General features: G+C 38.0%; 4 protein-coding genes and 1 pseudogene across 4 annotated transcripts; 2 read left to right on the top strand and 3 right to left on the bottom strand.

Moving 5' to 3' along the window:
• The first annotated feature begins 17,661 nt into the window (after window positions 1-17,661).
• Window positions 17,662-20,139, top strand: LOC143562056 (G-type lectin S-receptor-like serine/threonine-protein kinase LECRK3; annotated as a pseudogene).
• A 1,065-nt stretch (window positions 20,140-21,204) lies between these two features.
• LOC143562050 (chlorophyll a-b binding protein 16, chloroplastic-like) lies at window positions 21,205-22,120 on the bottom strand. The gene has a single exon (XM_077049971.1). The coding sequence runs from the start codon at window positions 22,091-22,093 to the stop codon at window positions 21,293-21,295; it is 801 nt and encodes a 266-aa protein (XP_076906086.1). The 5' UTR covers window positions 22,094-22,120; the 3' UTR covers window positions 21,205-21,292.
• A 1,148-nt stretch (window positions 22,121-23,268) lies between these two features.
• Window positions 23,269-24,184, top strand: LOC143562049 (chlorophyll a-b binding protein 3C, chloroplastic-like). The gene has a single exon (XM_077049970.1). It carries the CDS (start codon window positions 23,325-23,327, stop codon window positions 24,123-24,125), a length of 801 nt encoding a protein of 266 aa, XP_076906085.1. The 5' UTR covers window positions 23,269-23,324; the 3' UTR covers window positions 24,126-24,184.
• Window positions 24,185-24,704: 520 nt separating this feature from the next.
• Window positions 24,705-26,790, bottom strand: LOC143562055 (structure-specific endonuclease subunit slx1-like; the record flags this gene model as incomplete). Its single annotated transcript, XM_077049975.1, has 3 exons — window positions 24,705-25,027; window positions 25,431-25,537; window positions 26,510-26,790. Coding segments are annotated over 3 exons (564 nt in total), but the record flags the coding sequence as incomplete, so codon positions are not given.
• A 34,804-nt stretch (window positions 26,791-61,594) lies between these two features.
• Window positions 61,595-63,429, bottom strand: LOC143562045 (WRKY transcription factor 71-like). The gene is made up of 3 exons (XM_077049968.1): window positions 62,787-63,429; window positions 62,553-62,696; window positions 61,595-62,132 (listed from the first exon to the last, which is right to left on the bottom strand). The coding sequence occupies exons 1-3, from the start codon at window positions 63,239-63,241 to the stop codon at window positions 61,727-61,729; spliced, it is 1,005 nt and encodes a 334-aa protein (XP_076906083.1). The 5' UTR covers window positions 63,242-63,429; the 3' UTR covers window positions 61,595-61,726.
• Between the last annotated feature and the right edge of the window lie 8,660 nt (window positions 63,430-72,089).

Below are 72,089 nucleotides of genomic sequence, written 5' to 3'. Positions count from 1 at the left end.
TCAGTATCAGGCTATTATAGGTTATTTAATGTACTTAACTGCTTCTAGGCCTGATATAATGTTTGCTGTTTGTCTTTGTGCACGCTTTCAGGCAAACCCAAAAGAATCTCATTTGAAGGGTGCGAAGAGGATACTGCGGTATCTCAAGGGCAAGCCGAAGCTGGGGTTGTGGTACCCGAGAGGAGGAGACTTGGAGCTAGTCGCTTACACAGATTCTGATTATGGAGGGTGCAATCAGAGTCGGAAGTCAACAACTGGAGGATGTCAGTTTCTTGGTGGCAGATTGGTGCCGTGGCAATGCAAGAAGCAGACTTCAGTCGCAATTTCAACCTGTGAAGCAGAATACATGGCAGCATCCAACTGCTGCTCCCAGGTTCTTTGGATTCAACAACAGTTGCGCGACTATGGTCTGAATTTCTTACTTACACCTATTTGCATTGATAACACAGCTGCTATCTTAGTAACTAACAATCCCGTGAAGCACAGTAAAACTAAACATATTGACATACGTCATCATTTTATACGGGATTGTGCTGAGAAGAAACTGATTGTGCTCGAAAAGGTGGATACGCTTGATAATTTCTCTGATTTATATACTAAAGCGTTTGACAAAACAAGATTTCAAAACCTTATTGAGCTTAATGGGATGATCAATCCCGAGTAACCATGCTTTTTATGTTTGTTTAAAAAAAAAAAAAAAAAAAAAAAAAAAAAAAAAACGTCACTATCGCTTAGAATTATGTCGGTTGTCTCAGTTTGAAGGACATGTCTTAGGATATGTTTGGTCCTCATATCTACTTGTAGAATATGATGATAGCCATTAACCAGATGACTGAAAGTGACCGGGGCGGTTTATGATAAGTTTTCATTCTTTCGCTTAAAATTAGTCGATCATACTTAGTTAGAAGGACACATACTAGTATGTGGTCAGTCCAGCTGATCCATTGGATCTTCGGGATAGCCGTTTACCTGAAGACTTTGTTTTGGTCGGGGCGATTAATGTTAAAATTTTTTAATGGGAAATGAAATTATTTTTAAAGTCTACTACTTCGTAAGAAGTTCGTTTGCTATGTTTAACCGAAAATTGATCCAACCTTGGAAAATGATTGATATACTGATTCTGTGTGCTTAACTAGTGAAGTTATTAGGCTTAAAAGGCTTTAGGAGAGTCATTGTATGTCATGGTAGCTTTTTATGGTGCGTAAAAGTAGATGTGATACAAACTAAATCTACTCGATTTTACGTGAAAACTCCTTAAGAGTTTTGCATGTCTTCATATATATCTTTCCGAATGATAGGCAGAAAAGCGATTACCCAGTCATACACGAGCCCGTAAGTGTTCTGATTCCCGTAAAGATAGTGTGTGAAGAAACTGCAGTGATCCAGATTCGGGACTTGCAGTTGTTTACTACTCTGAAGTCTATGTAAATGTTTATCATAAAAAAAAAAAAAAAAAAAATTAGGAGTTATTGAAACATTCTATAGCTGAAAATGTCAAGACTTCTCAATCATGGAGTAAGAAAAAGAACGGGAAGCAGATGAAGAGTACTTACAAACTTAATCAGACACTATGGGTCGAGGTCAATTCGGGGTGACTTGGGGAAAGCCAAATACGCTTTGAGAATAGATAGGAGGCATCATAATCTCTGAGTTGTTGCCCACTTAAATTTTGTGGCATAATTGAACCTAACTCGTATCATAGAAACGATGAAAACCATCATAAGTTATTTACCTGCTTACAACCTGTTTCTTTATGTCATAATACAGCTAAACACGGATCTATGTGAAAGTCACGTAATTAGTATGATTCCTGTTCGGATCTTTTCTAAAACGTAGTAGTCCCTATCGAGACTGAAATTTGATCCCTTGTACTTTAATTTTTAATTTTTAAAAGTTTTTTGTACTTAGGTAGTTTTATGATTTTGTATCTGGTTACTTGGACTTGATCGTGTCATTTAATTCTTAAAGGGAAGTTTTAAAACTTAAATGCAAAATGTTTGAATTATAAGGTTTGATTTTGTAAATATATGCGAAGTTGTTAAACAGGCGAACTTGTGAATAACTTCGCCTAGGCGAAGTTAACCGTAACTTGCCTGTATAACAGCGCCCCTATATAAGGATTTTCAAAGGTCATTCGTTCATTATTCTCAAATATCAGCGAACTTATACTCTCCGATTTAACAGCGAACTTATCGAGGTTATCTGTCGATACATCTGTTCATCAATTTCTTTGATTTCAAACCGATTTAAAGGTTTGTTGGGTCATCATATCGTATAATCCATGTTCATTGATGTTAATCTGAGGTCGTTTCGACCTGTTTCGTGACCTCGGTCGATCGACCTTTATTACCGGATTTTCAAACTTGTTTTTTACGTGTTCATACCCAACCTAGTCGTCTAGTTATCCTTAAAATCTTGTGTTTAAGAGTCCTAAATCTTCACATTAACCAGAAACATCAAGTTTTCGGAAGTTTGAAACGACCTTACTGTCGCTGATTCAGATTCAGGCGAACTTAAGGTTTGGGCGAAGTTATCCGTATCTTCGCCTGAGGCTTAACTTCGCCTGAGGCGATGTTGTGGGGAGGCGAAGTTTACATTAACTTCGCCTGGACCTTTTAACTTATTAGTTATCAGACGAACTTAAAGATGAAGCGAAGTTGTTCCCAACTTCGCCTATACAGATTTTATCACAACTTCGCTCATGGTAACAAGCGAACTTGTGTTATGCCTTAACGTTTATCTAACTTGGTTCGTTTGTTGCAGATATGGCTACTGTTGCCGGTGCTGGAGGTGCTGGAGGAGATGACGGAGACAATCAGAGGCAATTCTTCTCGGGTCACAACATGTATATCACCTTAGACCCGGAAGCGAGCGGTGTTGAGGATTACCGCGAGATAATCACATTCCTCCTTCGCTCGAGGATATTCCACGCAATCACTACGACTCTGCCGATTTCCTTACCCAATATTGAGGATTTTTGGCAGACAGTGGAATACGATTGCCGCGTTGAGCCCCCGGTTATGCGAGCAACCGTCAACAATCAAGAAGTTCAGTTCTCGTCTGAACAAATTCGGGTGGCTTTACGTTTTGGGGAGGAGACTAGGGATGACCCTACAGAGTTTGTTGCTCCGTTCCGCGATGGAGCATTTCTACGAATGGGCTATTCTGGTCCATTGGGCGATACACAACGGAGGAAGGGTTTCCTACTTGATCAGTGGCGCTTCCTCATGCACGTAATGATTGTCTGCATGTCTGGGAGGAAGGCGGGGACTGATGGTATGGGTGCGACCATGCAGTCAGCAATGACTGCTCTGACTTATAACAAACGTTATAGCTTTAGTCAGATGGTCTTTTACGAGATCGATAGACAGAGAAGAGCGATGGCCCGTTAGAGGTTCATCATGTATCCAAGATTCATTCAGATGATCTTGAATCATGTTGCTCCCACGTTGCCTCAACGACGTCCAATACGATACGTGGAGAGTGTGAGCAAACGTATCTTCGCTCAATGCCGAACATCCAGTGCGAGGAGCAAGCCTGAACTGCGTCCAAGGCATACTCCACTCTTTGGGTACTTAATAAACCCGGGGTATGTGCCAGCTCGTGGGGATGAGTTCAGAGACCCGGCACCACAACAGGCAGGAGCATCTCAAGCTATACCTGCTGCTCCTGTTGTGTCACCGGAGGAGGAAGTGGACCTTGATGCAGAATTCGGAGGTCAAGGATTCTTCGATATGGATCGGGTGGATCCAGAGGAGAACGTTCAGATCCCAGTTGAACGTGTCTCGACTGTGCGTATTACTAGAGCAGCTACGACGGTGGCTGACTCAGATCTTGATGATGTTATGGATGAGGCGAGAAGGATGTTGGTGACTCAAGAGAGGACGTTTGGGAAGAGAAAGAGGACAGATGATGATAGTGAGTCAGAAGAAGAAGAGGATATTCACAAGTTGATTAGACGTTCAAGACGGGAAAGGACAGGTGCAGGTATGGGAGCTGGAGAGACTTCAAGAGTTGTACGTTTCGCTCCGCCCACACTGTCAGGTATGTCGATTGTTCCTACATCACTACAGGTCACAAGTTTAAGCGCCGCGGATGTTCCCGTGGTGGCTACATCATCTTCTTTCGGCATTCCATCTACTACTTTCCAGAGGACGACTCCGGAGATTGTGTCTTTACCACCTCCAACGCTTACTCCTTCAGAGGTGGTTGCACAATTTGTTGAGTCGACAGTCGTTGCAACTGCAGGGTTGTCGGTCATGATACCACCTGCGGTTACGTCCACAACTACTTCAGATGTCCCGGTTACATGTGAAATCCCACCTCAGTATTCTCAAGACATATCTCACATGAGGTTCTATTTCGATGCAACCCTATCAGACTCGGAGAGAATAGCTGCACTTGAGCGGGTCGTGGCAGAACAATCAAGGGTGAATCTTGTCCAGACCCAGGCTATTCAACGCCTAGTAGCAGAAAATCAACTACAGTCGTCCCTCCTGGTTGAACATGGGAGAATTATAGATGCTATGAAGGAGTTCTTGGCATCTCAGGGGGAGACAAGCTGTAAAGGCGACGAGTTAAGGACAAAGAAGAGAAATGATAGAGACGATGATCCCAATGCATCGAAAGGTGCAGGTGGTGAGTTGCCAAGAACTACTCAAGCTCTTGGGACTTCCACAGCTCAGGGGGAGTCTGCAGGTGCGGCTGGCAGTTCTGGTGGTGATGAGGTGGTGATGGTTGATGATGAAGAAATGGGAGATGATGTGATTGATGCTTTGAAAGAATTAGATGATGATATGTTTAGTGATGATGTGTTGTTTGATGATGATGTGCTGCCAATTGAGGAGATTGAGAAGATTGGCGCTCAGATTGTGATTGAAGAAGATGTTGAAGAAGGTGAAATAGTAGAAGAGAATGTGGAGCATGACATTCCAGATGTTGAGAAAGCCGATATGGGTAATGAGATAGCAAATGATGAGACTGAATGGGAGGAGCAGCCTAGGTGGAAGGAAGGCTATGCTCATTGGTTTATCAAAACGAAGAAGCCAGTGGTACCAACCATGTTCAAGAAGAGTTATAATATTAAAGGGTACGCTGAGTCAAAGAAAGGAATTATCTGTTGGCTATATGATGAACAGCTAAAAGTGTTCGTGGTGAAAAGATATGATGGGATACAATACTTTAAGAGGACGTTGAGATCTCTCAATACCTTACCTGAATGTGAGGTGAAGGATTTGGCTATATTGGGTTTGATTAATAGAAGCGATGACAACATGGCCAGAGTTATTGGGAAGATAGTATGGAAAGAACGTATTAAAGAGAAAAGGTTTGAGTTATTGAAGCCACAGAAGGGAAAGCTAGTGGAAGATAAAGAAAGGGGAATGAGAGCAGATGGCAAACCTTGGATGGTGATGAAGTACAAACCGATTCGGTGTCTTAAAGATGTGCCGATGAAGACAATGCCCAAGGATGTGTTGAAGAACCTTAAATGGTGGTATGTTGATTGCCAGACTGCTGAAGCCGTGATGGAAGACGAAGACGAACAAGAAGTGCTAAGAGTGTATGATCCGATGCATCTTGTTAATTTATCGAAAGCTGATCTGCAGGTGTTAAATGAAAAGAATATATTTTATATTCCTGCTTGGAAAGACGAAGCGAGGAAATATCAGCGAGTAGTCACGGTATGTGTGAGAGAAGGAGTACATGCATGAAGACAAAGAGATTGAAGGTTACAAGACACGTGCTTGAAGATCAAGACATGAAGCTACTGCCAAGGGGGAGTCTGTTGGTGCATAATGTCAGTAGTTCATAGTCTAGTGTCTGTAATCGAGTCTGTAATGTTAATTATGTTTTATATATGTTTTAAGCGAAGTTGTTAACAAGTTCGCCTAGGCGAACTTGTTAGTCAAGCGAAGTTATGGACAACTTCGCCTGAACATGCCAGGCGAAGTTGTCGTGTATAAATAGTCCTAGGTTACGGCTGTTGTTGAGAATCAGTTGTTCGTGTTAGTTTGTTCGACTTGTTACGAGAGCTGTAACGTGTGTCTGTAATAGTGATATCGTATCACGTGTTTGAGTTATTATATAACGTGTGTTCGTTTCGTGTGTTCGTGTGATTCGTGTTCTATACTCGTAACGATCTACGCAGGGATTCCGCACCTGAGTTGATCGAGATATCTCGTGCGATCCGTCCAGGGAACCTACAATATGGCTTTGTATAATCCTTTTTCACATCACTACAATACTTAGTATGCCTGACACGTGGGCGACTAGTCCCTTCCCTACCATGAACTTGACTATTATCACTAAATTAGCTGGCCTCGTTTCGACGATATGTCTGATCTTGTTAATTTCTAGAAGCATGACTCTGATCGTACTCAATTCTGGGAAAAGATCCTCACGTAACCAGACAACCTCTATCACGACTTCTTACCTCCACTTCCTCATTAGAATAAGCTTCAGTCCTGACACTCTCCCGCGTCTTACTTAGACGAACTGTTTAATGAGGAGTTGGAGACCTTGACGGAGAATCTTCATAAGTTAAGGTTCTGGCACGGATTCTCTCCTTAGGCAGCAGCGCTCATACTCAGCTATAACCTTCTCTTGTTGCAACTGCATCCATTATTCAAGAGACTGAATCACCTCAGATCTGAGATTCTGGCGATGAGACCTCGCCGGAGGAGAATTCCCAGATCCATTTTCCAGATCTGGCACCTGACAATTCCAATGAGTCTCCGCCTTCACACGTCCCAAATCTCTAGAGGTCGGGCCCATAGGTGCCGTAATTCCAGCAGAAAGTCTGGTTATCGCCTGAGTTTCCATCGGACCTTGAAGAGATTAACTCATGCCACCCAAACAATCGAAAACTATGAAGTTCTAGCAAAAACACGGATGGCGCCAATAAAGAAGCACAGATCTAAACCTCGATAGGCTAGACCGATGATTCCACAGGGTACAGATCAAATAACGAATAGCACGTTGGTATGAGTAAAAGCTCCACAAGTCTGGTGACGAAAACCTGCAAACCAGAACACCCTGAGCTCGTTACGGGAAGGACAAGAGTGGGGGTATTCCCGTAACCACCCTCTGACGTGAGAATAAGTACAGTTTTAGAGAGAGAAAGTACTTTAAGTGATTGATGTAATATGTGAAGTACGAATGAATACCTCATGATGATGGAAATGGTATTTATAGCCGGTGGTTAAGGGGAATATTATTGGTACAACTGTCCTTTTCTAGAAGATGCTCTTTGTAACAACCTGGACACGTGTCCGCATACAATAGGACGAGACAGCTGGCCATGTGCATGGTTATAACAACCTCGCCAGCTGTCTTCCCCTTATTGGTTGTCACCTCACGTGTTTCCCAAGAAAGAATCTCCACATAAATCTTCTATAAGGAAGTTAGTCACAACTGATTTGCTGACATCACTCTTCAGTCATCTCGCCCGTGAGGGTAACGTCTTTCCGATGACTTCTGAGGGAGTCCTACGTAACCCGCAGATAGTATATGGAGTTGTTCTTTAGTCTTCTTCAGACTTAAGTTATGCGGGTGATGGGAATGTTCCGCGGGTGAATTCCGAGGAAGTCTCGAATGAACCGCGGATGATCCGTTATGGGTATTTGGATCTTTTCACTACCCTTCCTCTATAATATCTATCGCTAGTACCACTACCGCTCTATGGCTGTTGTTACCACCGCCGCTGCTGATTATATTTTATATATCGAAATTAAGAAAAGGATATTAGTAGTATAAAAACAAGAGAAAACAGGAACGGAATCTTTTTGTATTGGGGTTTCATACTTGAATTATGATCTTTAACAACTACTATTTCCCTTTAATGTTCTAACTCATCTCCTAGTCGATACTAATGCTTATGAACCATTGATCACTCCTCTAGCTACCATAACCATAGCATGTTTGGTGCCATTGATTCATATACAGGCCGGTACCACCATACCTTTACCGCAAAGATGCACTTACACTAATGCATCACTCTTTCGACCCGGTTAATTTTTTTTTTACTTAAAAAAATGATCCGAAATTATTCATTTATAGTTGATGTTAGTAGATCTTGGTAAATTCCTAAAGTAGTGTGTTTTGTTGATCTTGGTAGATTTCTAGAGTATTGATTGTTTTTTTATGTTTTCTAGTCTTAGTCAACACAAATATATGTAAAACATTATTTTAATTATTGTGATAGATTGTTTTCATAGTTATAGGAAGTGTCAGTTATGACTTTGTGTATATGTACTCAATATTGTGAATAAAAAAGGTCATGGAATTATTTACTCCTTCATGGTATCATTAGCCTACACTTTCAACATCTATCCTTCCCTAATCGACTTCGGTCTACTTTGAGTTCCTTGCTGACTTTGGTTTACACTTTCATCCTTTTTACATTCCTATCATCTTCTCCTTGCAAATGGCAACACAGTACACTCGTAAACCCGGTTCGGCTCAAACCCATCCAATTGATTTTGTTGGTCTTGACTCAACGGATCTAAGTAATGTCTTTGCTATTATGCACACCATTACCATGGATGACCCTTGGCACATGGACACGGGTGCTACTTCTCATATTACATGTGACCAAGGTAAACTATCTTCCCATTTGCTATCAAGTTCAATAAGTTCCATTTCGTTGGAAATGGTCAACGTATTCCAATTCTCGGATCGGGCAATACCACTTTACCCACTTCACCAAACCACTTCACCTTAAAATGCTCTTTATACACCTCAAATCATTAAAATCTAATATTTTTTTTGTCAATTCAACATTGACAATTGGACATATATTGAATTTGACCCTTTTGGATTTTCTGTGAAAGATTTTGCGGATGGGAAGATCCTATTGAGACATGACAGTGATAGCCACCTCTACCCAGTCACCAACACTACCGCTTCTGCATTTCATCTCTCCCGTGACCAAGATTTTTGGCATCATCGTCTTGGACATCCAGGACTTTCAGTTTTTAATTCGCTTATTTCTAATAATCATATTTCTTGTAATAAACGTGGTCATGAACTTATTTGTTATTCTTGTCAACTTTCTAAGAGTAAACGTTTTCCATTTTCCTTATCTATGTCACAAACTTTATTACCGTTTGATATTATAAATATTGACTTGTGGACCTCACCAGTACCAAGCAAATACGGGTACGAATATTATATGGTTTTAGTCGATGATAAAATACATTACACATGGATATATCTCCTACGTTTTAAATCCAAGACCTTTGATAAATTCACCAAATTTCATAAATTTATTCTTTCACAATTTCAAGTCCATATTAGCTCGTTTCAATGTGATTTAGGGGGGGGGGGGGGGTAAGTTTGATAACCACAACTTTAAACAATTTTCCGCCTCTAATGGGTTACAATTCCGTTTTTCTTGTCCTTCAACTTCCCAGCAAAATGGGAAATCTGAACGCATGATTCGGCGTTTAAACGAGATAATGTTAACTCTTATTTCTCATGCTTCATTACCCTCAAAATGTTTGGGTCGAAGCGCTTCATGTTGCCTCCTACCTTCACAACCTCTTACCCACCAAACTTTTAAACTACCACACTCCTATGGCGGCTCTATATCAACGCTATCCTACTTACGATCACTTGCGTGTTTTTAGATGTGCGTGTTACACATCGGCCAACCGTCAACATAAACTTAGCCCCCGTTCCACCCTTTGTGTCTTTCTTGGTTACCCGATAAATTTTCGTGGATATCAATGCCTTGAATTATCCACCGGGAAAATCATTTATTCTCGTCACGTAATATTCGATGAGACAAAATTCCCCTTCCAATCACACTCCATACCCACCCAAACCAACTACTCCTTCCTTGATTTTGACCAATCTCCATTGCTTTTTCAACAAGCCCATTCTCACATTCCACCACTCATTCCACCCACTACACAACCCAATCCCCATTCATCTTCCACTACCGACCCACACTCTTCTCCTCAATCACATATTCACATCCAACCCAATACACACAACCCACATCATAAAACACATCTCCCAACACCCAACACACTCCACCTCCTGTATCACCCACATATCATTTTCTAGCCAACTCCCAGTCACCTCCACCAACCCTACCACGGCCCACGGCTCCCTCTTCATCCACCCACTCCACCACTCACCACCCATCCTATTACCACACGCTTTTGGGCGGGTATCACCAAACCAAAAATCTTTCTTAACCTTCACACCACTACCGTTTCCCCATTACCTACTTCCCATCTTACCGCACTCTCTGGTCCAAATTGGAATGCGGCCATGCATGATGAGTATGGTGCCTTATTGCACAACAACACTTGGGATCTAGTCCCCCGGCCACCTGATGCAAATATCATTCGGTGTATGTGATTGTTTCGCCACAAGTTTAATGTCGCGGGTTAAATGCAAAGGTACAAAGCCCGGCTTGTAGAAAACCTTAACGTGTTGTTATAGATTGTGATGAAACCTTTAGTCCGGTGGTGAAGCCAACAACTATTCGCACGGTTTTGAGTTTAGCAACATCACGTTCTTGGCCGATCTATCAATTGGATGTCAAGAATGCATTTTTACACTGTGAACTTAAAGAAACGGTTTATATGTCCGGGACATGTTTGCAAATTGCAAAAAAGCATTGTACGGTTTAAAGCAAGCCCCTCGGGCATGGTTTTAGTGGTTTTCCACATACCTACATACTTGCGGGTAGAGGTGCACAAATCGGTTTTTTTGAAAAAACCGGTTCGGTTATTAACCGGACCGGTTTTTTTTATCCAGAAAAAAACCGGTTCGGTTAATAACCGGACCGGTTATTAACCGGTTTTTGTCAATGAAAACTCAAACCGGCCAAACCGGTTTGGACCGGTTTAGAAACCGGTTATTAAACCGGTTTTTTTACAACCGGTTTTTAATAACCGGTCTAACCGGTTAACCGGTTTTTTTTTTTTTTTTTTTTTTTTTTTTTTTTTTTTTTTGCTTTAGGGTTTAGGGTTTAGGGTTTCGTTGTTAGCATTCTTTGCTTGGAAGATTAAAAACACATAACTTTCATTTATAGCTTTTACATTAAAAATACAAACATTAAATCGTTATCGCATATTCGTAACTCAAAAATACAAACATTAAAGAATGCTTAGACACGATTACATTAACAAGTTGATGTTTGTTACTCATTTTCTTCGCTACCCGATCCCGAGCTATTCCTTAGGTAATCGTCGTACGCGGCTTCTTCATCGGTCATTGGTTGAGTGTGTCCTTGATTGACCTCGTCTTCATACAAGGCCGCCTCATACTCCATTTCCCCCTCGAGTGAGCGTTGATGTTGTGCCCTATCTAAAGAGTCCAAGTAATCCTTGTAGCAAATCGACATCTCTACAGCTGGTGGAGTGAGTCGAGTCCTCCTAATCGATATAACCCTGCCAGAAACAGAAAAAGCAGACTCCGAAGCTACCGTGGAAGCTTGGACCGTTAGTAAATCTTTGGCCATGGCGGCGAGGATCGGAAACTCATCCTCCTTACCTCTCCACCAAGCCAGCATATCAAGACTTCTAAATTCATCCGGAGTCATGTGTTTCACAAAGTTGGTACCACCATACCTTCCAAGTTCACTGCTTGGGGTGTTTACCCTTTGACGTTTACCGGCGTCTTCCCAAATCATGTAGTACATCCCCATTTCAAGGTCGGTTTGGGATTGGGATTGGGCAACAGCTCTTAACGAGTCATGAATTTGGGAAGACGACCCGTGTTTTGTAAGGTAAACATCATACATGTTTGCCAAGGTGGTGTTGAAAGCATTCTTTAAAGTTTGGTTATAATGGGGGTTTTGATCGTCGTTTAACTCTAGCTCATCACAAATTTTTTCTATTAAAGCTTCAACACCACCAACATTGATGCAAGGGTTTAACGCAGCCGCACAGGTCAAAACAGCGGGTAGTTGTTGAAAATATTTTCTAAATTTTTCTTTCATTTTTGCACCCATATCAAAATAAGGTGCACCCCTACAATGAATTTCAGTCAACTTTGTGCACATGACAGCAATTTTTGGTAAAGCAATGGGGCTTGTTGGATAGTAAACCCCGGATAAACTAGTTGTGCAAGATTTAAAAATTTGAAGAACCTCCGTAACGATCTCAATCAATAACCAGTTTCTAGGATCGTACGGTGCACATTTACCCCTATTTGACAAAATTTGATGAAACGCAATTAACGATTGTTTTTGTTGGATGGCTTTCTCAAACATTTCACAAGTCGAGTTCCATCTTGTTGGACAATCCCAATTAGGCCCCAACCATTGACAGTTAGCTTCTTCACAAAATTTTTTGTATCTTGAAAATGTTGAATTGTTGCTAAAAACATCTCGTAACATTCTTTTAAAATTGTTTCTTTGCGTTTCGATCACGTTTAACCCATCTTGCACGGCCAAGTTGATAATATGTGCAATGCATCGGCTATGAAAAAACGCTCCATCACAGATAGGTTTATACTTTAATTTTAAATGGCCAACCGCGGCCGTATTGTTGGACGCGTTATCAAACGATATTGAAAAGATTTTATCTTCAATCTTGTATTGTCGAATGACTTTATCCAAGAGTTTAAAAATATTTCTACCCGTGTGCGGGTAATCAAACAATTGAAACGCAACGGTTCGTTTCATCATTTGCCACGACCGGGGGTCAACCCAATGAGCCGTCACACAAATGTATGAGTCGGGCGAACCATTAGGTACCGACCACACATCCGTTGTTAAGTTCACACCAGTTTGTAAGTTTGAAAAGTATGAAATTAGTTCGGATTTAGCGTTTTTCCATGCTTTAAGACAATCTCTTCTAAGGGTCGAACGACTTACGTGTTGGTAGCGTGGTTGAACATACTTTTGCATCATCTCCGTGAATTGAGGGTTGTCGAAGTGGTTGAAAGGAAGTGATTGTTGAATCACAAAGTTGCCAAACTGTTGACGTACCGCTTCAAGGTCGTACGTAAACACCGTTCCTTGATTCGTCATCTCCGGCTGCGAACTACTTCCGGATTCGTCCTTCAAGACCTTGCAAGAGGGCTTTTCTACATGAGCTCTTAAACTGGAGTTTGCTTCTTTGTTATAAAACTTCAAACAATGTTTGCATCTAGCTTTTTGGGTTCCGTTAGACATTTCGCATAGGTCGAAATGTTGCCAAATATCTTGGTTTCGTTTCGTGGGGATGACCCGAACGACGGTTTCTCCCGTGTTCGAGGCACCCATGTTGACCGATGAAGCAGCACTTTGGGAGGCCATGATAATCGACTACGAATTAAGAGTGGTATACTCGAGTATGAAATAAACGACTACGAAAGAAGAGCGTTTGGAGTTGTATAATCGCGTATGAAATAAACGTTTAGAGCGTTTGGAGTTGTATAATCAAGTGTGATCTAACCAATACCCAACCTAAACTATATATAGATGTTTGTGGGGGTAAAATGGTAAAAAAACAAAAAAAAAACGGCTAAAAAACGGTCAAAAAAAAAAAAAAAACGGCTATAAAGCCGTTTGGTAACGTTCGAAAACCGGTTTAACCGGTTAACCGGTTATTAAAAAACCGGTTAACCGGTTTTTTTTATAACGGTAATAAACCGGTTATTTTAAAAACCGGTTAACCGGTTTTTTAATAACCGGTTATTAAAAAAAACCGGTTATAAAAAAAACCGGTTATAAAACCGGTTTTGGCTCCAAAACGTATAACCGATACGTAAACCGGTTACGTAAACCGGTCAAACCGGTTTTTAAAAAAACCGGTTTTTAAAAAACCGGTTTCCGGTTGAACCGGCCAAACCGGTTCCGTAACCGGTTTTTTTGAACACCTCTACTTGCGGGTTCAAGAGTGTCACGTCTGATTCTTAATTATTTATCTATAAAAAGGGTGATTAAATGGCATATTTTCTTCTTTACGTTGATGACATAATATTACTGGCGTCCCACCCTACTTTGCTACAAATTATTATTAACTCCCTCTCCAAGGAGTTTGCCATGTTAGGTCTCGGTAAAATTCATCATTTTTTGGGTATCTCTGCTAAGCATGAGAAAGTTGGTTTATTTCTCTCTCAAGAGATGTACGCGAAAGATATTATGGCACGAGCCAATATGAACACATGTAAACCGGCTGCTACCCTGGTTGACACGTCTTCCAAATTGAGTGCCAACGCGGGACCCCTTGTTTCCGACCCAACACTCTATCGAAGCCTTGCGGGCGCACTACAATATCTTACTTTTACCCGACCGGAACGTATGCGGTACAACAAATATGCTTATTCATGCATAAGCCTCACGAACCCCACTTTCATTTTCTTAAACGGGTTTTACGGTACCTTCGTGGTACCATATCACACGGGTTACACATTACTGCCTCTGGTATCACATCTCTCACCACCTACTCTGATGCGAACTTGGGGGGGTTGTTCGAACACGAGAAGAAATGCATCCGGATATTGCAATTTTTTGGGTACTAATTTGGTTTCCTGGTCGTCAAAACGCCAAACCACCATTTCGAGATCCAATGCTGAGGCTGAATACCGTGGCGTTGCTAACATGGTTGCCAAAAGGAGCTGGTTACGCAACCTTCTTCTCGAGTTATCCGTTCCCACTCATTGGTTTACGATCGATTATTGTGACAACCTCTTGGCCGTATACCTCTAGGAGAATCCCGTCCGACATCAACGAACCAAACACGTTTAAATTGATATTTATTTTGTTAGAGATAAGGTTCGAGTTGGTGATATATGCCGACATATATTCCCGCACCCACTTTTCTCGAGGTTCAAGTTCAGTCTTTGCGTACGTGCTCCTATCGCGAAGATTGAGGGGGGTGTCTTAGTCAACATAAATACATGTAAAATATTATTGTAATTATTGTGATAGATTGTTGCCATAGTTATAGGAAGTGTTGGTTATGACTTTATGTATATGTACCCAATATTATAAATAAGAAAGATCATTGAATTATTTCCTCATTCATCTAGTTGCAAAAGATCCACCAAAATTTGCATTCGAATCCTTAGTTGAGAGGTGCCTAGATCCATTAGCGGAATACATGTGGCAGGAGGCAATGGGGCAGATCGAAGTTGTGGTTGTTTACCATCAGAAGGCGATGATGACATGGTTGGCATAGTGTTGTAAGTATCAACTTATATTTTTATAATATATTTGCCTCTTCAGGTGTCTGATTAATTATATTGCATTTGATTTTTGAGGTTTAGAATTATCTTATTATTGTTGTCAATGTATGCGGATATAAGTTTGAGGGTAAAGTTAAAATACAAAGGGAGATAAAAATGAGAAATGTGAGAAGGATTTGTTACCACACAAAAAACCCCTTAAAAATAAATTCAAAAAAATCATTAAAAAAATCATAACTCAAAATATAAATAAAAAATTAAAAAACATAAAAAACTAAAATGTTTCCGTCATCATTCCCGGTCAAAGAAATAAATAACTAAAAATAACGAAAAGACACAATGACAAAAATGAACAAAAGACACAATTATAACTAATATAAGACACAATAGATCGCAAAATATAACACAATGTCGAACAAAATATAGCACAATGTTAAGTAATATAACACAATATAAAGAAAAAAAAGACACAGGAAAAAGACACAATCAATGACGAAAATAAACACAAAACACAATGATAAATAAAAAGACACGACTTTTTTCACTTATCATTGTGTTTTTTTATTTATTTATGAGAACGAGAAAGACGGTGGAAAAATTTTTGTGTTTTTACTTTTTTTCGTTTTTTATTAAATTTTGAGTTATGATTTATTTATTTTTAATTTTTTTGAGAGGTTTTTTGTGTGTCTACAAATATTTCTCTTCCTTCTCATTTTTGTTCCCCTTTGTAAAATAACTTGACCCTAAGTTTGAAGTCTGTTGGTTGTTATTTGAAGATAACTGAAACTAGTTGTTTATAATATTAACTTTTTTTTTTATTATCTCTAGAGCGGTCGGCTCTAGGAATTACATTTATCGTTAAGTTATTTATATCGTATGAATCCATAAGGTATGTTATCATGTATATTGCTGAATTCAATTATTTTATTGTATGTTTTTAACTACTCGTGTCGTATACGGGTCAATAACCTAGTTACTAACAAAGTTACAAATGTAACTTTAAATGTTTTGTTAAATGAGGTTTTTAAATATTTACAAATTATAAAATTTTATTTATCATATGTATATCTTATGAAGCCATAAGGTATGTTATTACTTGTATTATTAAGTTTTATTTTGTTAACTTTTTTGTTATAATATTTTAACTATTCGTGTAGCGTTATATCCTTTTATAATTATATAAGTGGTGTATGTTATCTGAAAGTCAAAGCTTTTGAATAAGTTTAAACAAAAAACCTGGAAAATTTTAAAGTTTTTGCATAATAAATAAACAAAATCACCAATCAAATATTCATTTCAATAAACCATGTGTTAGGAGTTAATTTATATTTGACACTTCAAAATACTTTTATCATCATTTGTTCTTTTACCTTATTTATTTTTACCCCTACCAAAATGCTTGTATTCGTCATTGCTGTCTATAAACTTTGTGTGTTTTCATTTCATGTTAGCTTGAGCGTGATTTAATTCAACTTAAAACTCTAAATTGCTTGTTGTATATGTGAGAGTAATGCCTTTTAATTAAAATTCATCGAGAAAGCAAACATAAAGTCAGATGATTCAGTCATACTTTTATTCTAAAGGATATAATTATGAGGGTTAAATATGAGCTACCAATAAGTAGAAGAGGTGAATCGAATAGATAAAAGAAGATAAATATTAGAGATAAATTAAATAATTAATATATTATTGTTATGAGATAATTATTAGAGTTAGAGATAAAGTTTATTTGTCTAATTAGCTTGAGTTTAGTTAAAAGTCTTGTACGTGATAGTTTTAGTATAAATAGATTGGTTAGTGTCATTGTATTTTGTATGGTTTTCGACTTAATAATATTGAAATTTGAAAGCGTCGTGATGAGTTACCAGAAAAATATTGGCGTTGTTCGTGTTGCTTGATCTAATTAAGTCTAATATATTCTAGGGAGGTCTCGAGTTCGATATCCTAAAGCTTCAAAAGAATGGGACGGTTGAAATCCGTCACATAAATCAAACTTGAGTAATGGTGATTATAGTGAGTCAAAGGCTTATGGCGTACAAATCCGAACGTTAAACAAAAAAAAATGAGCGATCAAATTAATTGGCTAGTAATACATGGTTTCGTGTAAAATTAAGGAAGACCGCATAAAAGTCCAGTCAAATTAACTCCTTAAAGACTTCAGAAGTTAAATAATTATAACTAACTAATAGAATTTATAATTTAAGTTGCAGATTTTTCTACATCCATAATATTAAACAATATTATAGATTCAAGATTGTTGGTTCGAGTCATTATCAAGAGAGTAAGGAAAATTACCTAATAGTGTTTAATTATTGTTTAGAGACGTGGATGATCATGACTTCTTTCGCGTTGATAAAAGGGTTTGAAAAGTAGTAGTAATTAACCAAATAACATGTTAATAGTCATTCAACCATGCTTTGATTTGGTCAATGCTGTCACCTGCAATATGTTGGGAGCTTATTCCCTCACATTTATATATACTATAAGCAAACTAAAAAACACACCAAATTCTTAATCTTATTGAAAATGGCTTCCATGCAAATACACATCTATAACCTTCTATTTCTATTTTGTATCTTCACATTTCAAATAATCCCAACACACTCTCAAACCATCTCCAGAATCCCATTAGGCTCAACCCTTCTCGCTTCACCCAATCGTGATTCCTCATGGAAATCGCCCTCGGATGATTTTGCCTTCGGTTTTCACCGTCTTAATAATCAAAACCTCTACTTATTGGCAATTTGGTTTGAAAAAATACCAGATAAAACTATAGTCTGGTACGCCAATGGAGACAATCTTGCACAAGAAAGATCTAAACTTGAGCTCACATTCGGTGGGAGGCTCAACCTGACAGACCCTAATGGGGCTACCATTTGGGAGGCCCAGAGTACTAACGTGTCCTACGGTTCATTGCTTGATTCTGGTAACTTTATCCTGGCAGATGGCAGTTCCAGTAATAGATATCTATGGCAGAGTTTTGAACATCCTACAGATACAATGTTGCCTACTCAAGAACTCCTGATTAATGATGTTTTGTCTTCAAGAGAAACAAGAACTACTTTTTCCATTGGAAGGTATCAGTTGCGTTTAGTTCCAGAAGGTGATCTTGTTCTCACAGTTGTTTCTAATGCATCTGGTGTTTCCTACGAGCCATATTATCGTAGAAAGACTGCTGATGATAATAATGTTATGAACTCAGGGAATCGAGTAATTTTCAATGAAACTGGTGGTTTATATGTTGTTAGAAGAAATGGAGGTTTAATCAATCTTACATCCCATAATATGAAGTCCCCAAGAGATTATTATTTCCGAGCGACACTTGATTTTGACTTTGACGGGTTGTTCACGTGACGGGGCTAACTGGGATGAAGCGTGGCGTAGTGTTTGGTATGAGCCACATAACATATGTATGGGCTCCACCGGTGATTATGGAAGAGGACCATGTGGATTTAATAGCATTTGCTCGCTAGACTCTTATGGACGGCCGTCATGTGTTTGTTTACCAGGGTTTAAGCTTGTTGATTCTAGTAATTTGTATGGGGGATGCAAGCAAGTGATAGTTCAAAGCTGTGATGCAAATGATTTGTAAAAGGTTAGGGAAGCCTATGAGATGAGGTTAATCAACAATGCATTTTGGCCTTCTTCACAGAATTACGAGCGGTTTCCCTTATCAAGTGAAGACGAGTGTAGCCGATCTTGTTTTGGGGATTGCAACTGTATTGTTGCGGTTATAAAAGATGGAATATGTTGGAAGAAAAAGTTGCCACTTCAAATGGGAGGAACGAGAGGGATACGTACGGGAAGGCTCTCATTAAGATACCAAAAGGTAATAACAACATTTCTTCGGACAATGATTTGGAGAAGGTGAATGGTGATAAGAAGGATCAGTAAACACTGGTTCTAGTTCTATCAATACTTTTAGGATCTTCTGTGCTTCTAAATTTTGTACTTGTCGGGTCGAGTTCCATTGCCATTTTTCTCTCGTACCAAAAGACCAAGAAGCTGAATACAAGTTCAAGCCTTTTAGAGACTAATTTGCGTGTTTTCACCTTTGAAGAGCTAAAAGATGCAACAGATGGCTTTAGGGAAGAGTTAGGAAGAGGTGCATTTGGAACTGTTTACAAGGGTGTTATCACAAACTCATCTTTGGGTTCCAAGTCAATAGTAGCCATCAAGAAACTAGAAAAATTAGTAGAAGAAGGTGATAAGGAGTTCAAAACGGAGGCAAGTGTCATAGCGAAAACACATCACAAGAACTTGGTTAGACTCATAGGGTTTTGTGAAGAAGATCCAAACAGGCTCCTTGTTTACGAGTTTATGAGCAATGGGACACTTGCAGGTTTTGTTTTCGGGATATCAAAGCCAGATTGGAACAAGAGGGTACAAATGGCAATTGGGATAGCCAGAGGGATTGCGTATTTACATGAAGAATGCACCACACAAATTATCCATTGTGACATCAAGCCACAAAATGTGCTTCTTGATGAATCTTTTACAGCCAGAATATCTGATTTTGGGTTAGCAAAACTACTAATGAGTGATCAAACTCAAACAAATACAATGATTAGAGGGACAAAAGGATATGTAGCACCAGAATGGTTTAGGAGCAAACCGGTTACAGTGAAAGTGGATGTTTATAGTTACGGCGTGTTGTTACTAGAGATTATTTGTTGTAGAAAGAACGTCAAGGTAGAAAGTGAGAACGAAGAAGAAATCATTCTAACAGATTGGGCATATGATTGTTACAAACAACGAAATATAGAAAAGTTGATTGAGAATGACGACGAGGCAAAGAATGACATGAAGAGGGTCGAGAGGCTGGTGATGGTTGCGATGTGGTGCATCCAGGAGGATCCGTCTCTAAGGCCTTCTATGAAGAAGGTTGTTCAAATGCTTGAAGGAGTTATCGAAATTTCATTGCCACCTTGCCCTTCACCCTTCATTTCAATGTGTTGAAGTTAGCTGGCCTAACAATAGTTAAAAGAGAGATCTCATTGTTTATTGATTGTGCTCATAATATGGTTATATATACCCCAATAGATAGAGTTTTTAGTTATATATAAATATCATCTTGTATAACAATTATATAAGTGATCTAGTATCCCCTGCAAGTTACGGATGGGGAATGACATGCAGCCTGGATTGTAAGAAAGAAACCTAGGTGTTGGCAATGGTTTTCTAAAGAGGTCAACAATTTGGTTATTTGAAAATCAACTTCTACATGATTTGTCTGTGCAAGAAAGACATGACTATCCGAAAGGTTGATCGATTGCAGTGACCATATACTGTGTTTCGGGTGGTCGACTAACCAAATTGGAAACTGTCCCAGATACTAACAAGAGAGTTCCCACGTATTCGATTTCCACATTAATTGTATTTGGGTCGGGTGAGAATTGCGCTAGTGCGCGTTAATTGATGACCAAGTTGCATAGCTAGTTGTTGGAGGGCTAAAATCTTATACTATTAGGGGGGAGAGAGTCACAGATATTTTAACACTAAATACAGTAATGAAAGCTCTATAAAGATTAGCCCGAAGAAACTAATAGAGGCCGCGACTGGCTGCATTGACCACGGCCGACAGTAGTGGAGAGCAGCAAATTATGCCTCTCAAAGTTGTAAAATCCAGTGAGGCCAACTGTATTGGAAGTGGCCACAAAAGCACGATGTAGGCTGCGACATTGGAAAAATAGATCAAGAACCACAACAATTTTCCACGTGACAATGTGTGGTGGCGCTTAAGAGGTATGTCGTGTAGAGTGCAGTGGGTTTTTGTTTTGAATTTGTGTTCAAATATTGTGGTGTTGGTGGTGTCTTATTTTTTGCTTAGGAAGTAAGTTTGTCATATGCAATTTGACAAACTTATATTCACTGTGTGTTCTATCAAAAATATACGGCGAATTGCAAACCTGAAGTTATTTTTTATAAATCCTGTTAAAATGTTATTTGAAGATACAAATATAGATAGCTATTCTCAAACCTGAAGTTATTTTTTAACAAATAATTACTCATATTTTGAAAATTTGGATCGAATTGCATAACAGTTGGATGGGAAAATGAAAATATATGTTCATGAAACTGAAACTTTTTTCATTAATGAGCATTAATAATGTGAATATTCAACATTAATTTACAAGAAACTTTTATGTCAAATATTTCATTTTCCGGGAACAAAGTTTGTAGCATAAGCCCATGCATTGTTGGCAACAGGGTCCGCAAGGTGGTCAGCCAAGTTCTCCAACGGTCCCTTTCCGGTCACGATGGCTTGAACAAAGAACCCGAACATAGAGAACATGGCTAGTCTACCGTTCTTAAGCTCCTTCACCTTCAACTCAGCAAAAGCCTCTGGATCATCAGCAAGGCCCAACGGGTCAAAGCTACCACCGGGGTATAGCGGGTCAACAACCTCACCCAATGGCCCACCAGCAATTCTGTATCCCTCAACCGCACCCATCAAGATCACTTGGGTGGCCCAAATGGCCAAGATGCTTTGAGCATGGATCAAACTTGGGTTTCCCAAGTAATCAAGCCCACCTTCGCTAAAGATTTGGGATCCGGCCTTGAACCACACGGCCTCACCGAACTTAACACCGTTGCGGGCCAAGAGCTCTGGGAAGACACACCCGAGAGCTCCAAGCATGGCCCATCTGGAGTGGATGACCTCAAGCTCACGGTTCTTAGCAAATGTCTCTGGGTCAGCAGAAAGCCCAGCAGTGTCCCAACCGTAGTCACCTGGGAATTCACCAGTAAGGTATGACGGGGCTTCTCCGGAGAATGGGCCCAAGTACTTGACACGGTCAGGGCCGTACCATGGGCTTCCTGACGGTGCAACCTTCTTGGGTGCTGCAGTTCTTTTCATGGAAACCCGTCCGTTCCCGAATATTTCTGAACCGGATGGAGCGGTTTTCACGGCTTGCCCAGTGAAAGGAGATGAGAGAGCCATGGTTGAAGCAACCATTGAAATGAAAAAAATACGTTATTGAAGGAGGTTTACTGCTTGAGTTTTATGAGGTATTGAAAGTGGTATATATAGTCATATAAGGGTGTTAATTTTTAATTTTTTTATTTTTTTTTATCATCAATATATCTTTCTTGATTTTGATTGGTGGGTGATATCTTCAATCGCTAATTCCAAAGGACCAATCCAAAGAAGACATGTGTATATTTTTTGTTTCCATAAGAGATTTTCTATCCGGAATATTAGCTAGTTGTATTTTCATTCAGTTCTAAGAATTATGTGACTAGAGAGATCAAAGGCCAGCCTGGTTTAATGGTTGTAAACGAGCAAGTTTGTTCATAAGCTACTCCGGATAGCTCGTTAAAAGTTTGAATCAACCGAACTTAAATGATGAGTCTGAAAATAAGTTTATTTAGTATACGATCGAGTAGACTCCTGCATCTAAACGAGCCTATTATTTACTTGTTTTATTGTACATAAATTTATCAACAATTATTGTTCAATGTGAAACTATGATAAAATAACCTAACAATATATACTATTTTGTTTTATATAAACATTATAGTTATAAATATAAATTAAAATAGTTACGGTTGCATAATAATAAACAACCAAACTTTCAAAAACTACTTATAAACCAAGCTCTCATAACACAAAGTAACATAAATTATCAGTTATTGATTCTCATGTGTAGTTAGTGAAACAACAAAGAGATGTAGCAGAAAGCCACAAACTACAAGTTATTATTTCCAGCCGTTCTAAAAACAAATTTTATTATTTCCATGGTTAGCAATTTACCATCAAATTGGTGGAATATCCAAGACTTGTGGACTACAGAGCTGCCAGGTGTAAATGCTTTATAGCCAGATTAAAAAAAATTACACACAAAATGAACTTATCAATAAAAAACTTTTTTAAAAAATAAATAAATAAATAAAAAGAAAATGATTAACAATTAAGCTTAAAAAACTATATCCTTGTCATCTTCTCACTATTTAGATTTTGTTTATGTTATATTTAACAAAAATTAAAATAAAGCAATTTGAATAAAATAAATTTATAAAATAAGTTTTTGATTAAAACTGAGAGATATTGTGTAACCAATCACAATGGAGATAGAGATATTACAAGATAACAAAGGCTTACCCCTTTCACCCTATAAATAAACTCCAAAACTCCCTACATTTTCACAACTCAAAAATAATAACACATCTTCTTACATACTTCAACAATGGCTGCTTCAACCATGGCTCTCTCATCGGCTTTCGCCGGGCAAGCCGTGAAAACCGCTCCATCCGGTTCCGAGCTTTTCGGGAACGGACGAGTTTCCATGAAGAGAAGCGCAACAGCCAAGAAGGTTGCACCATCAGGAAGCCCATGGTACGGCCCTGACCGTGTCAAGTACTTGGGCCCATTCTCTGGTGAAGCCCCATCATACCTCACTGGTGAATTCCCTGGTGACTACGGTTGGGACACCGCTGGGCTTTCTGCTGACCCAGAGACATTTGCCAAGAACCGTGAGCTTGAGGTCATCCACTCCAGATGGGCCATGCTCGGGGCTCTTGGGTGCGTCTTCCCAGAGCTCTTGGCCCGCAACGGTGTTAAGTTCGGTGAGGCCGTGTGGTTCAAGGCCGGATCCCAAATCTTTAGCGAAGGTGGGCTTGATTACTTGGGAAACCCAAGTTTGATCCATGCACAAAGCATCTTGGCCATTTGGGCCACCCAAGTGATCTTGATGGGCGCAGTTGAGGGATACAGAATTGCTGGTGGGCCCTTGGGTGAGGTTGTTGACCCGCTATACCCCGGTGGTAGCTTTGACCCATTGGGCCTTGCTGATGATCCAGAGGCTTTTGCTGAGTTGAAGGTGAAGGAGCTTAAGAACGGTAGACTAGCCATGTTCTCTATGTTCGGGTTCTTTGTTCAAGCTATCGTGACCGGAAAGGGACCATTGGAGAACTTGGCTGACCACCTTGCGGACCCTGTTGCCAACAATGCATGGGCTTATGCTACAAACTTTGTCCCCGGAAAGTAAATGTATTGAAATTTGATCATGTATAATGATGTGTGAATTAATATATGGGTTTTTGGGCTTTTTTGGGTGTTTTGTTTCTTATGATTTAGTCACTTAAGAATTGTTCAAATTCATAAACTGTATACAGAGAAAGAAAGTGTCACATCTCTAACAGAGGCATAAACAAGCTCAAGCCGAACCCAATTTGAAGTTAATTTAATAGACGAGCTCAAGTTGGAGTACGTTTGCAAGCCTAAACAAGCTTAGAATTAACATAATTATAATAATACAATTTAATATAACTTTTATATTATTATTATCACATATAAGTAGTATATGATAAATCATAGTTATAAAAGATAAGTTTATACATATATAATTGCTCATGATCCAGGTTGTTTAAGACATAAGTGATTAATAGTTGAAAATATGCTGAGCTCGTTTAGCAATTTCCCTTTATTCGAATAAAAATTGACCCGAGCTCGAGCCTGGAGCGTTTAAGCTTACCCTCTAGTTGGTTCATCGACTGGTACATAGTTGAAATAAACATCATTTTTTAAGAAACATAGATACAAAACAAAACAAAACAAAATTCTCCTTTGCTTGGTAAATTTACAACAGTTTTGGTCATTTTAACATGTCACACGGTTAAATTGTTGTATACAATTACATTCTTAATCATAATTTTCTATATAAAAAATTAAATATAAATAAATAAATAACTGAAAGCAGAAGCAGGCAGAGAGATCAGAGTAGTTCTAATTTCCAGTCAAATTCTAGGTTAATGCAATCAATTGAACCTTTTACTTTCTGCAGTGCTGCATTTCTGTGTTGCAGCAAATGAAGCCCGCTATCGTCCTTTGAGTTGCTTTTACGCGTCATTTTACTGGACACGCTCTTCCATTTAAACTCAAACTTGCATGCTGCAACACACCAAAACATTATTAAACCAATGTTAGATGTTATTGATAATCAATAAATGAATACCACAAGTGTGCAGATATAATATCAGAAAATGATATCAATTTCATCTTTAGCTAATCCTTTTTTTACCCATTTGACCCGTCACTCATAACATATAATTCAAATCAACTCATTCATATTTAAATAAGTTAAAATTGCAACATATATCCAATTGTATTAGGTAGAATATATTATTAGAGTTTTAGTATTATATTGTACCTAATAAATTGTTGTGATCATAAACTTGTAAGCGAAAGCATATCAAGACTCGAATCCATACATGTATGCAAATAGTGTTGCAAATATACTTGTTAACTGTTTTGCATAATAATAACAGAAAAGTATAGCATATTACGTATTTACCTTCACTTTTACTTTCAAAACCTTGAACGATGCACGCACAAATCCATGGTCTTCCAGCTTGTGTCGCTTTTGCACCACCGTTTATTTCACCGTTATGTTGTTTCAAGCTGCAAAAGATAAATCAAGTATAAGAAAATCATATGGTAATATTAAAGCATTACTAGTAATGTAGTATACTTATATTAAAGCATTCCAAATAAAAAAAATTGTTATCATTCACATATGGTGCTAAGTGTTCTTCACGGGTCGGCCTCGTTTTAGTTTATCATTCAACTACAATAAGTTAATGTTTCACATAATATATTTCTTTTGCCATATTAATCTAGACCAGGCAAAAGGGTGGGTCGGGTAACAGGGCAGGGTATCCTGTAAATGAACCGAACGAGCACGAACACTTAATCGAACAAATATTTGTGTTCATGTTCGTTTATTTAAAAAATGAACATGTTCGTGTTCGTTTATGTTAGTTTGTATAAGATATAAACATTAAACGAACAGTTCACAAACATAAATGAACAAAGATAAACGAACATAAATGAACCTAAACGAGCAAATATAAAACCATTAAGTAGGGTACTCATCCATACAATATTTAATAATTTTCTATTAATATGTAAATGAACATAAACGAACATATATAAACAAACATAAACGAACTTTAACAACCATAAATGAATGAACGAAACACGTGTTGATATCGTTCGTTTAATTAACGAACACGGATTTTTTGTTCATGTTCGTTTGTTTGTTAACTAAACGAACTTCCCGCCTAACGGTTCACCGAACGTTCGGTTCATTTACGGGCCTAGGTCAGGGTCAAAATGGGTTCAGGTTACAAGCAACCAATTTAAAAAAAAAAAAAGAGTTCAGTTTGGTTCGGAATTCAGATCAAGACGAGCTCTGATTAACATAGTCTGGTAACAAGAGCCCGTTTTGACCCGAACCAAACTAAACCCATTTTCAAATCGGCCCATATGACCCGAACCCATATCCATATTACAAAAGTGGTAAAAACCCAAGATCCTAATTAACAAATTACATGAATTTAATGCAACTTTAAAACATGTATAAACAATTACCGGCGAGAGAAATTGTTGGTGACGCCGACGTAAGTTTTGATGGGGGAATTGGTTGAGAGGATGAGATACACGGACCAATTAGAATCAGGGTTTGATTCTGGCTGTAAAGATATTGATGACGAAGGAGCTGACTTTGATTTCGATGGTAACGGTAATGAAATTGGAAGTGATTTTGGATTATGGAATGTGAATGGGGTTTGAGGGATCTGAAGGTTGTTGATAATAACCTCGTCATTTAGGATGATGTTGTGTGCAGTTGATCTCTGAAATTGGAACGTTGTTCAATGTTATGTTGATATGTATTTTATGAAGAATGTTTATTGGCCGGCTGCGATAACTTTTAACGTATTTGTTTCTAACGAATCTTAGCATCATTATTTGCATTTTTTCGGAGAACGTTTTTGCCCGAAAAGCTCACATTTTTGTTCCTGAAAAACTCAGCATTATCATCCCAACCATCTTTATAACCTTATATCGGATCTTTAGAAATATTTTTTCTAGCAAAAACCCTAATTATTGAGGTCGCTAAAACCCTAAAACTATTGTCGGAATGGATTGGTGGTGCTCAAATGGTGGTGGTTGGTTAGTAGTGAGTCAGTTGGTGGTAGTAGTGATGTTCAGGTTGAGTTTACCGGCAAAAATGTGACTTTTCGGGCTAAAATCATTTTTCAGGCGACCTGCAAGTTACGGCGTTAGGATTCTTTTTTAGTAGCAGGTCGTTAGAAACAAATACGTTAAAAGTTGGGACTGTTAGTAGTCAGTTCCTCAGTTGGGACCAAAATCGAACAAAAGATAATAGTTAGGGTTAGTAAAAACCAATACACCTATGATGAATGTTCGACAACTTGATTTTGTTCGATTTCTATGAGAATTGAGAAATTGGATATGTTAGGCGGGGGTGCTGATTAATTGCTTTAACATATGGATTAGCAAATGATACTAGGTTTTAGTATTGGTATTGGAATCAAGTTTTTAAGATAACCTGGCTTAGAAATTTTCGGATCGATACAAATTGGTACTGGTATTTATTAAATTTTGTTAATGGTACCGGTAATGAACAGAGCATTTTCGATACCGATGCCAGGTTTTCAAGAAGTTCAAGACCGTTATCGTCGGTGTCAGTATAATACCGAGCTCATTCCTAGTTTAACTTGCAAAACCAGTTAGCCTCTCTTTGTTAACACAATGGTAAAATATATAAATGAATAATATAAAATGTTTAAATAAAAGTAACAGATTGTTAATCATTAAAAAAGCTAATAGTGTATGGGAGCCGCAGAATACTTTGAGACCCAACACGATGTGACGCAGAATATGAGAAGTCGGTACAGTGTTCAGGAGGCATAAATTGATTTAGGATGGCACGATGCATTGAAAATAAAAAATAACCAATTAGGATTAGATTCTTTTTTTTAGGCCCTGGACTTGAAATTTTGAAGAGTTGACATTTAGACAAAAACAGCAAAAATTGGGTTGGACACTTCACATTAGGGTTGGACAGTGGGACTTGGCCAACCCGACCTTCTAACACATTGAATCGCCTATGGCCTTGCGCCTTTTCCGGTTTATCTAGTTGTGAATATGTAAATGATCTTGTTGTAGTTGTCAAGCTAGGGTATATCATATCTTTAAGATAATACACATGCTTGTATTGTACTCCCATTACCTCCAATGGACGCTTGGGTACAGATCCATGCACACCCTCATTGAATAATGGAGATTGATGGAGGATATTGATATTGTTGAAACCAACTACATCAAATAATGCATGCCAAAACCTTAAAATTTGTGAGGCTATCATTTCAAGCATAATCGTTGACTTCTCGTAATCACCTCTTATTTATTGACATAAACAACCCGTCGGGTAATTCCAACAAGCCCAATGTATATAATCCACACTTTTAGTGGCAGATCATGGATTTTCACTCAAGCGGTGCAAAAAAAGTGTGTGTACACACTTTTAAAGAAAAGCTTCAATACAATTGTAAATAAATGAACGTCCTTATAATAAATAATATAAGTGTTTTCTACGTGATTTCAACTTTTAAAAACACCCAATTGCAACTTCATTTGTAAAACTTTCAAATGTTTGTTTTTGTATGACACACATATAGGCATTCAAAAGATCTTCATTTAGACATAGGGTGGTTAACAATTTTTAAAAATTGGGAAGGGGGTGGGGGTTTGTTAGGGTGGCTAACGCCATATCGATTTACAATTATTTTATTTATTATAACGTACCAACAAAACCAGAGCTAATACATGTTCCGATACAATTGTAAATAATGAACGTCCTTATAATAAATAATATAAGTGTTTTCTACGTGATTTCAACTTTTGAAAACACTCAATTGCAACTTCATTTGTAAAACTTTCAAATGTTTGTTTTTGTATGACACACATATAGGCATTCAAAAGATCTTCATTTAGACATAGGGTGGTTAACAATTTTCAAAAATTGGGAAGGGCGTGGGGGGTTTGTTAGGGTGGTTAACGCCATATCGATATATAATTATTATATTTATTATAACGTACCAACAAAACCAGAGCTAATACATGTTTCGGTAGTAGTGATAGGGATGTATACTTTGAAACTATCCTATTTGACACAAACCGAAATAAAGAAAATAGTTATTAGGAATGTGAACAGTGTTGCAAAAATCTCGACTAGGCTCCGATTAATCGATGTCCCACTTCACTGATTAATTTTGGGCTAATCGGTCAATGGTCAAATCCGGCCAAAATCAGGAGTAATCGAGCTTAAACGATCTTTTTTTGATGAAGTTCTGGCCCAAATTTGGTGGTTTTCAGCGAGATTCCGGCCAAAATTAGCGGTTTCCGGCAAGATTCCAGCAAAATCAGCAGTTTCCGGTGAGATTCCGACCAATTTCCAACAAAAATGTGTTTGTGTATGTATAAAACTGAAAATTACAGATAAAAATGTGTGTCATATATAAAAATGAAAATTATACATTAAAGTCCGATCCGATTAATCATTTTAGTCTCTACCCACCACCCGACTAGCAAGTAGCGACTAACGGTTTTTACAACATTGATATGCATGTTCAAACGATATAGTTTAGTTATCAGATGTTTACTTAGTTTCCAATGCTATTGTTTGTTCAAATGAGTTATGTTATTTATTTAACAACTATATATAGATATGAAATACATGAGTGTATATGCTTGGGAAAATAAAAACACACATACATATACATAAATTCTTAGTATTTAAATTTGGAAAAATTAACAAGTTTTTATTGATTTTAAACTAAAATCCAGAAGTATCGATCGGTGAGTAAGTAAAAGGAATAAAGGATAATATACTGTTGAATAGGAGCGGCTCAATTTTGGTCCATGCCACTTTATTTTAGTTCTTTCCAGTATCATATTTGAGTGTAAAACAAAAGTTAATTACCGAATGGAAAAAAAGTTAAAATAGATATTATTCAATAAACTTGATTAGATCTAGTTGAAGTATTTCGGAAACACTTATCATTGTGGAAGGCAAAGTCCTTATATATAAGTGGGCGGGAAGGTGACAATCATAAAGGCAGTTATAGATTCGATGCCGTTACAATATATTATATTGTTCTCCACGAGTATTACTATTGTGTTTAATATTCACCGTTGGATCATGCTAAGGAGAAATCTGGACCCTTTAAACTCATTAAAAACCTTCTAGAAGGAGAGGTTGAGTACATTTTTTGTTTCCTTGGATTTCTCCCCATATTTTGCTCCCCACGTCGCCTACCTCAAGATATAACCATCTCTCCCACAGATGAACTGGCCGAACTTCATCTATCGTCATGGGTCTAGGCAAGTTTTCACGAGTATATAACATGAATCATTGACGGTTTTGGGATAGGTAAGCTGTATCTAGGAAAGGTGAGGTGTCCTACATTAGTTGTTCTGCAAGTGAGTTTGTATAACTTTATGCAGCCATTGGAGCATCACGTGTAAGAGATCTTTTTGCAAGGGCAAAGAAGGAAGCACCATCAATAGTATGTATATATATATAGACGAGGTTTGACTTTTTTTTTTAACTAAAACCACTTTCATTTGACAGCATTTTATCAAAGCCACACATGTGGGTGGAATTCGCAAACGGCCGGATTAACTAAAGAAGTCGATTGCTTCTGCATAACACAAAGTCGATTCAAGAACAATGTTGGTAAAAAGTTAGTTATTGCATGATTTTTCTTCTAATTTAATTTTTTCTGGTCATTGCTTATTTTTTCAATGTCACACTACAACAATCAAGTTATTTTTCTTTCTACTCACGGTTTCTTGCATCAAAAGGTTAGTCACAATTAGTTCTTATTCGTAATCAATGATGTTAATATGGGCCAATTTAAAAGTTAGTCATCTTGGTCCGTGTCAATTAAGAACACAATAATCAGTTTTTCCCTTTTGAAGTGCAATTCTGAACTACTTTTTTACCGTTACATATTTTAATTATTAATTTATGATTAATCTATATGCAGTGCCGATACCATATGATCTATGCGGTCAGACCTTTACAACTCTAATTTGGATGATAAAAATCTATCTTCGGGTGCAAATTCTGGGCCTTAATTATATTCAAACTTCAAAGTTATAATTCTTGGCTAACAAGTCATATTCGGCTATTAACTTTTTTCTAAATAGAAAACATGTCTTGAAATTTTAACTCTTAAACACATAATGAACTTCATTTTAGGTATTACGATATTGTTTTTAAAAGTTAATTTTCTTTTTGTTTTATGGTGTTTAGGGTTTAATAGATGTATTATCTTGATGATGTTGTAGGTAATCTCATATTCAACGATACCATGGATGCTCTTTGCATGATGCGCACACAATTTCCTCGTATTGATAAAGTATGCATTTGTAACGATTAGGATTCATGTTAATTTAGTTGTCTATTGACAATTTTGACTTTGACTTTTGCAGGTTTCTCTTCACTCTTCAGCCCTATATCTTACAATTTCACTAATAGAAACACTATGAAGGACACGAGTTGATAGAGAATTAGATGTTTATTGTTTTTTTGATAAGTATATAGTGTCCCATTTACTTTGGATATTGTTGTATTTTAGTTGGGAAAAAACAATCAACTACATTAGCCACCTCACTTGGTGTTAATGCTTTTGCCAATGAAAGTAGAATCTATTAGGATGAAATGTTGAAGAAGATAAGTACATATAAAATATGTTATGAATATATTCATTTACATAAGATAGTTTAATGAACGAATTTCATTGATTTGTGTTTCTTTTATAACAAGGTCGTTCATTTTTATACTTATAAGTTAAATGAGTTGTGCTTTTATCTTATCACATTAAACTACCCGTTCACCGGACGGGTATAAAACTAGTTACTTCTTGTTATACAAAGCACCAGATGGGGTTTCGGAGAAACTAGAGAGGTTGAGGCGGGTAATTTTTGGGGTGGCCTAGAAGAGAAAAATAAAATAAACAGGGTTGCATGGGAAAAAGTAATAGCACCGGTTAAAAAGGAGGTCTTGGTTTGGGCTCGCTAAACGATGTGACTCTTGCAATGCTCCCTAAGTGGTGGTGGAGGTTTAAATGTGAGACGAATGGGTTATGGAGAAATATTATATGGGCTTTTCATCATTCGGATAGGTCGTGGTTGACTATTCCGGCAAAGGTCTCACTAGCGGGTCCTTGGAAGTAGATTGTGAAAATATTTGAGGAGTTAATCGAATCCGGGATAGATATCAAAACCGAAATGAGCAAAGAGGTAAAGGATGGACGTGACACGTTTTTTTGGATTGAACGATGGTGTGGGGAGGGAACTTTAAAGTCCATGTTTCCATTATTATACAAGCTCGAGACGAGTAAAGGGTGTAAAGGGGCGGACCGGTTAGTGATGCATATGGGGGAAATATGTGGTCAGTGGGGCTGGTCAAGACAACCCTATTCACAAGCTGAAATGAATGAACTTAGGGGGCTATTATTACTTTAATAGTGTAAGTGCCGAATCTGGATCACTACAATTATGATATCAACACAACAAGTATTGGTGCGGAATACCAACACTTGGTGATTCAAGAATGCGAGTAAACACTAAAGAATAACACGGGATTGCTTCAAAAACACATGTATATTAAGATACGCCGGGTGCTTAAGCACTTATAATACACGATACCAAAAACAAGTGAATGAACAACCTTGACCCTATACATGACATCAACTATATATAGGGAAATTAAAACACCTAAGCCCATATAAACCAAAAGCCCACCGAGAACTCTAAAGAGTTCTCAACTTACATAGAACAACCCGTAGCCCATCCCAATACATATAGACTAAGTACAAATCATACAAAATTAGGCCCAACAATTAATCTCCCCCTTGGTTTGTAGCTTTGTCTTTAATCATGCTCCATGTAGTCTATATCAGCATTCTTCAATCCTCCTACCCAGAACTTGCATCTGATGATATAGGCAACCATAGCTGTGTATTCTTTAGCGGCTGCTTCAAAAAGTGGTTCAACTACTATCTGGAACATACTGGGTGTCTTGATATCCTTCTCTCCAAATTTCAATAGATCTCTTGGATCAAAGAATCTATACTGCCCTTTGCCTTTCTCCAGTTTAACAATCACAGTGGCAGTTTCACTAGCATACACCCAAAACCTCATATTGTCCAAAGTGCCATCGGGAATGGCATCTGGTACAGGATTATAAGTGGCTTTCTTTGTGGGAGGCCACATTACATTGAGGCAACCATAGCTGTGTATTCTTTAGCGACTGCTTCAAAAAGTGGTTCAACTACTATCTGGAACATACTGGGTGTCTTGATATCCTTCTCTCCAAATTTCAATAGATCTCTTGGATCAAAGAATCTATACTGCCCTTTGCCTTTCTCCAGTTTAACAATCACAGTGGCAGTTTCAATAGCATACACCCAAAACCTCATATTGTCCAAAGTGCCATCGGGAATGGCATCTGGTACAGGATTATAAGTGGCTTTCTTTTTGGGAGGCCACATTACATTCACCATTGTTTTCCCTATCTTTGGATCCATGAATCCTCTGGCTTTCTTTAAAAACGATTCTGCAGTGGTCATGTTTGGAAAACCTCTGTCAACTTGACTTCTCAAGAAATTCCAAAAATCTCTACCACGTTTGTCATTTGTCGGGTTGGTGAATGGAGAGTTAATCAAGTCACTAAGATCCACTTTGGTCCAGGAACCAAAGTCTTTCATCTTCTTGTAATACTCAGTTGTTCCTAACTTCCTCTTTACCCACCACATATTCTTGTCCGCATCAAAACCCCATGATAGAACTCCCGATCGATCACCGTATTTATCAGAGAACCCCTTTTGAAATGTAATGATGAACCTGTCTGGATGATCCGATGATTCAACATTCTGATTTGAGTTCTTCATCACCAGCAGTTTCTTCCTTCCCTTTTCAAGTAATTTCTTCTGAATTTGGTCCGATTTCTCTTTGGTAATGGGTGGTGCATCCATGTATTGTTTCAGTGATTCCGACTTATCAATGTTGTCGGCTGGACGAATAGGAGAGCTTTTGTCTTGATCAACAGTGGGAATTTGAGATGCCACATCATCGTTGCTTTTAAACTCATCTCCAAATTTTTGAAATAACTTTTGTTGAAGGTCAAGATACATTGCCGTTAAACCTCCCATACCAGACTGCAATTCTTTAATCTTGGAATCCTTTTCTGAGTTGCTCGCTTCAAGTTCCTGAATACAGACATCTTTAACTACCGAATCTTGTTCGAGTTCAAAGACTCGACGTTGTAGTGCATGAATGTCTAAAGGGGCATCTTCAAGAACCACACCTTTACCCTTGTTCTGAAAGTAAGTCTCTTGCATAGCAAGGATTTGGGCAACCTTGTTTGATGTACCTGGGCTTGACTGACCCTGAGCAGCTGGGCCAGATGAACCGGAGGGAATATCTGTAGTGTCGGTGTATGGAATATCTGTCTCAAAGTCAAACTCATTAACAAAATCACTGGACAACAGATCTTGAATTGATGGCTCTGCAGTAGATGTATCTGGCTCAACTTGTGTTTCTGGAGCATGTGACTCAGGTTGAGCAAGTTGTTGTTGTGGGCTGGTGGTTGTTGTTTGTGTTGGTGTTGTGATTGTTGTTTCGGCTTCACTGTCCAACTCGCTGGATCTCGGATCAACCCTTTTTCGTTTACGATGGATGAGATCAGCGATTGGTTCTTCACTCACGTCTTCTTCAAGGCTTTCAGTAACTGTCTGAGGAGGTTTCAGCGTAGTTGATTGAAATAACGCTTTTGCAGCTTCAAAAGCACTCAATTTGTCAGCACTTGTAGAGGTATCTGACTGACGGTGTTCTGACTCATCTTCTTCATCATCAAAGATTTTGAAAGTTGCAGCACGTGGTTGAACCGGTGCCGCATGTTCATCAGCAATCTAAGCTATGACTGGCTCAGCTTCTGTCTCTGCAAATCGTCCAAATTTCACCAGAGCATTTAGGCCCCGATATACAACTTTGGCCCCTTTCCTGGACTATTTCATTAACCCAAAGGTGTTGGGTCCCATTGAATTCATATCCAAAGTATCAACTGATCTGACCAGGTCGATGTAACGAGATTTGAAGATCATCTGTAAAAATCTTGGATACATAAGGAACATCTCCTTATTCTTCGCTTTCAAATTGCTCATCATCTCATTGAAAACAAACTTGGAATAATTGTAATTCCAATCCATGATCAGAGCAACGATGGCAGACATCTGAGTGTGGCTGATTTCATCTGATCCTCCCTTCCTCCCCAAGATACATGTAAAGAACGTGTGTATTAGGTATCTCCAATACGGGTGAAACAATTTCTTGATTGCCGGAGGATAGGTACCTTCGTAACCCATTCTGGTGAGAACCTCGGTAACTTCAGTAGCAGAGTGTTCTGTCGGATAATCAGATTGATCCCCAAACATAAGTACTTCTCTTACAATGGCCTCTGTAAAGCAACTAGCTTCTTTTGTACTTTGGAGTCTATAGATACGACTCCATTTGGCCCTCGTGGATTGATTGACGCATTGTTCCAAAATTCGGTGACCATCTTCTTGCATATGACAGGGCTCTCTCGTAGTGCATGAGAGATCCTGCAAGTGTTAAGTCTGACTATCATCGAATTGAATTCCTTGTGGGCCATGGGTTGATCAAATAGGTGACCAGAAATATTATGCGTCTCAACCAACTTTAATGGAGTCTGATCAACCATTTCTACATCAAACGTATTAAGTTAGTGGATATATAGATTCATTTGATAATATTCAAAATTGGCCTATGACTTGTAAGAAATTTGGGCCATAAAGTTAAAACAGGCCCAAAGAAAACTCATTTGAGGTCCCAAAAGACACATAAGTTGGCCCAAAGATAAAACAGTATAGTGAATAAGCCCAACAATGAGTCTTAAGTCCAACTGGAGAGATCTCGGTCAACCAGGTGAGTTCTCGGTCAACGCCAGAGATTTCGGTCAACGAAGGTCAAATACATCAACCGAGAACTGAGTTTTCGGTTAACATTTAACCAAGAATGGAAGTTCTCAGTCAGCTTGTAACCGAGAACCCCTTGACAGTAGTGGACAGAGAACCCCTTGGGTTCCTCCTTGGAATTTGTGCAATCATCTTCAACCCACCGAGATCTCAATTAATACCTCCATTAAACCTGCAACTAGTCTATAATAATCAACCGAAAACACTCCATTAAACCATAAGATGTCCACCAAAACCCCTAATTACTTATGAGTCCACTTTTAATTTATCAGACCATCCATGAAACTAGTTCATGGCAACATCAAGCAAGCATCTGTCGACACATAGATCTCATATGACTTTGTTCATTACCTGTGAATCAAACAAGTGAACACTAATAGATGATTAGTGAGAAAGGTTTAGTTTTCAGCTAGAACACTCGAGAGAAAGAGTTAAGGTTTTTTTTTATTTGATGAGGGTAATAAAAGCGATAAAAAGAGGCTTTGAGAATATTTATACTGTAACCAAAACAAGCCGAAAACCCTTAATGGGCTCAAAACAGTGGGCAACCCAAGCAGAAACATACCCAAACAGTCAGGTGACCCAAAAACCTTCGAAGCCCAAATTGAAAATAAGCTCAGTTTATACAAACGTTTCGAGGAGAGTAGTTTCGAGAAAAAAAACAAAGTAGAAAAAACAAAATAAAAATTAAACAAAACAAAAAAATTTTACATTAACATACAAAGTAACTCCCTTGAATTTTATAAAGTCGGGATCAAATTTCAGTTTTGGTAAAATTGCCGCTCTTTTATGAAAAGATCCGAACATGGAATCATATCGTTTAAGAGGCTGTCACTAGGATTCATGTTCAGCGTTATTATGACATAGAGAGACAGGTGATAGCAGGTATAACATACTTAGCATGATTTTCATTGTGTCAGTGATATAATTAGGGTTCAGTTCGGCATAAAGCTTAGATGGACATCACTCATGGATTTGTGATGCCTCCTATCTCTTCTCAAAGCTTATTTGGCTTTCCCAGATCACCCCAATTTGACTCCAACCCCATAGTGCTTGATCAAAAATTTTATAGATAGTACACAGTTTTAAGCTTTAAGGTTGAACGTTGGACTTAAAAGCCGTCCGGACTTACATGCCTTTCATTCGAGAAATGACATGACTTACTTTTATGCCCTCATCTCTGTAGTTCTAGTTAGACCCTTTAAGCTTTTGAAAACATAGATTTTTGATTGACTAAATTAATAGGATAAGAAGAAACTTTTCACATGATTTTTTTTTAAATAATATAATACGATATTTTTGGTGATCAAGACACTAACGGGCTCGTGTATGACAGGGTAATTGCTTTTCTGCCTATCATTTGGAGATATGTATCTGGAGACATGCACATTTCTCCAAAATGACTCTCCACATTAGGTTTAGCATATTTAGTTTATATCACTTCAACTTTTACGCATCATGGAAAGCTACCATACAAATCAATGACTGTTCTAGAGCCTTTTAATCTTAATAACTTCACCCGTTAGGCACACAAAAACAATTTATCTATCACTTTCCAAAGGTTGGATCAATTCTCATTTGAAAATAATTTTTAAGCTTCTAAAAAGCTGTTAACTGAATAGTGATATCACTTCCTAGGGAGTTAAATAAAACACACGTGTTAAGATTTCAGTCACCCCAATCACTTTAAGCTTTCAGGTAAATGGCCATCCATTATGACCAAAGTGGTTAACCAGACCAAACATGCATGAAAACACATGTCCTTCCAGCTCAGAGTTACCGACATAATTTTAAGTGAAAGAATACGAACCACAAAACACATCATAATCGCCCCGGGTGCTTTCAGTCGTTAGGAAAATGACTATCCTGTGAAACTACAAGTAGAACACCGGACCAACCATATACAAGTATATGTCCTTCAAACTTGAGCAACCGACATAATTTTAAGCGAGAATGAATCATAATAAAAGCAACGCACACACACTGTTTTTGTCTTTTTGAATTTTTCTTGAATAATAAAAACAACGCACACACACTATTTTTGTCTTTTTTTTTTGCCTCTTTTTGATTTTTCTCCCCCTAAATTTATGCCAAAATAAACAAATATGTACAAATTTATACCCAAAAAGACTCAATCCTCGAAACGAAACATTTTAAGAAAACCCACAAGCACATTGAGTTTTGCTGACTGGTTTTGTAAATAAGTCCGCCACATTGTTGTCAGTGTGGACTTGTTCAAGGTGAATCAAATTTTGATCGAAACAGTCACGAATAAAATGAATTTTAATGTCGATGTGCTTGGTTTTAGAATGTTGAACTGGGTTTTTCACAATTGCAATTATCACAGAAAATAGAAGTATCAAGAAATTCCAAACCGTATTCCAGCAATTGGTTTTGCATCCAGATAACCTGAGAGCAGCAAGCAGATGCGGCAACATAGTCCGCTTCGGCGGTCGAGGTAGACACCGTCTGTTGTTTCTTACACTGCTATGAAATGAGACGATCTCCTAAGAACTGACAACCAGCTGACGTGGATTTTCTGTCTATGTCATCTCCACCATAATTGATATCAGTAAAAGCATAAAGATCAAATTCTGATTGTTTGGGATACCAAAGACCTAACTTTGGTTGTCCCTTCAGATATCTAAAAATACGTTTAACAACAATTAAATGAGAGAGTTTAGGGTTAGTCTGGAAACGAGCACATTGGCAGACTGCAAACATGATGTCGGGACGAATGGCTGTGAGATACATTAGAGACCCGATCATCGATCGATTGTACGTTTGATCTACGGGACTCCCTTCAGGATCATATGACAGTAGTGGCCTTTCTGCCATGGGAGTGTTGGTACTCTTGGAATCTTGAAGTTCAAACTTTGCCAGCATATCTTCAACATACTTTCCTTGATGCAGTAAAATTCCTGTCGAGCTTTGGTGAACCTGTAGCCCTAGAAACATTGTCATTTCACCCAACGAACTCATTTCAAATCTCTTCTTCATTACACCTTCAAATTCTGTGCACAACTCAGCGGTGGTGGATCCAAAGATGATATCATCGACATAGATCTGGACGAGAATCAAATCTTTGCCGACAGTTTTCCGGAACAAAGTTTGGTCGATGGTTCCATGCTTGTAGCCATGATCAAGAAGATGCGCGGTCAATGTAGCATACCACGCTCGAGGAGCCTGATGTAACCCGTACAATGCCTTGTCTAGCTTGTATACATGATTTGGTTTCTTAGAATCAACAAAACCTGGTGGCTGATCAACATAAATATCCTCTTTGACTTCACCATACAGAAACACGGTCTTAACATCCATTTGATACACTGTAAACCCTATGTATGATGCATAGACCAGAAAAATTCTAATGGCCTCAAGTCTAGCCACTGGAGCATAGACTTCAGTGTAATCTAACCCCTCAACCTGATGAAAACCACGAACTACCAATCGTGCCTTATTTCGAACAATAATCCCGGTGTCATCTTGCTTGTTCCTGAAGACCCATCTTGTATCAAGAGCTTTCTTTTCTTCCGGCAATTTAACCAATCTCCATACCTTCAACTTATCAAACTGATTCAATTCTTCATGCATAGAATCAACCCAACTAGGTTCCTAAAGAGCCATTTCAACAGTTTTTTCCTCAATTTGAGAGATGAAGCAAGAGAACATACAACTATTTATGCGTGTAGGTTCCCAGCCGGATCTACACGGAATATCTCATTCTACGTAGGTGCGGAATCCCTACGTAAGACGATACGAGCGTAGAAGACGATACACGTTAAACACAATCAAACACACGTTACAATAAACAAAGAACACGTTGTATTGCAACTAGAAACACGTGATACACCGATCACTGATTACACGAATTCTAAAACAACTTCTTCAAACAAGCCGTAACCTATCCGTATTTATCATACGACGACTTCGCCTAACATGTTTAGGCGAAGTTGTCACTAACTTCGCTTGTTCAACAAGTTCGCCCATATCAGGCGAACTTGTGAGACAACTTCGCTTAAATCCAAATACAAAACATACTAACTCGATTACAGACACTATATACTGAACTACTGACATCATGTACCAACAGACTCCCCCTTGGCAGTAGCTTCATATCTCTATCTTCAAACACGTGTCTCATAATCCCAAAACTCTTGTATCTTCCATCTTCAAGCATGAACGCCTTCTCGTACACAAACTGAAACTACTCTTTGATATTTCTTTGCTTCTTCTTTCCAAGCAGGAATGTAAAATATCTTTTTCTCGTTCAGCACCTGCAGATCAGCTTGAGACAAATTCACTAAATGCATAGGATCATATACTCTCATCAGCTCTTGTTCATCTTCATCTTCCATTACTGCTTCAGCTGTTTCACAATCAACGTACCACCATTTCAGATCTTTGAGCACATCCTTGGGCATTTGTTTCATCGGCACTTCTTTTAGACACCGGATCGGCTTATACTTCATTATCATCCAAGGCTTGCCATCAGCTCTCATGCCTCTGTCTTTATCTTCAACTAGCTTTCCTTTTTGCGGTTTCAACAGCTCGAACTTTTTCTCCTTTATGCTTTCCTTCCAGACTATCTTCCCAATAATCCTAGCCATGTTATCATCACTCCTGTTTATCAACCCCAACCTGGCTAAGTCCTTCACTTCACACTCAGGCAACGTATTCAACGATCTCAACAACCTCTTAAAATTCTGAACCCCATTATACCGTTTAATCACAAAAAGCCTCAACTGCTCATCATATAACCAGCATATAATCCCCTTTTTCGATTCAGCATAACCCCTGATGTTGTAACTTTTCTTGAACATAGTAGGGACCGCCGGTTTCTTAGTCTTTACGAACCACTGAGCGTAGCCTTCTTTCCATCTTGGCTGCTCCTCCCATTCCGTCTCATCGCCTCCCATATCTGACTTATCAACTTCCGGAATCTCGTGCTCAACGTTCTCCTCCACAATCTCTCCTTCTTCAATCTCACTATCAATGACAATCTCAGCCCCAATCTTCTCAATCTCTTCAACCGGTAACACATCGTCGTCACCTACAATATCATCATCCATCATCTCCTCAGCATCCACAACCACCACATCATCACCCCCTGAACCGCCAGCTGCACTCGTTGACTCCCCCTGAGATGTGGAAGTCCCAAGAGCTTGTTCAGTTCTTGGCAACTCTCCACCTGCACCTTTCGATGCATTGGGATCATCGTCTCGATCGTTGCTCTTTTTTGTCCTCAGCTCGTCACCCTTACAGCTCGTCTCCCCCTGAGATGCCAAGAACTGTTTCAAGGCATCAATTATTTTAACATGCTCGATCAGGAGGGACGACTGAATCTGATTCTCCGCAACGAGGCGCTGAATAGCATGGGTCTGGATAAGATTTACTCTTGATTGTTCTGCCACGACCCTTTCAAGCGCTGCTATTCTTTCCGAGTCGGATAGGGTTGCATCGAAATCAAACCTCAGATGTGATATGTCTTGAGCGTACGGAGGAGGGATTCCCAATGTAACCGGCACCTCAGAAACAGGTGGAAACGTAACCGCAGGTGGTATCATAACCGACAACCCTGCAGTAGCAACAACTGTCGACTCAACAAAAACATGTTTTTGAGACGATCTAGACGATCAAGTTGATTACGACCACGTGAAAATAAGTTTGAAAAGCGGGTGTTGAGGTTTCGAATGAACGGTGTCAGTAACTGATCAAAACGACCTTTGATTAACGCCATTGTCAGTGATTATACGATATGATGACACTACACACCTTTAAATCGGATTAGAAACTGAGAAAAACAACAAGATGTGATTCGAGATATAACTTCGCCTAGGTTACTGGAAGATAAGTTCGCCGGTTTTAGAAAATAATAATGAGTTTGACCAAAAAATTTCTTTATATAGGGTCAAGGTTATACAGGCGAAGTTAGGGTTAACTTCGCCTGTCCCATAACTTCGCCTCTTCCCTCAACTTCGCTCAATATGAAACTTTACCAAACAGACCCTTATAAATTGAACATTATGCCATTAACTTTTAAAACTTCCTTTAAAGAGTTAACCGATCCGATCAAGAACCAAGTAACCAGGTATAAAATCATACAACTACATAAGTAGAATAAATTTTAAAAATAAAGTACACGGGATCAAATTTCAGTCTCGACAGGGACTACCACGTTTTAGAAAAGATCCGAACAGGAATCATACTAATTAAGTGACTGTCACACAGATCCATGTTCAGCTGTATTATGACATAAAGAAACAGGTTGTAAGTAGGTAAATAACTTAAAATGGTTTTCATCGCTTCTGTGATACGGGTTAGGTTCAATTTAGCTCAAAATATAAATGGGCAACACATCAGAGATTATGTTGTCTCCTATCTATTCTCAAAGCGTATTTGGCTTTCCCCAAGTCACCCCGAGTTGACCTCGACCCGTAGTGTCTGATTAAATTGTAAGTACACGTCGATCTGAAGAGTCTTCTTCCCGTTCTCTTTCTTGCATCTTGATTGAGAAGTCTTAACATTATAAGCTCTAGAATGTCTTAGTAACACATAATAATAATTATTTTATTTTTTATTTATTTATTTATTTATTTTTTTTAAATAATAAGATTTACACGGCTTCAATTAAACTACTGCAAGTCCCGAATCTGGATCACTGCAGTTTCTTGACACACCATCTTCTCGGGAATCAGAACACTCACGGGCTCGTGTATGACTGGGTAATCGCTTTTCTGCCTATCATTCGGAAAGATATATATGGAGACATGCACAACTCTTAAGGAGTTTCCACGTAAAATCGAGGAGATTTAGTTAGTATCACTTCTACTTTTACCCACCATAAAAAGCTACCATGACATACAATGACTGTTCTAAAGTCTTTTAGGCCTAATAACTTCACTAGTTAAGCGCACAAAATCAGTTTGTCTATCACTTTCCAAGGTTGGATCAATTTTCTTTTAAACATAGTAACGAAACTTTATACGAAGTAGTAGACTTGAAAAATTATTTCATCTCCCAAAAAAAAATTTCAACTTCTATCGCCCCGATCAAGTCGAAGTCTTCAGGTAAATGGATCAGCTGGACCGACCACATACGAGTATGTGTCCTTCTAACTAAGTATGAACGACTAATTTTCAGCGAAAGAATAAAAACACATCATAAACCGCCCCGGTCACTTTCAGTCATCTGGTTAATGGCTATCCTCATACTCTACAGGTAGAAATAAGGACCAAACATATCCGAAGATATGTCCTTCAAACTGAAGCAACCGACATAATTCTAAGCGATAGTGACGTTTTTTTTTTTTTTTTTTTTTTTTTTTTTTTTTTTTTACAAGTAAAAAACGAAAAAAACGGTTACTCGGGATTGATCATCCCATTTAGCTCAACAAGGTTTTGAAAACGAGTTTTGTCAAACGCTTTAGTAAACAAATCAGCGAAATTATCTAACGAATCAACCTTTTCGAGCACTATCAATTTCTTCTCAGCACAATCCCGTATAAAATGATGACGGATGTCAATGTGTTTAGTTTTGCTATGATTTACGGGATTGTTAGTTACTGAGATAGCAGCAGTGTTATCTATGCAAATAGGAGTATGAGTGAAATTCAGACCGTAATCGCGCAATTGCTGTTGTATCCAAAGAACCTGGGAGCAGCAGTTCGATGCTGCCATGTATTCTGCTTCACAGGTAGAAATGGCGACTGAGGTCTGCTTCTTGCACTGCCATGACACTAATCTGCCTCCAAGAAACTGACATCCACCTGTTGTTGACTTCCGATTCTGATTGCATCCTCCATAATCAGAATCCGTGTAGGCGACTAACTCCAAGTCTCCTCCTTTCGTGTACCACAACCCTAGCTTAGGCTTGCCTTTGAGATACCGCAATATCCTCTTCACACCCTTCAAGTGAGATTCCTTTGGGTTTGCCTGAAAGCGAGCACAAAGACAAACTGCAAACATAATATCAGGTCTAGATGCAGTTAAGTACATTAAAGAACCTATGATTGCCCGATATTGGGTGGGGTCCACGTCTGCATCACTGTCTGAATCAGCACCCAGTTTATGGTTGACGCAAATTGGAGTATCAAATGAAGTGCTATCCTCCATCTTGAAGCGTTTGAGAACGTCTTGGACAGTGTAATCTTTGTCACAGATCTGAGATACACTCAGCAGATTATGCTTTCAGCTCTTCAACGAAATTCACCTTTTCTAACTTCATTTTACCATTAGTCACCGTTCCAATTCCAGTAATTTTACCACCACTCTCTCCAGCAAAACTTACTCTACCTCCCTGAACAGGTTTCCATTCGTGTAACAAATTCTTGTTACCCGTCATGTGCCAGGAACAGCCGCTATCCACAACCCATAGATTGTTTGCAGCCCTGTTCAACTGTTCCTGCACGATTAAAGCAAAGGATTAAAATCTGGGGACCCAAGACCTATTGGTCTTGGGTCGATTAAATCTGTTAAAAGGCATCCCGTACTTTGGCTGTCCAAAGTTAGTATTAGAATGATTTCTGTAAGTCCTAAAAGGATACCTTCTAGTAGATTGACTATGAGGCCATCCAAACCTTCGTGAATTAAATGAATTATTACTAATGATTTGGTTGTTAACAGGGAAAAACTGAGATCGACTTCTTTGAAAACCTGGATTAGTCCAATATCTGAACATTGATGAGTTTTCATTTTTATCATTATAGTAATTACTGTTAGTTCTATTCTCAGTTTTCGAAGGCCTCATACCTCTGAATCTCTGATTCAGAGGGCAATCAGCAATCAGGTGTCCTATTTGATTGCATCTGAAACAGCTCCTGTGTTCAACTTTCGTCTCAACAGTTGTTTTAGATGTTGAGGTTGCATTACTGCCCGTTTGTCTAACATATGGTGGGACATACAGGTTTAGTGGAGAATTCTTTTCAGTTGGTTTATGTTCCTCTCCACTTTTTAGTAACACTGCCTCTTCTTTTGTCTCACTAGACTCGGATGTCTTGTCCAAATTTGATGAGACAGAACTAGGAACAGAAATCTTAACATTCGAAACAGGCTTACCGGTTTCGCTTTTACTAATTTCTGGATCTTTAATCGTAACTTTAACAGGAACTGTCTGACCAATTTCAACATCAACAGATTTCTGATTACTAGGATCATAAGTATAGTTATGATTAAAAGGTGGTGGAACTTCAGTATATCCAATTCCTCCCCTTTTATCTGGGGAACGTTGATCACTTACGAGGTGATCAAGTATTGCGGAGGAATTTCTAAATTGCTCAAGCTTTCTGTTTAGTTCCACCACTTTCACCTGGTAATCAGCTATCTGTTTATCCCTTTCAGCAATTAGTTTGGTTTTCTCTTATAACACTTCATAGCTAAGATCAATTACTTCTATTTTTTCAGCAAGACTGGCTTTAAGACTTCTGATATCTTTCTCACTAGCTTTTATTTTTACCGTGTAATTTTTTTCTCTAGTTTTAGTGTTATAATGATCTTCTTTTAAGGTTTTAAATTGAGCATCCAAACTAACAAACTGATCACTTATTGTTTTCAACTGTTCAGACAGATTTTCACATTTCGTACAAGGGAGTTTAGAACTTACCTCAGAGAGCTGATCTGTCACTTCTGCCATGTAAGCTTGATTTTATCCAGTTACTTTCTCACTTCCTGCAGTTTCGATGTTCACCAAATTGGCCTGTTCGAACACTTCCTCAACTTGCAGATTCCAATTGTATCCCCCGTTCTGTCTAGATATCATAGCCCTATTCTCGTTACTTCCCCCATTCGGTTGTGTTGGCCTGTTCTGACTACGTTCCACTCGTTCATTTGTGCATTCTTTAGCAAAGTGTCCATTCTGTTGACAGTTATAACACCGAACCTTTGACTTATCAAACCCTGGTCTTTCTCCAACGAATTTTCTACCAGTCTTCTTCATAAACCTTTTAACTCTTCTTACTATCATCGCCATCTGCCACTGCAGATCCATTTCCTCCAGATCATCAGCATCGATCTGATCATAGTCTTCGTCTAAAGTTGCAGGGTCAACAATTTTACCTTTAATGTAATTTTCGTACGAAGCAATGAAAGATGCATAGAGAGCAAACTGTTGTTCAGCAGATTTAACACTCATGGGCATCTGAGAGTAGTTGTTGTTCGGAACACTTGAAGAAAAACTACCCTTTGTTGTTTGAGGTTTAGAAGTGTTTGTTCCACCAGCTACGAAACACACATCACCGTCCATGTTGAGAGTTACATGACCATCATGAGTTGAGTTAGAGCTCGAGTATCCCTTTGAGTAGTAAGCAGATGATTCTGACTTCGTACTTGAACTTGAATTAACTTTTGCACCATACATTCCCGGATCCTGAACCTGATCAGTTGGTGTCTCTTTTCGAACCATGTTAAGTTCAAAAGTTCGTAGTTTGTTGACTGCTGTTTCCAAGTCAATGTTGGCAAACTCTTTATCTTCTCTCATCAAGACAGTGTACATCTCCCATTTCGGTGGGAGAGCATCAAGGAGTTTTTTCACGATCTCCTCTTCTTTGTAAACAATGGAATAATTGCTGAGTTCGGTCATCAGGTGATAATATCTTGTGATGATATCATCAAGTGATTCATTCTTCAAGTACTTGAACACCGAGACTTGGGTTTTGAGTAGCTTAATCTTGGATGCATGTATCCCCACATTACCTTCAAATCGGTTTTCAAGCGCTTCCCATAGTTCTCTAGAGGTTTTATATTTCCTGAAGGTGTGAAGAATCTCTTGTGGAAGAGCCATTGTTATCGCAACATGAGCTTTGCTTTCAGCCTCATACATCTTCTTTTCTTCCTCTTCCATCTTGTTGTATTTCTTAATTTGTTCACGACCCTCATACAAAGCCGTTGGTGGAATGTATCCATCTTGAATGCACACCCACATCTTAGCATCTTGATATTTAACATACTGCTCAAACCGATCTTTCCAAGCCACGAAATCGGTTCCCTTAAGCATTTTCGGTACCTTAGTAGCTGAACCTGCTTCCACCTCCATTTTCACCAGTTTCGTGATATTTATAGAAGTCATCTTTGGAAGAAATACAAACGAGCACTCAAAGAAACCAAAAATAAAAATTGTATTCTGAACAGTACTGTAGGCGAAGTTAAACTTAACTTCGCTTAAGTCTTAACTTCGCTTGAATTCTTAACTTCGCTCCTTTTTAAATTCGCCTGTAGATAACTTCGCTTAAGATAAGCGAACTTGTGAGGTAGGCGAAGTTGTCAATAACTTCGCTTAACCTTATATCTTCGCCTAAACCCTACAAACAGTAGCGGCAACTTCGCCTGATGAACAATTGTTTTTGCAGGTTTGATTTTGACGTTTTGCGAGGTAAACGAAGGTGTAATGGGTTGTTTTTGATGGTGGGAGGTGAGTAAGACACAAAAACTCGGTATATTAACGTAAACTCGTCCCGCGAATAGTCGAACGGAACGATTTCTACACCCGTGTGATAATCCCGAACCACACAATCACGAGCAAACGCTCTGATACCAATTGTAGGTTCCCAGCCGGATCTACACGGAATATCTCGTTCTACGTAGGTGCAGAATCCCTACGTAAGACGATACGAGCGTAGAAGACGATACACGTTAAACACAATCAAACACACGTTACAATAAACAAAGAACACGTTGTATTGCAACTAGAAACACGTGATACACCGATCACTGATTACACGAATTCTAAAACAACTTCTTCAAACAAGCCGTAGCCTATCCGTATTTATCATACGAAAACTTCGCCTAACATGTTTAGGCGAAGTTGTCACTAACTTCGCTTGTTCAACAAGTTCTCCCATATCAGGCGAACTTGTGAGACAACTTAGCTTAAATCCAAATACAAAACATACTAACTCGATTACAGACACTATATACTGAACTACTGACATCATGTACCAACAATGTGTCATGTCTGACTTCTGGTGGACACTCCCGCTTCAATGGGACCTGTGACATTTTCAATCGGATGATTCTTTTGGATTCTCGACGGAATTAAATGATCAGAAACATCATTGTTAGGTTGAAGATTCGACACGTTCTCACTAAGATCAGCAAGGGGATTCTTCCAGCCAGATGTCGTCCAACTGTGGGAATAGGAAGTACCAGTAACATATTCATCTAGAATGGTATCGGGAAACAGTGTGCTCCCGAATATCTGACGGATGGAACTCTCCCCCTCAACAGTAGCAGCACCTTCAGACGTGTTCGATGAACAATTTTTTTCTGAAGATCCCTTGGGCTGAGTGTCTGTTGTAGGTGAATCATTACTTAACTCAGCGACATCGTCATCCAGTACCGGAGAAATGTGAGACACTATCTGTGAATTATCTTTCGCAGCTTCCACTGTGGTGATGACTGGAAACACGATGAATGGTTTGAAGAGTTCGTTGTAGTCAAATAACCAATCCGGACCAACACGAGCGTCTGTCTCATTTTCTTCTAACCAACGAACTTCATAGGACTCAAGAACCTGTTTAGTTGATTTATTGTACACCCTGTATGCTGTATTACCCGCGTAACCAACAAAATAACACTCATCAGCTGCGGCCCCGAACTTTGGAGTAGACTCAAGATTCAACAGTGTGCATTGACAACCAAACGCTATGAAGTATGCGACAGTAGGCTTGTGACCATAAACAATCTCATAAGGAGTCTTCATTTTGGACTTGTTAATTAGCACTTGATTCTGAACATAACATGCTGTATTGATGGCCTCCGCCCAGAAGAACAGGGGCAGTTTAGAATCACACAACATAGTCCTTGCTGCCTCGATAAGAGTTCTGTTTCTTCTTTCAGCCAGACCGTTTTGTTGTGGTGTCCGAACGGCGCTATACTGACGAAGTACACCTTTTTCTGAACAGAAATGATTCAATGATGCATTCTTGAATTCCGTTCCATTGTCACAACGAATTCATTTCAGCTTCAAGTTCAGTTGGTTCTCCATGAGTATCACGAATTTCTTGATTAAATCTGCAGTTTCACTCTTATTTGACAAGAAAAATACCCATGTAAAACGTGAGTAGTCATCAGTAATAACAAGACAATAAGAGCTACGAGAAAGACTCAAAACATGAATTGGTCCAAAAAGATCCATGTGAAGTAATTGAAAAACTGACGATATGGTATTAATCAACTTTGGCTTGTGAGATTTTCGATGATGTTTACCCAAAGCACAAGCAACACATTTTTCAATAGTCACAAAATCCTTGATTGGTAAACCACGCACCAAGTTATTTTAGCAAGACGACTCAGATTTTTAGTATTAGCATGATCAAGCTGAAGATGCCAAAGCATTGCATTATGTTCTGATACTTTAGAAAACAAACAGGTTATTTCGCCAGGAACATTTTTGTTCATGTCGATCACATAAGCATTATTTTTTCGTTGTGATCGAACAAGAATCCAGTCTTCTGGTATAATTATACCAGGTTTCAAAATCAGACACTCTTTCTTAGTAAAATGAGTAATCTTTGTTACAAATTTGTGACACGCTCAACAAACTGTGCTTCAATCATGGAACAAAATTGACATTTTCAAATTTTAGAACACCATTACTTACAGTACCCTTCTGAGTGATCTTTCCCTTTTCTCCTCCTGCAAAGGACACATACCCACTGTTAAAGATTTGAATGTCGTGTAGTTGGGTAATGTCCCCTGTCATGTGCCTGGAACAGCCACTATCAACATACCAAGGTCTGTTGATATTTCTCCATAGCTGTCCCTGCACGAAACGCGGGATTAGTTAGTTTTTTGTACCCAGCCCATGCTTACACTGGGTGACCCTGATTCATCTACAGTTGTCACGGATTGCCCTGACATGTCTTTTTGATCATCAAACATAGATTTTGTAGAAACTTTCGCCGGAGATTTAGGCAACCATCTATGTCTGTATGACTTGGAGTTATAGGTACGAATGGTTTTCGTAACCTCCGGAGTTTTGGATGTGGAAGGAGACGAATAAGCCTTTTTCTCTTGTTTTGGTCTAGACTTAGTGCTCATGTTTGAATTTGAGCTCGAGACACCTTTTCGGACCCTTCTTTTAGGTATGTTAGGTTTGGTCTGATGAGGACTAAACCTGCCAGATTTGTCTCGATTCCAATCATCGTCAAAGGAACTAGCCTGATAATGCCTGAATCCTTGCCTGAATACGTTATAAGGCACGTAGGGCATATTCCTTTGATAAAATCCATAATAGGGAACATATGGACGATGTGGACAATTTCTGGCAATATGACCAGGAGTGCCACAATTAAAGCAAGTTTGATGTTTCATGAAAAAATCATTTTGAGCAACTCCTTGTCTGGACTGGTTATGTGGACTAGTCTGCTTGAATATGCGAGAATTCCTGTTCTCATCTTTGAATTTATCACCTTGTTTGTCATTAGAACATCCCTCTTTGACAAACTTAGGTGCAACATATTTATTGAATGTTTGTTGTTTTTTAACTTTATTAGAAACCACATTATTAGAATTCATAGTTTCAACCGAATCAACCACACAAAAATCCTTGCTTTTTAAAGCAGAGCCCACACAAACAGTCGGAATAATAGAATTCAAAACATGAAGTTTTAAAGAAACATCAGAAACAAAAGCATTATTAAATTCAAAACAAGGGTCATCATTCTCATAAGTCCACTTCTTCACAATTACTTTTTCTGCACATGAAGTAGACACATTAGAATCGTTCATATTTGAAGCGGACGGACCAGTGTTCACTGAATTGGTTTCGTCACCCTTATCTTGTTTAGCATACTTCATGTCCTTTATCTTTTCTTCTTGTTCTTTGGTGACAGGGGTAGGGACATAATTCTGATTGTAAGGTGGGGGAACTTGACTGTATCCTATTCCCTCACCTTCATTTTCTTTCCACCACAATTGGTTCTCAATCATTGAGTTAACTACTTTACTGGAACCATCGAAATTTTTAAAATCAAGTTCAGCCTTTTCAAACTTACTAGTTAGATTTAAGATCTCTAACTTGGAGGCTTCCAGTTTAGCTGTTAACTCAATAATGTGTTGATTGGCATCTATGTAATGACAACTCTTTAAACTAAAATCAGATTTGAGCTTAGAAATGTCTTTCTTCTATGATTCTATTTTGTCTAGAAAGCCCTTTTCATTTTTCTTGAGTTTAAAATTTTTTAATTTTATTCTCTCCATATCTCTAGTCAGGTTATCATTATGAAGCTTATACAGTTCTATTTTTTCAACACGATTTAAAAAACATGGTTTAAACTTACCTCAGATGAATTTGGAGAAGTGAACGCCATATACTCAAACTGAAGCTCCTTGACCTTCTCCTCAGTAGAGTTTTCTTCTCCAGTGTCTTCCACATTGGCAAAGTTTGCAGTCTGATTTCCAATGTTGAATGCAACCATCTGATCTTCCCAAGAGAACTGTTGAGAAACCATACTTCTTTCACTATTACCTGAATTACCTCCAACCTCACATCTGGCATTCCCAACTGGAACCAAAGCCCTTTCCATATTTCCATCCTTCGTTGGATTAGTACATTCTCAAGCAAAGTGACCTGGCTCGTGACAATTGTAGCACCTAAGAGTGTCCTTGTTAAAACCCACTTTTTGATTATTTGGCATGTTCCAGTTATTTCTACCCGTCCTCTTAGTGAACTTCTTCGCACGAAAGACTGCTATGGCAATTTGCCACGAGATATCCATTTCTTCAACATCATCAGGATGAATCTGATCTAACTTAGCAGCTACTACAAGTTGAACCAAGTCTCTAGCCAAAAATGCTTTATAGCAATTCATGAATCCCGCCATTAGGGCGATATTTTCTTGAGTCTCTTTTGATATGGTAGGAATCTGGCTAAAGTTCTGATTAGAAGTGTGAGCAGTTTTTCCAATATCATTAGAAGATTGTCCAGACTTGGTGAAGAAAACCGGAGCTGGTTGGGGTGGGGTGGATGATGAAGATGATTGACCTCAAGTGGATGAAAACATCTGGAAGTTACCCTGAGGTGGTTGTTGATTAGCCTTGAACAAGGAAAATCTGTCTTGAGAAATAAGAGCACTGTTGGAGGCAACATTGTATCCAGCCGCACTGTAAGAGCTCACATGATTTATTGCATGTTGCTTATCATCCATATCACAAGCTTTAAATAGTGGCTATCATTTGAGTCATACCCATTCTGTTGAGGTCCTTGGTCTTTTTGATAACCGCAACATTCATGTCCCAACTTTTCGGTAATGAGTTCACCAGCTTGTTGTTTATCTCTGAGGTTTGTAGGTAAATCCCTACTGATCTCATGCCAGTCACAAGAGATATGAATATTTGAAGTTGGGATTCAACGTTTCTACCAAAACATGATTAAACATATTGAACTTTTGTCTCAGCAGATCTTGGCGACTTCTCTTCATATTTTCATTCCCTTCATATACTTCTATCAGTGCCTCCCATAATTCTTTAGCAGACTGAAGTTCTCTAAATTGAAGAGCTATCTCAGGTGAGAGTGCCATGGTTAGAGTGGAGAGAGATTTCTCATCTTCCTCGACTTTAGCAAAATCATCATCGTCATATTATGCAACTGGTTTCACAATGACTTCATCATAGTTAGGCCTTTGAAAGGTGATTCTTTGAGGTCCCCTCACAATACTCTTCCAAATTTTGGAATCTTTCATCTTGGCGTAGTGTTCAAAACGAAATTTCATTCACTAAACCCCTCATGAGATAAGAGACGGGGTATACGAGTGGCAGTCCCTATGATGGAGTCAAGTTCTTGATGAAGTGATGAATTGATTGAATTACTACTATTTGTTAACTGGGCAATTTTAATTGGTTAAGGATTGATTTTAAGTCCAATTATTACTTAAGTCCAAACTTAAAGCCCAAATCAAGATCAAACAAGCCCAAACAACTAACTGGGCTGTGAACAGGTCTAAACTAGCTGACTGAGAACCACCAAAGCTATCAAACTGTGACCGAGAACTCAATGTATGACCGAGCTTTGACCAAGAACCCTAAAGTTGACCAGTCTTGACCGAGAACTACCAAAAGTTGACCAGTCTTGACCGAGAACTACCAAAAGTTTACCAATAATTGACCGAGAACTACTAGTTTGCTGAGAACTTTCTTGGCCAAGAACACTAGTAGCCGAGAAATGTCTTGGTCGAGAACACAAGTTTTCAACAGACTTGTAACAAACTCCCGAGAAAAGGGTTTTGATTTGTTTCCAAAACAAGACAAATCTTTTCCAAAAAAAAAAGTTCAATCTTCTTCTCCGATCAGTGAGTTGCCGGAAATCACAAACACCACCAAAGAACTACTCCTGAATCTTTGTTATCATAATAACGATCCTGAATATGGTCTAAGGCTTTGATACCATTTGTAAGTCCCGAATCTGGATCACTACAATTATGATATCAACACAACAAGTATTGGTGCGGAATACCAACACTTGGTGATTCAAGAATACGAGTAAACACTAAATAATAACACGGGATTGCTTCAAAAACACACGTATAATAAGATACGTCGGGTGCTTAAGCACTTACAATACACGATACCAAAAACAAGTGAATGAACAACCTTGACCCTATACATGACATCAACTATATATAGGGAAATTAAAACACCTAAGCCCATATAAACCAAAAGCCCACCGAGAACTCTAAAGAGTTCTCGGCTTACATAGAACAACCCGTAGCCCAGCCCAACACATATAGACTAAATACAAACCATACAAAATTAGGCCCAGCAAAAAGCAAGTGAGACTTACTCCAGGTGATGATCGTTGCATGTGAGGGTTAGACCAGGTTCATGAGTTTTTAGTGAAAAGTCTCAAAAATTGGTTGGAAATGAGCCGTGCACATGGTGGGAATTATGTGTTTGATTGGATCTGGTTAGTCCCAAAAAAAGTGGGTATATATATGTTTGGATAGCGGAAATGGAGCGAATACCCTCCCTAGCATCCTTGGCGAGACGACGGCTAGTAGTGGAGTCAGTTTCTTGTGTTTGCTATGGGGAGTATGAGGAGTATGAGGAGTTGGCGGAGCATCTTTTTGTGTCATGTAGGTTCGCACAAGCAGTTTGAGGGGATATCGCGAGGTGGTGTAGACTTTCGGATTTCTTCGTGTTTTCATTACGTGATATTCTGGAACATTATACATTCATTCCTATACATCCAAGAGTTACAAAGGCTTTTCATGCAATCCGGCTTACTACGATATGGAGTATTTGGAAGGAAGGAATTTGGCGGTTTATGAGAGGAAACCGACAAGCTTGAGTAAGGTGGTGGGTGAAATAAAGGTGTTGAGTTTTCTTTGGATTCGTAATAGATCGAAATGGTTGGGCTTGACATGGGAGTAGTGGTGGAATTTTGATTTTGTGTTGTAATTTTAGGTGGTGATGTTGTGCTTGTTTGTGGTAATTATGTGAAAAGATTGTAACGTGTGGTGTAATACGGTGGCGAGTTTCTTACTGGCTCTATTTGGTTTGTTTGGTTAATGAATTTCCTTTTTGTTGGTTGTTCAAAAACAATTTATTCAAAATATATTTTATTTAAAGAAAACCAAATATATAATATCTAATTTTTTTTGAACATCTAAGTTTTATAAAAAAAACCAAACGCAAGAAGAAAATGGTCAGAGTATATACAATGGTACACCCAAAATCTAGAATCAACTACATCATAACAATACTAGATTCAACCCGAAGACGTGACTGCTAGGACCGGAAAAGGGATGAAAAAACTTACACCAATTACCTTAAGAAGGTGCAAGAAACCCCCCCCCCCCCACACACGGAGGCCACGTCACCGGTTTTCACTCCGTTTTGTTTTTTATGTAGTCCCAAACCGTACCCGGGGACCCCTTTCTAAACTAACATAAATTACAAAATATTGAAAGTACACCAATGTTCCCAGTCGAGTGCATGCATCTTCGCCCGATTCCTGATCCAAAGAAAACTTGATGTTTTGATTTCCGCCAAAAGTTTCCCAATGTCTACCCGATAACTAGAGAATACCACGTTATTCTGCATCCTCCTTATATTCCAACAAGATATAAGAATGATTGCATGCACCATTTTCTTCTTCGTAAACGAGCCGGAGTTATTATGATGTATCTGCAAAAGATCATGAACAGAGAAAGCATATATAGGAGGAATCGAGAGCCAACTAGAGACCATTTGCCACACCAAAGTGCTAACATAACAAGATGTGATAATGTGTTCCCTTTCTCATCCCGGTCGCCACATAGTGGGCAACATAAGGAGGATACACTGATATTTCTCCTCTCAAGTGCCATTCTTGTTGGAAGACGATCGAGATTCATTCGCCACCCAAAAATGTTTACCTTACATGGCACCCATTTATTCCACATGTATTTGATTGTATGACCCTGAGGTTGTTTCATGTTATCATGAATTAATTTCTTGACTTCCTTGACTGAAAAATCACCCGAGTTACCTGACACCCACTGCCGTTTATCGGTTAAACCTGTTAGGGACGTTTGAGAAACGAGATTACTGAGCTCGGCAAGTTCCTCAATTTCCTGCGGAGAAGATGGTTGACGGTACCAACACCATTTAGGAATGTTAGAGACACTCGCGTCAGAAGCACTAAATCTATCTCGTACAGTGCAGCCTTTAAACTTTTCCAACAGGAAGAGAGTTGGAAAAAGAATTTTAAACGGTACTATAGAGGCCCACACATCAGTCCAAAACTGAGTATTGGACCTGTTACCCACAACACTTTTAGTAAGCAGGCTGAGGTTGATGTTCTTATTACTCATGGACACTTCTTTTTTGCAAATGTTGCTCTAGACACTAGAGAGGCCTTTTTTTGATGGGATGAAGTTGCCATGTTTCGGATTAAAATGAATGCTCCTACAATCGCTCTCCAAAGCCTGTTCGGTTCCGTTTTGTACCTCCACACCCATTTTGCAAGTAAGCTTGAATTAATATCTTGGAGAGATCCCAGTCCGAGCCCCCCATCATCCACCGGTTGAGTTACAATATCCCAACGAACCCAATGCATCCTCCTCCTTCCGTTCGTGTCTCCCCATAAAAACTTACGTATCATGCCTTCAAGTTTGTTAATGATATTCCCAGGTGCTTGATAGAGAGAAAAGTAGTAAATTGGCCGGTAAAGAGTTTAGAACCGATTTAATTAGTGTGGTTCTACCCCCAATGGATAAACTGGTAGCCTTCCACAGAGAAAGCTGCGCTTCAAAAGTATCGATAACCGGGGCCCAATTATTATACCGATTCATATTACCCCCAACCTTTAGTCCTAAATACATGAACGAAAGAGAGCCATGCTTGCATCCATTTAAATCGGTCATGCTTTTATTTTCCTCAAGAGATGTCTTCACACCATAAAGGCATGACTTATTTTGGTTTATTTTAAGGCCCGATACGAGGAAAAAACAATTCATAAGTCGTCTAATATTAATTAGATATGCCTCATCCCATGTGCCCAAAAACATTACATCATCTGCAAATACAAGATGCGACACCTTCGGACCTCCGTTTGGAAGTGTATTCCCGTTAAAAATGCCCACCGAAGTTGCACTAATCAAGAAGCTTGAAAGAGCTTCCATGGCTAGTATGAAGATAAATGGTGATAACGGGTCGCCTTGCCTTACCCCCCTATAACATTGGAACTCAAGAGTGGGGGACCCGTTAACCAAAACCGAGGAACGCGTTGAGGCAAATATTCCTTGAATCCAACATCTCCATAAGGTAGGGAAGTTCATTTGTTGGAAAACCATATCAATAAAGTTCCAATTTATGGTGTCAGAAGCTTTTTCAAAGTCTATTTTGAAGAAGAAGGAACGAGATTTGGAGCGTTTGACCCAGGAGATAATTTTGTTTGCAATTAATGGTCCATCCAAGATGTTCTTATCAAATAGATACGCTGATTGCTCTTCCGATATAACAGTGCCTATAACCTTTTTCAGTCGATTAGCGAGTACCTTGGAAATAACTTTGCTGATACACCCGATAAGATTAATAGGACGGAAGCCGTTTAAGCTTTCCGGATAGTTTACTTTAGGGATTAAGGTAATGAAAAAAGAGCTACAACCTTTAGAAATTTTCCCAATATCATGAAAGCGTAACATGATCTTGAAAAAGTCATCTCCAAGTAGATCCCAATAGTTCTTTATGAAAGTGAAGGTGAAACCATCAGGCCCCGGGGCTTTATCCCCGCCACAATCTCACACCGCATTTTTAACTTCGACAAGAGAGAACGGAGATATAAGGAAGGAACCTTGCTCTCCCGATAGTTTTTTAATGTGATGACATGTGAAAGTTGGCCGTGATTGAACCGGCTCACTAAATTTAAGCTAACGTAATATATATATTATCTAATGAAACCTGTATTTACTTCCTATTTCATACACCAAAATCCAATCATTTGGTCATAAATATTTCAAAATTTAATGCAACTAAACTGACAAGATGTTTCATATATATTTCCGTTGGGAAAAATTAATGAACACATTTATAATAGGCAAGTTAATGTAGATGCAACATGCCATATGACGAACCATATGACGAACGACTGAATAAAACAAAATTAATAATACAACCTTTTAATTGTCATAAACATGCTAGCTATTAGCATGTTAATTTATAAAATAAACTATAAAATGAGGCATTAGGGTCTAAAATAATAAACTATAAAATGAGGTACTTTATTTAAAACTATGTATTCATATTTTTTGCACCATAACTATTAATTTAGAGAGTAAATTACATGAAACTATTTACCGATCACATGTGCTAGTTACTTTTAGTCTCAGTCTATCATCCAAGCAAAATATATTGAATCGAATGTGTTTCTGCACTGCCTAAAAATATGATTTAGAAAAAACATTTTAATTTTTTTATCAAACCCGTTAGGTTGGATGTCCCGTTGGACTGGGTTTCCGTGTTATATACGTGTGCATTAAACACAGCAAAACTTCGAATCAAATCTATGAAGTACGAGGTGTAATTGAAAGGCGATGGTCACTTAGAAGTTGGGGTTGTTATACATGACCCTTGAAGTTTGGGTAGATTTAGACAACAAATTATTTTATAACTTATAATTGAAGTAACGAAGTTACTATTAACAAAGTGTGTATGGTATGTGTACCCTTGGGTATGCATGTGTTATTATTTTATAATAACTTGTATGCTTTCATACGGTAAGTTAAAGACAACTCATTTAGTAACACTGACTTTTAGTATGCACATTAGGTTAAAGGTTGACACGTTAATTAAGTAAGTATCATGCTTGCACTGAGACGGGTTAAGAGGTTGAAGACTGACATCCAACAATGTTGAAGTTTCTATTCTATTTGGTTATGTTTACACGCAATGTAATTATGATTATGTATACAGATGGAACCTCCGGGTACGAAGATGTTATGTTTCTACTATTCTTTGAGTTTAAAATCTATGTTGCATGTGCAAACCCGAACTCTGAGGCACAACGAATTTAGGACGTTCCACATGAAGCTAAACGAGCTAGTTAGGGACTTAGTGCAGCAGACCCTAGCTCCCTCCATAGTTAGATATATAGTGTGGTATTCTCTGAACATGGTTTGCATATTATAACAAAAATTAATTAAAAATGAACTCATTAAAGATTGGTTTAGCCGATTTTGTATTTACTTGAAATTTATACTTCGATATAAAAATGTCTAATATTTTTTGTTATTTTTTTTTCTTAAACTAACTATCACTAACGAAAAAAATCGTTAATAATTTGTCGGCAAATAGTCAGTGAAGTGTCCATCCAAATTCTGTCACTAATATTCGTTAGTGACTTGTCAATTAACGTTGTATAGGTGATCCGTTGGTGAAAAATATATTGTTAATTAGGCGATAAGTTCAGTGAAATTTGTACACACTCCTTTTCCCGCGAACTTGTGTGAAAAGTTAACCAGCGGATGGCATACCATCGATAGATAGCGTTGTTAGTGAAAGTCCTTTCATTTGTAATCGTAATTTTTGGCAGATTGATTGTTTCACATAGTAAATGATATATTAAGGTTTTATCCTCGCCCCATATGGTTAATGACTAACTATTTTTCAGTTAACCTATGCAGGCAGTTGCTTATGTTTACAGTGTACTAGCCATTTGTTATTAAGTGGCTCGAAAGCAGGATTCTACCATTGTAGCTTACATCTTAAAACTCACCACAACAATGAATTCAACTTTAAAAACTGGAGCTAGCATAACTTGTAGTAGATCTATTGCACCATTATAAATCTTGTTCCATAAAAGCATATTGCAATAGTACATCAAAGTTTTATAGTTTGGACACAACACTATAAGCTTGTACATCAAAAGTATCCATTAAGATTGTGCCTCGCATGCAGTTTATTAGCATACCACATTGTTAAAGTCGTTTTAACAAAGATGTGCATTGCACATGCATAACACATTGTTTTAGTTGTTTTAACAAAGATATGCATATTGCACAGTACCTTTTAGGTTTAAGGGTGTTAGCCCTTAACCCTGATAGAGCGATCCTCTTTGACATATACTTTTATCGATCCGGAGATATTGTTGTAACTAGTTTAACACGTCGTTAAAATAATAGTTTGTTAAGCCATTTGGAAATGTTATTAAAAGATAATATAGCAAGATTCTGAAGAGCAAAAAAAAAAAGCTTAAAATTTTATTTTAACTTCTTGGAACAACTTAACATATAATTGCATCAGGGCCGTCTCGTGGGTAAGCTAAATAAGACAATGGCTTTAGGCCTCTAGATTTATAGGGCCTCCATCTTAAATAAGAGTTACGTATTACAAGATTTTGAAAGTAAAGTTCTTTTAGAATTAGTAATTCAATGATGAGCCACAAGCTTATGATGATTGCTTCATATTCATTATCAAGGCATTTTTTTCATATTCTATAATTCATGTATACTCTCTAGCGCTATACGCATAAAGAAAATAATATAAAAAGGTCTCAACATTTTAGTTAGTTTTAGACCTTCAAGGATGTTAAGACGACCCTGAATTGCATGATGTGAAAATTATATCTGGCCTACATTTAAAGTAAATTAATACATTTAATCACTTTTCCTTAATTTCAAGCATGTGACCGTTCATTACATTTTCATATAGTAAAACCAAAGGGTAAATTTTGTTGCACAACTCACTTCCCATTGATCGTGGAGAGCGAGATATCATGTTTGTTAAGTAACAATACACAATCTTGATCTTTAAATTAAAACAACGAACAAATTGATCTTGTATAGAACTTCAAATACCAAACAAAACAATCACAAACTTAATTACCAATGGGACTGTGACATCATTTTTATAGAGGCTAGCGATGCGAGGAAGAGCAGAAAGACACGACCATAACTGGTAACTGCCTCGCCTTTTTTAACTCTCAACGTCCGTCTAACCCTAAGAGTCTTACGAACTTTAATAATAAACATGGGCTTTGGTTTAACAACCAACCCGTTATGAGTGTTAGACCCAACATAATACTTAGATAGATAAAATGTATTGACCCAGTAATCTTAACATAAAATAAAAGATTAATTGTAGGCCTAAAAATATGGCTTATAATATATGGATTCTTATTTCAATACAGCAGGAAAATCTATAATTGCACTAATTCTCCTCTTTTTTGGTCCTCTTGGTTCTCACATAGATTATCTCCTCTCATTTTTTCCTTGCAAGCAACAATCTTCGATCACTTCCGGTTCCATGCTAGAACGCGGTTGTTGTTGGAAGTTTTAAGTGTGTGAATGAAAGAAGTGGTAACATATTTGTCCTACATCGGATTGGGAACAAAATTGTGAATGGTTTATAATGTAGAGCCCTTACACCTGTTTGAATTCCTTGTGACATGTTTTACCAGTTCTTCTTTAACATTACCTCTTTCTTTTCCAATGGTGTAAAATCGTTCCAATAAATGAAAACAAGCATTAGGTTAACCCCACATTCTTTTGGTAAACCTAACTTAAGCAAGCTCGGACCATTCATCATTCCTTAAAACCATTTTATAAACCACCTTCTTAATTTCACAAATAAATAAATTAAGATCCAAAAGTATAACTTCCATTCCATATGGTAATTTGGTGGAAATGCCTTTTCATTTGGTTGTTTGACAAAGTCATTAAAAAATCATTTAACACGTCTTACAAGATCCATCCAAAGTATTTCCTTGAATTCCATCACATGATGACATAGTTGTGAATGTGTAACAAATTTCATAATTCTTCTCTTTTCTTCTGTGTGCGTGTGTCTATATATAAAAGAAAGTTAAAAAATTATGTGATTGAGAAATTATATAAGTTTACAATTATATCACTATCAATCATTTCACATTTAAAAAAAAAAGTAAAATATATATTTTAATTTTATATTGTTTATTGCAAGTCCTTTTTCTCTAGCTATCTAATATCTAAATTACCTTCTTTTAGCAAAACAGATTAGATTATGTACGGATCAATGTAATGAACCTCATTTACATATGTATCCAATGATAACGATTGGAATTTTCCTATTATGGAAATTTTAACCATAACATATAGACATAAGTAGGAGTATTAGAAGAATATAGTTTGTATATAGATGGATGCACCAGCTAAAAGTACTATAATTACATATAAGCAAATGAAGCCAAAACAACAGCCTACACATGCATACAATGGTGAAAGTCAACAAAAGGTCAGAGGTTGTATTGGGGGAGGTAGGGGTCGAATTCAGGGTTCTTGTTTAAAAGTCATGGATGGGACCATATCTTGTAAAAGCCCATAATCAGGAATCTGAAGTTGCTGAGTTGGAGCTAGGGTGGTTTGCTGGTTATAAATCGAACCACCACTGCTGCCGCCTCCACCACCACCACTACCAGGGTTGTAGAAACCATGAGGTATTAGAAATTCATGAGGAAAGCTTGATCCGCTAGCGCTTGTCATGGTCATGACACCTTGTGCCGCCATAATAGAGGGCGGATACAGCATTCCACCACCAACGTTTCCTCGCAGTGTTGCTGGCAAGTGGTGGTTATGTCGCCCTTCATAAGTGGTGATCACCGTCGATGGATCTTGATATGATCGTTCCACACGCTTCTTCACCGTGCACTTTTGAGTTGTGCATCGATAGTAGCTTCTGTAACAAAGATCAAGAGTTGTTCTTACAAGAATTCCGGATTAAAAAATGCATTTGTTTTTTTTTTTTGCAAACGCTCAAATGGGAAACAAAGTTTCAATTTCACATTTTGTTTCCATAAGAACTTGATCAAGAATGTGAAAACACAAAATTGGTAGTTGCATAGAATATAGGGTTTTATTTTAAAATTATATGATGAACCCTTTCTAGGTTTAGTCTTCAACCAGAATCCAAGAAAACAACTATTAGTAAGACTTTGTGATCATACCAGTTCACACACTTATATTATATGTATATATTGGATAATTGGAATATATTATTAGACTAGAAAACCTAACTAAGCCCGTGGTCTCATACTAATAAACTCTAGTTTGATAATACAATCCAGTATTATATACGTATATGCATGTACATATGTACCTCGGATAAGGGCTATTCTTAACAGCTTTCTGTCCATATTTCCTCCATCGATATCCGTCTTCTAGATGATCAATATCACTCTTTGTCATAAAGGCAAACCGTGGCTCTCTTTTCTTCTTTTCATCTTTCTTGTTATGCTTAATCCTATTAGTTGGAAATAATTGAGTAAAAATCAATATACGGATAGGAGATAAACCCTAATACGGTCATGATTCATGCATCATACAAACTTACACTTTCTTTGAGCCATCTCCTCCATTTTCGAGTACGTCTTTTGATTGATTCTGATATTTCTTGCCTTCTTTAAACTCATGCTCATCATCAGCAGCCTCAGTAGATGACGAACAAATAGAAGAAGAGTTGGGTGTAACAGGAATAGTCTCACTCACACCAAGCATGTTTCCAGTATCCACAACCGGCTTTTGATCATCTTGAAAAGCAAAAAGTAGTTGTGATGATGAAGATGAGTAACCAAAACTGGTTGCAGGTGTGTTATAATCAGCAGATCCAGTGAAAAAGGGAGTTGTTGGACTCATGTAGTCAGGAAATCTGTGATGATTTGGTGGTGAAGAGTCATCATCTCTAAGGGTGGAATTAGGGCCAAAGAATGAAAAAAGGGTGTCACTAGTTCTTTGATCATCATGAAATGGATTATTGTTGTAGTAGAGGTCTCTTTGGTCTTCAGACATGGCTGAAGATTGATAATTCAGAAGTAGAAATATACAAAGAAAAATGAGGGTGCTTTGACAAATAATAGGTGAGGAGTCTTTATTTATGCTTTGACAATGTTTGTTTGTTTATTGGAGAGAGAGAAGATTTGTATGAGGGTGCTAACCCCACTGTCTAAAAGAAATATTTGACAAAGATGATGAGTATTGTTACTTGTTAGATCCTAAGACTTTGTCTTGTCACTTTCTTTTTAAATACTCACAATATATATATATATATACTAGGTTTTATTCATTGTATTACGGAAGTTGTTTTCATTTTTTGATTATAATATTTATATATATATTTTTTATTTTAATTTTATTAATTGCAAGAAAGTTAATAATATATTTAAGGTTTGATGATAATAATGTTTCACAAATAAATGAGATGTTATAACCCGTTTAAAAGCTATATGGGTTTGTTGAGTCCCATGACCAACTTTTTTTTACTATAAAATTGTTTCTAAATTACAAATTATATCTTTTAAAAAAACAATCGAATATTAACCATTTTGTATAGGATTTTCATATCAAATATTTTGTGAGATTAATTATTAATTTAATGAGATGTTATAACTCGTTTAATAGTTATCGGGGTTTGGTGAGAACCATACCCGGCCGTGAATTCGGGTTATATTCATGAAAAACTTCAATTTATAAATAAAGCAATCTGTTAGCATATAAGGAGTACCCAGATAACTTTTTAAGGTTTCGTTTATATATATTTTAGATATTTGCACGAACATGCGTGTCAGGTAAGCTAATTGTGAGTTACTATATAATAAGAGGAAAATGCTTCAAAAATCAATAAAAGTAATCTTAGTATTGATTGTCCTACGATAGGGATAAAATCTTTTAAACACTTAAATGTTGGTTTAAGTCTTAGGAAGTAAAAAAAAATTTATGTTTAAAAAAATCAATAAAAGTTATTGAGTTAAATAATTTAAAAAAGAAATGATCTGTTTTAATATGCACTTGTTACAGAAAACGAAAGATATAACCAAATATTATATAGTCATAATATGTCCATCAACATGTGTTTGATTCATTAGTTTTTTATTGACTTTTAGTTAGATAAACAAAGAGAAAAAAAATAAAAGAATACAATTTTTTTTGCATTATTAGAATGTTTTTTGGTGTGGATGATTCATTGATCGGTGTTTGTCCTTTAATCTAAGGAAAAAAAAAAGTGTTTTTTAATATTTACGTTGTTAAAAGTTCTCTTTTAGTTTCACTTTAAGGGGTTCAACTGCTGTTTTCTTTTTCCAAATCAATTGTTATGTTGAAGTTGCACTTTTCAAATTTGGACCATCTATAAAGATGCTAATCATGTCTTTTTCACAAGCAAATGGATGGAAGTTGAATGCTAGAACTTAGCGGTCCATTTTGGGAAGATATGTATATTAGATCGACCACACATACATATACCTTTTATTGGTGTCGTCCATTTTGGAACTTTATATATACATCTTTTTCTTCTTTTTCCATAATAAGTTTATAGATATAACCCAAAGCATGTCTCCAACTCCTAGTGCTCGATCTGGTCATACAAACCCGATCAACCTTATATACTTGTCACAAATACAAAGTTGCGGCTGAGCTAATTGCCCAACGGAGATCACAAATAAACATATAAAATATTTTGAATAATAACGAGAGTGAGTTACAAAAGGTATAAAATGTTTTCCGCGTCGAATAACACCCCACCCATGATAATATAAGATTAATATCAAAGAAATAAGGCTGAAGCATTAAAGATGTTCGTTGGTGGATTGATCTTTGTATTCCTTATGTTCGAAATTGTATCACTAGTTAGAACCGGTTTATCCCAAGGAAGCATAACATTCTTTTAATGGGTAGGTGTATGTCCTAAGAACGGATCAAACAATAAGTGTTTGAATCAATCTCACTTACTAATTATCAGAAATCACTAGTAAGCAACCGAGATCTCGGATCTTGTGAGTGTTAATTTATTACCCGAAATGGAAAGAAAGGAAAAGTTGGAGAAATGATAAGGTTGTGTATTTGCAAAAAGATTGGTTTTGCATGAGCATACCATGCCCACAAATATTACTAACGGCCCAATGGGCTTTGTTTACATGGCCTCTGGCCCAAACATACAATATATAAACTGACAAGCTAACTTGATTCATCGTAAATAGAATAAATAAATACAAAAGACTAATTAACAAAAAGGGGGCTCTACAATCTCCCTATAGTCTTTAGGTAGCGTTTAGTATGAAGAAATAGATAGTGGAATGGAATGACTCATTATGAGAGAATGAAGAAAAGTGTTTTTGGTTAGTCAAAGGAATGGAATGATCCATTACCCCATGTTTTTTTTTTCATTCCATGCTCTCTTTCACCATACATCACCTCCACCACCCTCCCAACACCATCAACACCCACCAACCACCACCCACCACCATCATCGTCCACCGTCATTGCCACCGATCACCAGCATCGCTGTCGTTATCGCCACTACCACCAACCATCGCCATCAGTGCCAGCCGCCCACCACCGCCACCAGACTGCCCTCGCCCACCGTCACCGCTGCCCACCACCAACTGCCACCTCCACCGTTACTGCCATCACCCACCCCAAACACCAAAACGCGCCCCCGCCTACCGTCACCGCTGCCCACCACCGCCTGCCACCTCCACTGTTACCGCCATCACCTACCCCCACCACCAACACGCGCCCCCGCCTACCGTCACCGCCGCCCACTACCGCTTGTCACCTCCATCATGACCGCCATCATCCACCCCCAGCACCAACGCCCACCTCCAACCACCATTATCTCCCGTCGCACCACCACCACTCGCCACTGCTAACCACCGTCACCGCCCACCAATGCCACGACCGCCAACTGCCTCCCACCACCACCGCCACTCACTACCATTTTAATTTTATTTTTTCGTTTTTCTTTTTACTACATACTAACTAACACAAAGTAATCATTTTTCATTCTCATGTGGTAACCAAACATCTCATTGGAATGATAATAACCCATTCCATTCCTTTGTCCATTCCATTACCACGTTCATTCCATTCCGTCGTCAATTCCATTACATCATACCAAACAGACCCTTAGTGTTTGATCCGGTAGCTTTCATTTTCAGTCATTTTCGTCGAATCCTTCGTCATTTTCATATAGTTGATTCTCAACAAGAAAATTAATGAACTTGTTGAACTTCTCAACTATCTTGTCATAGTTGTCTCGACGAACGTCTTCGACTGTTCCCAATGGAAATTTGTACAACTTCAACATATCTTCTTTGCTGAGGGTGGCCAGCTCGTACTCATCAAAGAAGCGGAGGAAGTGCATCCTCTTGCAGTGGATGACAACTCCCTCAGTGTTGTCGAATTCCCAACAGATAAAATCATGAAAGTTGTTCGGTAGAAATGGCTCCATGGTAGATTGGCCTCCCATTCTTGTGAGTCTTGTATCTCCAGACATTTCTTTTTTTTCCTGACATCGGATCAATCTTAGTTGGATGACGGTACGACTTACCCTTGTTCAGCTTGAAATTAGGGTAGTCGTTCTTCCACACTCGGCTCATAAATCTCATAACCATCTCTTCTACTCCTTCTCACTTGCACCTTAACCAATAAACCTTCTAAAGTAATTCATGTCGAGATCAGACAACGTGTGCATGTCTGCGTAGTGCATGTAGGTCAAAACCCCATTGGCACGTCGAATTGCCCACGTCTTGCTGGATGCGGGCCATTTGCAATAGATAACTGGGGATTCATCTTGATAAGGGTAGAGACGGTCTTGGAGACTAACAACTCTAGTGATGTAGTGTATTTTCTTCTTTCCTCTTCTCAAGGACAGAGAAGATTCACCAATTGTTGCTGGAAGAGCCATCACCACGACTGGCTCTTGAGTTTGATCCGTCTTATCACCACGAACCGAAGTGTCCGGGTTCAATGAGTAGTTTATTTCATCATCCACAACAGCCTATTGAGCTGGAGACTTGGTACTTTCATAAGTAGAAACATTAAAAACCGAGGCAATTTCTTCCTCTGTGTAACATCTCCAAAATTCCAATCCAAAAATGACATGTTAGTAAAACTAAAGGGGTTAAAAAATAAAAATGTTGATTTATTGACCGATCGCGGTACGCGATGGGCATAGCCAAGGAGACATCGCGATACGCGATGAGGACGTCACAGAAATCCAAAAAAACGGTGTCGCGATACGCTACGACTCAAGACATCAAGTCATCAAGCCATCGCGATATGTGATGGCTAGGATAATGGGAAGGTGACACGTGTACGCCACGTGTCAACACGTGCCAGAAGGTGTCTAAGAAAATGACACGTGTCCGCCACGTGTCAACACGTGGCATAAGGTGTCTAAGACAATAACACGTGTCCGCCACGTGTCAACACGTGACATAAGGTGTCTAAGACAATTACACGTGTCCGCCACGTGTCAACACGTGGCAGAAGGTGTTTCAGAAGATGACACGTGGCGACGCGTTCAGCTATAAATAGAACGTTCATGGCTCATTTCATAGACACAACTCCACTCTCTCTCTAGAAATATTTTCTCTCTCTAGAATACTTTCTCTCTACCTCGATTTCCGTGCCACGGACCCGACAACTATAACCTCGTAATTCGCACCATATACCGACGACACCTCGAAGTTCGCACCAACAATCCCGACAACCGGCGCACCTCGTTTTGCGTGCTGACCTCGAAACGCGTGACGACCTCGTAAACCGTGTCAACTCGAGACGAACCGACATTCCGCCTCGAAGTACGTGCACGACCCGGCGACTCCTGAACGTTGCCTCGATTTGAATGCTGAGGAGTTTTTGATCAAGATTCTCAAAGTACGTGCAAACGTAGAAGTGCTGCCCTAGATTCTATAAAATAATAACCTAAGCAAAGTATGGGTTCTTCCCAAATAAAATATTATTATTACAAAGGGTTAGGCCCTAGTCGGGGGTATAGCCTAGACCTTGATCAAAGAATTATAAAATACAATGAGTAAATTAAAATAATGTTTCTTTGAGAAAGATGGAATTTTTAAAATAAGAATATAGTTAGTACACTATTTCTTCATTAAGAAACGTAAGATATTAAAAAAGGACAGAGATAATTTACGTTTCTTCTTGAAGAAGAAACATAACATATACATTTCTTCTTGAAGAAGAAACATAACACATAGTTAGCAAATATAGAGAAAGAAATTCATATCAAAATATTTCATTTAATTCAAACAAAAGATCAATCAAGGTTTAAGTTATAAAAACCAGACTAAAGGTCTGTAGCCGGATTAAGAGACGATCCGGGTATTTATATAAACCTATTTTATTATAGGTCAATCATTCAATCATTCATTCATTCACAAAAGGTTTTCAAACGAGATCACCACATCATTCAGAACAGACAGTCACAGGTGAATACGTTAAACCTTTATCAGTCAAGATAAACAGGATGTTTATCTTAAACAAAGACAGTCAAATAAAGATTTATGGGATTACGTGATCCCTATTAAAATACAAGATAGAAAATAAAAACAACTCAGACCGAGTACACATGTGTCTGGATCCAAACATAATCAATCTAGTCTATTAGTCAAGGGTACGTGGCCGCAGCCTAGAGGTCATAATAAAAGTTCTTCAAAGGGTATCAACTCCCGGAGAACCGTAATTGTGTGTGTATGGCAGTGGCACAATCCCAGAAATAATAGACGTTTCTGCTGAGATTGTTTCATGAAAACTATCTTGTCAGTCAAGGAAAGATTTATAAAATGTTTTTAGAGTCAACGATTCACCAGCATATCGCTGATGTATTCCCCCCCCCCCCCCCCACAAATATTACAGGTAATAAAGTTAGCACATGTAGCATGGAATTATAGCCAACTCATGAAGATAGATGCTCTCAAGGTAGAGATGGTTCAATATTTTAAATTATTAAATATTGCAAACAATATTCAAACAAGTTTTATAAATAAAACAAAGGTTTGAAAAATCAAACTCTTGAATATTTATTATTCGATAAGCTTTATATTAAATCAAATATTTTATTATATTTTAATGTTTCAAAATATAAATATTTTATTATAAACTAAAGACTTCCGCTAAAACTCTGATATATTTTCAAAACAGGTACCAACTATTGGCCCTAAGTGAGGGTGTGACAGGTTTGTATTAGAGCCATCGATCTTAGCGAATTAGGTATTTAAACATACCTAGGCTTCGATCAGAAATAAGTTATAATAATCATTAATATCCAAGTAAGGATATCAAAGAAATAATTGAATGATTAAAAATACAAATAATATATAACAAGTACGCATAAGATAGGAAAACGCGCTCCTATCCCTAATATAACCTCGTACAGACGTGCGATCGTCAATCTAGCGAAGAATCCGTTCAGCTTCGACCCGGTAAAGGGAAAGGCTATATGGGAACATCTTTTCTCCCAATTCCTATATCTAGTGACGAAAATTCATACCAAACAGCAATGGAGGAAGATTCAGATTCGTTTGATTCTAACATCCCACTAGCTCGGATTATTCCAAACCAGAATATATATGAAGACGTATCAAGTAGGTCCAAGAAACCAATGGTGTCAAAAGGAAAGGAAGCAATGACTTATCCAGAAGAAGTGTTCAATCAAGAAATGGATACTAAGGAAGTGCGAAAAGAAAATGAGAAAGGAGAAAACGCTAAGAAGGACGACAAGATCAAGAAGCTAATTATTCGATGGAAGAAATAAAAATTTTAGGAGTTGTAAACACATGCAAGTATAATAAATGACGTGTAATCTCGAAATAACATAAATAAAAGATATATTTAAATTTCCTTGAAATTAGTAATGTATCTTTTGAAAAGAATTATGTCAAGAAAGATTACACAAACTCTCAAGATAATTCTTCCAAGTACATCTGGAAGTAAGAGAGTGATAGCTAACAAATAAAGGAAAGGTCTAGGTGGACAAGGTCTAAAAGATGACTAAACTCAAGACGACGCTACATGAAATAACTAGGAAGGATTAAATGAAACATGACCTAGAAATAAGAATTATCGAAATTCTTGAGGTCTATTTTTACACAAGTTATGTACTAACTATTTCAAGAATATGCAACGAGAAAATATAGATGCCTCTCAAGAACCCCGGCGACTTTCGTCATTAAAATATTTGGAAATAATATAATCATCGTTTGAAATGATTATTTCAATGAAAATTTAATTAGATTGTGTCATTACGAGATGAACAATCTCAAGAAAGATTAGAAAGAAATATACTCGAAATGCAACAGAATTAATTAAACATTCTATAAACAAATCAATTAGAATGTTACACTCTTGTAACCAACATTTTATCGTTAACATATAAGTAAGAATTTCATTCATACTAAAATCTATTATGTTCACAGAATGCCGAATCCAAACAATCAAGGGAATGATGATGAAGCTTCAACTCATAGAAGCAACAAGGACATGTCAAAACCTGAACAGGAGATTCCTGCACAATATCTTGTTCAAATTCAATAAATGATTCATAACGCAATGACTCCTTTCGTCGATGCAATGAAAGAAGGGTCACGCAAAAATAAAACTGAACATTCAAATAAATCATCAAGAACTCATCCGTATAATAAACCTTCTCATCATGAAGAAAGTGTTCATAATTCAAACGTTGAAAACAAATTAAATCATAAATTCAAGAAACAACTAGTAATTCAAGGAAGTACTTTCAAGAACTTCAAGGAATTTGGACCAAAGGAATTCTATGGCGATAAAGGTGCCATATCAGCCGTACGATGGCTTGAAGAAATCGAGTCCATTGTTATCATCAGTAAATGTACCGAGATCGAAAAGATTAAATACTCCTCTCACTACTTTATAGGTGAAGCTTTAGAATGGTGGAATACCCTGATCATGTCAAAGGGTAGAGAAACAATGTACCAATTGAAATGGGAAGAATTCAAAGAACTGGTGTTACGAAAGTTCTCTCCCATCATGAACTCGATCTTATTCAAACTAAGTTTTTGAACCTCAAGGTGGAAGACACTAATCTCAGAGAATACAATACTAAGTTTCATGAGTATTGTAGATTGGTACCACATCTGGTAATACCCGAATCCAACAAAGTAACCCGCTACATTTGGGGTTTACCTCGGGAAATTAGAGATATGGTAAGATCTAATTTTCCTCAAACCGCTGATTCAGCCATGGAATTAGCCGGTTATCTTATGAATGGTCTTATTAGAAATCAAGAAGAGGATAAGAATGACAAGGGAACGAGAGAAGAAATTGAGGAAAAGAAAACAAAGAAAGGCAAAGAAAAGGAGGAATAGTCTTTTAAATATACAAGACCAATCTGCTAAAGTTGTGGCAAGAGACATCACGGGAAATGTTTAAGACCAACAAACTTCCCCAAAAATATTCCATTGATCACATGCGACTTTTGCAAGAAACTCGGTCACTCGGAAGAAGATTGCAAAAGGAAAACAGTTGTATGTTTTAGCTGTGGAGAAAACGGACACATCAGCTCAGAATTTCCGAATAAGACAAACAACGTTATTGGAAGTGGTGCTAAGAAAGGAAAGGCTAATATGTTAAACATACAAGATGCATCCAACCAAGAATAGAAGTAGACAAGAGTATGCCAACGAAAGTCAAGATCTAAAGTGTAACATCCTAAAATTTTTATATTGATAAATAAAAGAAAGTTATGTTTAGTAAATTCACGTTTTAGTTATTTAATGTCGAGTAAGGAACGGGTCTTGGGCTTAGTTATTTTATGAACTCGGCCTGTCTCGACCCGTAGGAAGCCAACCCGAGCCTAACCAAACCCGCA

This window comes from Bidens hawaiensis, unplaced genomic scaffold, assembly GCF_021521415.1.
Source record: "Bidens hawaiensis isolate Kalapana, Puna unplaced genomic scaffold, B.hawaiensis_p1.1 tig00020897_1, whole genome shotgun sequence".
Lineage (NCBI taxonomy): Eukaryota > Viridiplantae > Streptophyta > Magnoliopsida > Asterales > Asteraceae > Bidens > Bidens hawaiensis.
The sequence above is the reverse complement of the archived record's forward strand: the minus strand, read 5'-3'. Positions and strand labels throughout refer to the sequence as shown.

Excerpts from the sequence above, each read along its gene's own strand:
- LOC143562050 (XM_077049971.1), bottom strand. The coding sequence starts at position 22,093 with ATGGTTGCTTCAACCATGGCTCTCTCATCTCCTTTCACTGGGCAAGCC.
- LOC143562049 (XM_077049970.1), top strand. The coding sequence starts at position 23,325 with ATGGCTGCTTCAACCATGGCTCTCTCATCGGCTTTCGCCGGGCAAGCC.
- LOC143562045 (XM_077049968.1), bottom strand. The coding sequence starts at position 63,241 with ATGTCTGAAGACCAAAGAGACCTCTACTACAACAATAATCCATTTCAT. Across the intron at positions 62,697-62,786 it reads GGAGATGGCTCAAAGAAAGT|GATTAAGCATAACAAGAAAG; the intron begins GTAAGTTTGTAT and ends TCCAACTAATAG. Across the intron at positions 62,133-62,552 it reads AAGAATAGCCCTTATCCGAG|AAGCTACTATCGATGCACAA; the intron begins GTACATATGTAC and ends TCTTTGTTACAG.